The sequence below is a fragment of the Aegilops tauschii genome, chromosome 7 (genome assembly GCF_002575655.3).
Source record: "Aegilops tauschii subsp. strangulata cultivar AL8/78 chromosome 7, Aet v6.0, whole genome shotgun sequence".
In the NCBI taxonomy this organism is placed as follows: Eukaryota; Viridiplantae; Streptophyta; class Magnoliopsida; order Poales; family Poaceae; genus Aegilops; species Aegilops tauschii.
This window is the reverse complement of record NC_053041.3, coordinates 255,613,710-255,685,798: the sequence shown is the minus strand read 5'-3', so window position 1 is coordinate 255,685,798 and position 72,089 is coordinate 255,613,710.

Sequence of the window (72,089 nt, the reverse complement as noted above, 5' to 3'; positions counted from 1 at the left end):
AGGAGGCACATCAATAACTTTTAGATCTTCATCTTTATTTTCATAGAAACTAGAAGAACACGCTTTCACAAAGCAATCTTTCTTAGCACGCATCCTAGCGGTTCTTTCTTTGCACTCATGAATGGAAATTCTCATGGATTTGAGAGACTCATTGATATCATGCTTAGGTGGAATAGCTCTAAGTTTCAAAGAATCAACATCAAGAGAAATTCTATCAACGTTCCTAGCCAATTCATCAACCTTAAGCAATTTTTCTTCAAGCAAAGCATTGAAATTCTTTTGCGAATTCATAAACTCCTTAACAGTAGTCTCAAATTCAAAGGGCATCTTATTAAAATATCCATAAGAATTGTTGTAGGAATTACCATAATTATTAAAGGAATTACTAGGGAACGGCCTAGGATTAAAGTTTCCTCTATACGCGTTGTTACCAAAATTATTCCTACCAACAAAATTCACATCCATGGATCATTATTATTCTCAATCAAAGTAGACAAAGGCATATCATTAGGATCAGAAGAAACACTTTTAGTAGCAAATAATTTCATAAGTTCATCCATCTTTCCACTCAAAACATTAATTTCTTCTATCGCATGCACTTTTTTATTAGTAGATCTTTCGGTGTGCCATTGAGAATAATTAACCATAATATTATCTAGGAGTTTAGTAGCTTCTCCTAAAGTGATTTCCATAAAAGTGCCTCCCGCGGCCGAATCTAAAAGATTTCTAGAAGCAAAATTCAATCCGGCATAAATTTTTTTGTATAATCATCCAAAGATTCAAACCATGTGTAGGGCAATTACGTATCATTAATTTCATCCTGTCCCAAGCTTGTGCAACATGTTCATGATCAAGTTGCTTAAAATTCATGATATCGTTTCTAAGAGAGATGATCTTAGAGGGAGGAAAATACTTAGAGATAAAAGCATCTTTGCACTTATTCCATGAATCAATACTATTTTTAGGCAAAGACGAAAACCAAGCTTTAGCACGATCTCTAAGCGAAAAAGGAAATAGCTTCAATTTAACAATATCATTGTCCACATCTTTCTTCTTTTGCATATCAAACAAATCAACGAAGCTATTCAGATGGGTAGCGGCATCTTCACTAGGAAGGCCGGCGAATTGATCTTTCATGACAAGATTCAACAAAGCAGCATTAATTTCACAAGATTCAGCATCGGTAAGAGGAGCAATCGGAGTGCTAAGAAAATCATTGTTGTTGGTATTGGTAAAGTAACACAATTTAGTATTGTCTTGAGCCATTGTGACAAGCAAGCAATCCAACACACGAGCAAACAAGAAGAAGGCGAAAAAGAGGCGAACGGAAAAGAGAGGGCGAATTAAACGGCAAGGGTGAAGTGGGGAAGAGGAAAACGAGAGGCAAATGGCAAATAATGTAATGCGAGGGATAAGAGTTTGTGATGGGTACTTGGTATGTCTTGACTTGACTTGGCACGAATCTCCCCGGCAACGGCGCCAGAAATCATTCTTGCTACCTCTTGAGCACTGCATTGGTTTTCCCTTGAAGAGGAAAGGGTGATGCAGTAAAGTAGCGTAAGTATTTCCCTCAGTTTTTGAGAACCAAGGTATCAATCCAGTAGGAGATCACGCTCAAGTCCCACGCACCTACACAAACAAATAAGAACCTCGCAACCAACGTGATAAAGGGGTTGTCAATCCCTTCACGGTCACTTACGAGACTGAGATCTTATAGATATGATAAGATAATATATTTGGTATTTTTATGATAAAGATGCAAGTAAAACAAACGGCAATAAAAATAACTAAGTGTTGGAAGATTAATATGATGGAAAATAGACCCGAGGGCCATAGGTTTCACTAGTGGCTTCTCTCAAGAGCATAAGTATTACGGTGGGTAAACGAATTACTGTCGAGCAATTGATAGAATTGAACATAGTTATGAGAATATCTAGGTATGATCATGTATATAGGCATCACGTCCGCAACAAGTAGACCGAAACGATTCTGCATCTACTACTATTACTCCACACATCGACCGCTATCCAACATGCATCTAGAGTATTAAGTTCATAAGAAAAGAGTAATGCTTTAAGTAAGATGACATGATGTAGAGGGATAAACTCATGCAATATGATATAAACCCCATCTTTTTATCCTCGATGGCAACAATACAATACGTGCCTTGCTGCCCCTGCTGTCACTGGGAAAGGACACCGCAAGATTGAACCCAAAGCAAAGCACTTCTCCCATTGCAAGAAAGATCAATCTAGTAGGCCAAACCAAACTGATAATTCAAAGAGACTTGCAAAGATAACCAATCATACATAAAAGAATTCAGAGGAGATTCAAATATTGTTCATAGATAATCTTGATCATAAACCCACAATTCATCGGATCTCGACAAACACACCGCAAAACAAGATTACATCGAATAGATCTCCAAGAAGATCGAGGAGAACTTTGCATTGAGATCCAAAGAGAGAGAAGAAGCCATCTAGCTAATAACTATGGACCCGAAGGTCTGAGGTAAACTACTCACATATCATCGGAGAGGCTATGGTGTTGATGTAGAAGCCCTCCGTGATCAATGCCCCCTTCGGCGAAGCGCCGGAAAAGGCCCCAAGATGGGATCTAACGGGTATAGAAGGTTGCGGCGGTGGAAACAGGGTTTTTGCTCTGTCTCTGATGTTTCCAGGGTATATGGGTATGTATAGGAGGAATAAGTACGTCGGTGGAGCAACGTGGGCCCCACGAGGGTGGAGGGCGTGCCTGGGGGGTAGGCGCGCCCCCCTGCCTCGTGCTCTCCTCGTTGATTGCTTTACGTAGACTCCAAGTCCTTTGGATCACGTTTGTTCTGAAAATCATGTTCCCGAAGGTTTCATTCCGTTTGGACTCCGTTTGATATCCTTTTCCTTCGAAACACTGAAATAGGCAAAAAACTGCAATTCGGGCTGGGCCTCCGGTTAATAGGTTAGTCCCAAAAATAATATAAAAGTGTATAATAAAGCCCATTAAACATCCAAAACAGAATATAATATAGCATGGAACAATAAAAAATTATAGATACGTTGGTGACGTATCACTTGTACGAAAACTGTTAGCAGAAGAACATTCATTGTCAAGGGCCACAGAATCTCGCTACTATACTGCACACTGCATTGCTCTTGTGAGTACCTCTTGCCCTGTATGACCATACTTACTTTCATAGTTGTTTGATTATGTAGCATCACTGCACATGTTAGCCTCGTTATCGTCCATTTGGTGGACATTATAAGATCCGTATGGACTCTTACATAAATTAAAATCAACCCAATGCTTTTGAAGAGGTTTAGCTCTGCAGTCCTCTTGTAAGGACTGAACGTCGTCTATCACTGTACTTACATTAACAGCTACTCCCTCCGTCCCATAATATAAGAATGTTTTGTACAGTACACCAGTGTTCAAGACACTCTTGTATTATGGGAAGAGGGATTGGTTCATTGTGTAGCATTCTGCATCTTATCTCCCTCGCCCACCATTTACTAAAAAATATCAGATCTATATTTAATCTTACCAAAAATTTGAATACACACACAATGCCAGTGCAGAAGTGTAGCCCATTGCTCTTGTCAGTACATTTTGTCCTGTAACGCTTGTACTTCCAGGGATTGGTAGTTGATTATGTAGCATCAATCTGCATCTTATCTTCATTATCCTCTATCCCTTCTAGTATATCATATCTATAATTACTCTCTACGAAATGTAGAGTATAGGCAATGCTTATGAAGAAGTTTATGTGCTGAAATTCTTGAGTTATCCTTACCTTGACATGGAGAAGGGCATTATAAAGCCGGTGTTAACTATTAATGCAAGTCAGTCCTTTTAAAGCCTTTATCCTTAACTGCTGTTTAATTTTCTCATACTCCCTATCATTTACTGCAGTTTAGTTTGCTGTTTCTGTCAAAATGCATGTTCGCAACAACCGTAAGTTCCAAGTTTTACTTGTAAAACCAAATTCCTTATTCATACCATGCACATTACTCAATACTCCCTATATGTATGCTTGTTTTGTGGATCTATAATCCAGTGTGTGGTGAAGCAGCCCACGTTTGCACCTTCTCATCTCCTGTTTTATCTTACTGATGTGGCTGATGATATGAACAACATGCCATGCACATTAACCAAAATAGATACAATGATTGCCTTTGCCCTTCATCTATGCTTGTTATGTTGACATGGTAATCCAGTAGTGTGGTGAAGCTCCCCGCATTATGAACAAAGCCAAATTATGCTATTGATATTTTGAACTTACTCTTTATTTTCTAATTTGAAATTGGATGGAATTGACAGCACAGTTATCATCTTTGTTTATACACGTGCAAAACGTGTCATTTCTCTGCTTGTTTCAGGGTGATATGCCTGATGGCATGCATAAGTCTGCTGAAGCCTGTGACACAAACCCAACATATATTGCAGCAAAGAAGGCAAAACATCTTGAAGATAGCGAGACAACCCCAAAGTCTTGTCTTGATGTAGTGTTCAAGTTACTTGAGACTAGCAGTCAGACAAGCTCAAAGAATTGGTTGTCTGAATCAGTTCGACTTCTTTAGTCCCAAGTTCTAGCAGAAAGGCATTCTGCAACTCAACTTTGATTTGAAATCCTATCTCTAAGAAAGATTGCGGAGAACACCGATAAGAACCTCATTGCTAAATAGCTACACCTGGAAACTAAGACCGACATGCTAGGCCGGTCTCACAGCCTTGCTCAGCAGCTTGCGCAGAAGTTCCCGTGCAAGGCTAACCTTTCTTGAACTGTCTTGGAAGTGGTCTCGGTTCAGTATTATTTTGTTACGCTGCAATGGTGCCCAGTTTTTGTAATCTGCTTCTTCGTTGCGCTTTGTGATCACTGGTGGTGAACTTCGATGCCCAGTGGATGTAATATACCGTAAATCCTTTATTGTATAGTGTAGGTTTATTCTAAGTTACTATGCCGTAATTTCTTTATTGTATAGAGTAGGTTTGTTCTTAATTCCTACTAGTTACTGCCATCATTTGCTATCTGAAAAAAAATCTGATGTAGTCGACCGGGCCGAAACATTCACCTCTAATGGGCCTGGCTTTTATCGGGCCACAATTGGGCCGGCTTGCATTTTTCTTGGGCCCGAATGGCCATTGGGGCCTTCACACTTTGCGCCAGGCCCACAACTTACTCCGGCCTATATTCGGCCCAAATAGTTGGGCCTTTTGTGGACCCAGCGCTTAGTTTGGCCCATGTAGCGTTGGGCCATTAACAGGCTGAATATTCTGGTGGCCTGTTATGGACCAGAAGAAACCATGGGCCTTTAGCAGGCCGAAATTCATGTTGGGCCTCAATTTTCACTACTCGTCGACGGGCCTTCGGCAGGCTGAAAGGTAGACCGTGCCTTTTTTGGCCCAGTAATATGACGGGCCGTTACCAGGCCGAAACATATTTTGGGCCTTAGTTGGCCCACTGATACCATGGGCCTTTAGGAGGCCGAAAGCTTAGTACAGGCATCAACGGGCTGAATTATACGACAAGCCTTTAATAGGCCCAAAGTAACGTCGGGCTGGATTGTTGCCACCTTTATCACGGGCCGTTAGTGGGTCGGATGTCCCGTCGAAATATATGGCTCATGGGCAGCATAGGCCATTCCCAGGCCAAAAGACACACCGGGCTGAAATGTGCCCATGTCTACATCGGGCCTCTAACAGGCCGAAAGTCACTGGGCCGTAATTGGGCCCAAATATTCGTCGAAAAATTAACGGGACAGATCTGGCTTCGGGCCGTAAATGGGCCTTATTAAACTGTTCGTTATTGGGCTGGCCCACTAGTACCTGAGTAAGTACTATGGGCCTTTGACTGGGCCGACCTTTTTAACCTATATGGGCCTTTGTTGGGCCGTGCCACGTGTCGACGTATCATAGGCGCCTCCTGTCCAATGAATGGATGACATCTGTCCCAATGGTGAGACAACACGTGTTTTCTCCGGCCAATGACAATTTTACACGTGGAAAATCCTCATTGTTCCGGGCTGTTAACGAGTTATTGGATCCAAAACCGGACCTGATAGCTTAACGGCGACCCGTTACGGTGGATGCCACGTGTCGGTCTCCCTTGACGAAAGCACTTTCATGACGCGCCATGTATCGTCATGGAAGTGGACACTTCCATGATGATAATTTTGGTAATGTCATGGAACACTTCTACGACAGCACATGTATGACTATCTTGATTCTGTCATAAAATCGTCATGGATGTACATGCATGACAGAAAACGTGACCTACTATGACAAACATGTATCATCTTGGAAGTGTCTTTTTTGTAGTGTATGGACATGTTTGCCACGTATCACACACATCTTCTTTAGTTGAACTGTTTCTGTTGTCTTGGCTCGTCACAACGGTTATTCCGAGTGAACTATATGCCCTCCATCGCACACACCTTGATCTGGCTGACCATTTTTATTGTGCTGCCTAATCACACAGTTCATCCTAGTGAACTGTATGCCGTATATCGCACACACCCTCATCTGGCTGCCCGTTTTTGTTGTTCTGCCTCACCGCAAATAGTTCTGATGGATTAACCGTTTGCCAAGCATCGCACACACAACTCTAATATGAATCATGGTTGATGTCACCGCCATCGCAAACGTTTTCTATCTTTGTTGACGGTTTTATTACATCATCGTTTGTGTTTAATGCATCGCACACAGTTTCGTCGAATGGTCTCTGACTGGACTGTCGCATTTAGACCAACCTGCAGTAGTGTAGAAAAGATCATTACCCCTTGCCCTTTATTGATCAAATGTTCGAAAGATTGTCTAAGCATACACACTTCTGATTTTTAGATGGTTATGCTGGTTTTTCTCAAATACCTGTATCACAAGAAGATCAAAGAAAACCACTTTTACTTGTCCTTTCGGAACTTATGCTTATAGATGTATGCCTTTTGGTTTATGCAATGCACCTTCTACCTTTCAAAGATGTATGAATGCTATATTCTCTAATTTTTCGTGAAAAGATTGTTGCGGTATTCATGGATGATTTTTCCGTTTATGGGACTTCTTTTGATGATTGCTTGAGAAACCTTGATCGAGTTTTGCACAGATGTGAAGGAATTAATCTTGTCTTGAATTGGGAGAAGTGCCACTTTATGGTGAATAAAGGTGTTAGGACCGAGAGTATATCGACCATAGGGGGGTGAATGGGAGATTCAAAATTTCTTTCAAAAGTTTTGAATAGATCCCAAACACAGTAGCGAAATAAGGTCCGGTAGACATGGACTCAGCCAAGCATACTATTGAGGAACAAAACCTTAGATGCAGGATGCAATAATGGTTCAAGCATAGTATACAATAGGCTTGATGATAACGATGGTAATGCAATATGCCAACAGATACAATATCATGACAGAAAATGAGAAATGAACTGCGAATGATAATTACGAGAAACAACTACAGAGGCGTAAATGTTCACAACATAGAAGATGAAAATGACATAGATAGCTCAACAGAATGATGAGAGAGCATCAAATTGGGCAACAAACAATAAATGATGGGAGTGACAGAAGAAATAGAACGAATGATATGCAACAGAGAATGAATGACCAGATAAACTATCGTCAGAGAGCACGAGACTAAACTACCGAAAGTAATGCAATGAAGTAAAATGAACCAGTGGTGCTCGATGGCGACAGGGAGATTTGGTAGACCAGTTCATCCTTCTGTCAAAGGGCTACGTCTGGTAGGAGGGGATGTGAGTTAACACAGAAGATAAACTCTCTTCAACCTAATCTCCTTCAAGTCGAGGCTGATCAGACTCTAGTTGGTTTCACTCGTGGTAGATAATTGTCGGTGATCTCTAAACCTTCGGTCGACCTTCGAGAACCACAATCACTCTTGATTGTTGAAGATCTAGCTGGGTGAAGACAACAACTGTTCAACACTCAAGACGAAACCTATCCGTCTAGAGAGTGCGCAACTCTCAAGAGTAATAGGTACAAGAACTCTAACTCAGAACTACTGTGATGCTAAACCACTGTCTAAGTTTGTGTGACACCCGGATGTTTAACCTACAGTAATACCGTGCTAATGGTGCCATGTCACCATGATCCCTGTTGCTAATCTCGTGTTAGTTGAGAACCGATCCAAATTTAAATTTCAAATAAAGGCAAACCTCAAAAGTTTTTCAAACATTAAAACTAAAATGTTCGAGAGGTGACATATATTGCATAGACAATTTTGGTGATGAAGCCACGTTTTTATAAAATATGTAAGTGCTCCAAAATAACTAAAACATTGGGTATAACAATTAAATTAATGCCTTTTATAAATATTAAATTGTTAAACTAATTTGTTTGGGGGCCCAACCTTTTTGTGGTAGAGGGCTAGACCATGACACCAATTAGGAGTTCAATATAGTGTTTTACAAGACTATAATAAATGAAAAACTAAGGTAAAACAGAAAAAGAAAATAAGTAAAAAGAAAAAGAAAACAGAGAAAAACAAAAACCAAAAGAAATAAAAAGAAACCCCCCTACTGGGCCGTAGCCAAGCTGGCCACCAGGCCAACAACAGGCCAGCCCACCCCAGTCCCCTATATGGCCTACCCCAGCCTCTCCCGAAACCCTAACCCCCTCACTCACCCCCTCGCTCTCCCCTCCCCCTCCCCCGATCCAGATCGGGTCGGGGCATGACACCGCCGTGCGCCGCCGCCTCGCCCTCGTCTGCGTCGCCGCCACCGGAGCCCCGCCGTTCGTCGGACGTCCCCATCCCCCTCCTCAACCCCCGCTGCCCGAACCCCTACAGCACCCCGTGAGGCCCCCCTCTTTCCTTCTTTCCCCGCGGTCACCGCCACTCACGCGCGCGCACGCCCGCGCTCGCGCGTGGCCTCACCTTGCTACTACTCCCCGTAACCTCTACCGCCCGCTCACCTCACACGCACGCTCGCTGCCCACTCCCCGCTCGCCGTACCCCACGGCCTCGTCCACATCCCCCAGCACCGACTGGCCGCCCCTCCTCGTCCAGCGCGCGCGATCCCGCGGCCGCCCGCTGCTTCCGTTGCCACCCGACGTAGCCGTCGCCCGTGGCCGCTCCGGCATAGCCCCGTCCGCGCCGCGCTCCCCACTGCTGCTCGTCGTGCCCGCAACCGATGTTGCTCCTGCTGCTGTTTCCTGCCCTCCGCTCACGCTGCCGCCGCCCCCTTCCTCTGCCTACGGCCTCGCCCGTGCCTGACCGCGCCTTGGCCGCCTCTGGCCGCGCCCGCACATGCGCGACCGCACCTGCTCGCATCATCCGCCCCGCTCCACCACGCCGTCTGGCCCCGCTGCTCGCCTCCTCCGCCCCGCCCCTGACCCTGCACGTCGCCGCCCTTGGCCACTGACCCTGACCGCACCGCTCCGGTTGCTCCCCCGACCAAACCTCGCCGGCGCCCTACCGCGGCCGCTGTCCGGCGGGCCGCGCCCGACCCGTCTCGGGCGCCCAGCGCCCACGCCTGTTCGGGGCGGCGCCTGCACCCAGCACCCAACGCCCGTTAAGGCCCCTGGCCCAATGACAGCAGGGGCCCACCCCCAGAACGATTTAAAAAAAGAATAAAAAATTGATAATAAGTAAATAAAAATATTAGTTAATTAAATTAATTAACTTAATTAATTAGGTTTAACTAAACTAATTAAAATTTATTACCCTAATAACCTAGTTCGACTAAATTAACTAGTTAGTTAATATAACAGCCAATGACAGGGGGCCCCACCCCCTGTTGACCAGTCAAACGTTGACTGGTCAACTGGGACCCCCTGGCCCACCTGTCAGCCTCTGGTACACTTCACTGTACGTAGAGCTGGGTGCACCTAGCATTTAGCTATTTAATTTCGAATTAATAATGATTCCAGAATATTACTAAAACTTGGAAAAATCATAATAAATAAACCGTAGCTCGGATGAAAAAACTTTGTACATGAAAGTTGCTCAGAACGATGAGACGGATCCGAATACGCAATCCGTCCGTCCCCCGCACGTCCCTAGCATAGCAAACACTCAACTTTACTAGGCAGGAGGCGCAGGTTGCCGACGACGACTAGGAGTAGTTTAGGAGGATCCCAGGCAGGAGGCCTGCGCCTCTTTCGATCTGTACCCCAGTTTGTGCAAGCCATCTTATGTCAACTTGTTTAACTTATGCCTGTACTCAGATATTGTTGCTTCCGCTGACTCGTCTATGATCGAGCACTTGTATTCGAGCCCTCGAGGCCCCTGGCTTGTATTATGATGCTTGTACGACTTATTTTATTTTTAGAGCTGTGTTGTGATATCTTCCCGTGAGTCCCTGATCTTGATCGTACACGATTGCGTGTATGATTAGTGTACGATCAAATCGGGGGCGTCACAAGTTGGTATCAGAGCCGACTGCCTGTAGGAATCCCCCTTTCCAACTCCTTGGCCGAACTTGAGTCTAGTCAGTGAAAACTGTTTTACTAACATGGCTGTGTGGCTTACGGGCCCACGTCGTCATTGGGTGGTATTAGGATCTTCTATTCCTCGTTTATACTCCGGGATTCTAATCTCTCTTCTATTCGGGTTAGATGATTTTACTGATTATAACTCTAGGTTCTCGTTACCACTTCCTACCGGGAGAGCCCCTTCATTCCAGATGATCGACTGCTTCACCAGAAGGTTTCGAAGATCCTATTCGATGTTTTCTCGAGACGCTTGTGCCCACCGCCTTTGCAAATTCCATACCACTATTATATCCGTATGGATAACTGCATACACATGCCTACATTCAATCCCATTGATCTTGTTATTACAAGATGCCTTGAACTGCTCTTCGTTGTTCCAAGAATACTTTGAGCTTACTGCCTGCAGTTCTTGCCTCATGAATACCTCTATGGATAATTCCTCGCATTTACCGAGTATCTGCTCATCCCAAGTTGTTTATGTGTTTCACAAGAATTCTTTGAAATACTATTCGATTTTCTGAAAATCCTCAGCAACCTATTGCTCCTGGATTCCTTGCCTTCCTGCATTATGGTTAAATTCCACATTTCTAGCAATCTCCATTGACATCCTTGGTCACTATCATTTCGAGTCCCTGACTCAATATGTTGTGAATGCTCGCAATCCTCAATTGGATCCTAGAATTCATCCTTCTGGCTCAGACGTCATTTGGATATGAGCTGGTTCTTGACCAATCAATGCCTTGATCGGTTGTGCTTCTAAGTCTATTGAACTTATTCATTTTCGATCAGAGCGATTGCTTCTGATCCCTTGATTTAGAAATGATAAAATTTCTTTGCATTAAGCTTTGAATTAGTCAGTTGTTTCTATAATCCGATGCCTTGGCATTCCTTCTTCCACTGATTGAGTACCAATACTCACATCAGCCCCGTTGTGGACCGCCATACCCATTGCCGGTTTATTATCCGACAGTGTCCTTTGTATACTAAACCTCGAGTAGTTCTTTCTCTGATATATAATGCCATTGGTAAATCCTATTCTCTGATTGGCCAAACATCCTCTACTTTCGAGCTGGTGATATTTACTCTTGAAGCTTGTGCTATATGTTTCTAAGATGCCCCGATGGGTTGAACCTATACCTTCTCTAAAACCGTGTGAACCCGAAAGTTTTCACGAGTCATACTCTTCTCGTGCTTCGCCAGATAAAATTTCAACACTGCAACTTCTTCGAAGACGAGAAGTGAATGAAAGGTTATGCATTAAAGAAGTGGGAGTTGACCTTGAACTTTGTGTTCATGCCCATGGACCCGATGTGGAACTTATCATGAAAGCTTCTTGTAGTAATAACTATTTCCTTGATATAATATCCTTTGGTATCGGTGAATTGATCCTTTGCAATCGTGGTTTCGACCATATGTTCTTCTTAGATCCCATTTCTCGGGCAAGTTTAAGAACTTGTCTTCTGTGGATCAATACACCAGTCCAACCTTTACTTTGATCTTTCGTCGAGTATTACCCCCCTGGTATCTCAAGATTATCTTGGAATTGCATAACTTCTTATGAGTTCTTCATCAAGTACTACATTCTCACTGATTACAATTTTTCATGGGCTCTGAATTATTAAACACTCAAAGACACCGATAACTGAACCGAGTCCGCACTACGGTTCAACAGCTTTTAGTAATCTTATTTAAGTATGATTTTGTACCCGATCACGCCATTCCTAGCCTGTTTGGCTATATCATTGTCGTCATGATTTTAACTGGCTACCTGGTCCTTATTCCCGGAGCACAATTTTCGATGATGAGCTAAGCTTACGTCGATCTTCCTCATCATATCATTTCGCCTTGAACCACAAGCTTGGACTTGAGTTTGTGTCGTACCCGTGGTTCCAATAACCTTTCGCTTCATCATTCCTTTGACTTGATTTCATCACCGATCGATTACATCTTCAGGTAATCTCTCGACAAATGTGTCGTGATCATCATCAACATTCTGAGCTCTTCCAGGATATCAATCGAATTCTTGATGAGAAATACCATCCTTGCCCTCGATGATTTGTTTTGTCATCGACCACTTTATTGCCTTCCCTCCAACACAAACTTGTTTGTGTTCTGTGTTATACCTTGAGTTCCTTGCTATCTAGCATTTGTTCTTCTTTACCTTGGAGTATTACCATCTTTTATGTCAAGAATGTCGTGAGGATTACTCCACCTCTTAAGAATTCTTGGTATAGTGATACTTCTCACCATCACCATTCTTTCTTGGTCCCGGTGTTGTTTCTAACCAGAATACCGGCAATTGAACTATGATGTGTGAATTCAAAACTTTTAGCAACCCTATGGCTTTGAAGTGAATGGTCGATTGATTCATTTTAATTCTTTTGATCACTAAGTCGCCGTTCTAACATTTATCGTGCAACCCATCCCATATTTCGGGTGCACCTGTCAACCAATGTTTAATTGTGGATGTTTTCCTCGAACATACATCATTATATCTTTTGATCCGACAATTGTTATGTCCTTGTTCACATAATTGTTTAAATCCATCTTGTTGGAAATCTTGATGAATTGGCGCTGAGTCCATCAGCCACCTCCTCATTCTCTCCTTGATTTAAGGATGAACTCTTGTTTTGGAACTCGCTTCCATAGTACAATTCCCGAGAATCTTACAATGTGATCTCGACAATTTTTGTTGCACCTTTCTTCTCAGGCATCCTGAGTCTGAGTTATCCTGATGCCAATCAGATCTGAATCTCGGTCAGATATGACGGTTGGGACATATTTCCATGAGATATAACATTGGCCTTTATGTGACCCGGCAAGGTGATGTCATGCGTATAACACCTGGCCGAAGGACCTATTGTTATAGTTCCATTTTGGCAAGGTTAACCATTCTTCCATGAGTAAATTGTAAAACTTATTCTATGAGTTGTTCCTGATGGATACTTTGTGTATCCAAAGTCTAACCTTTGCTTGAAGACCATGTCAATGCTATCTCGAAGCATGTCTATGGTACTCCATTTTTCAACAAGAACATTTGAAGCCCAATGCTAAATGTTTCTTGCTCAATTAACCAAAGCGCCATTGCCTGGGTAATGTCTTGAAATTTCTCTCCCCTTACCTAAATGGTTTTCTACATTATATCCTGTCATGGATATCATGCTCTGCTTGTCCTTGGGAAGGATATACCCCCGAAATATGTGTGTATACACATTTTCCTTTCCGTTGTTCTGTTTAAACCTGATAATCACTTTTCCTTTCCATTGGTTTGTTTAAACCTTCTTGTGATCTATATAATATAAGCAGTAATATTTCCCTGCTTATGTAAACACCTCGTTGTACCACTCTGTCAGTAAGACCCTGTTACTATTGTTGATGGCATCCCGGTAGCCACCGATGGACGAGAACTTTGCCTATTGGTCCGCCTCATTTCAACGAGCAGGAAAATGGTTCTCTTCGTCCCTCGCCCTTGGTACCAACGTTGTTGCCAACAAAACTGACAGGCTATTCTCTGACATACCTTGCTATCTTGACCGTGCAATTGTTAGCGCCTTCCTGCTTTTAACCCACATGGTGGGCCCATAACCCACCGTTCCACAGGATCGAAACCTGACTCTCCTATACCCCTATACCCAAGGTTGTTCCTCACGCATGGCCTCAGATGTAATTCATGAGCTACCTTCCGAGAGATCATCAATTTTGGTATCAGACACACACTTATTCCCGTTGCTTTGAACCCCTGTCACGCCCTGTTTCATGCATCGAGCGATTCCATGCCCGCTCGAAACTTCCCATAATACCTCCTCACTTGGCTCTCGATAATGTCTTAAGTTTCAATTCGAGAGTTACTTTCCGCAGGCTTCCCTGATGTTATCTACTAGATAAGCAAACATTGTAGCGGTCCGTTCTTCCGTAATACCTCCTTATCCTTTCGTAAGTACGATTGGTTCCCGAAGAAAGGACGACAACTTTATCATGATGCATTGGAATAAAGAATGGAAGACACCAACGAAAGGGATTAACTTCTTCGAGAAGATCTGTTAGAATATCATAACCAGAACTTTCCCCCTTACTCCCCTCTTAAATCTCGGGACGAGATTTCTAGTAGTGGAGGAGAATTGTGACGCCCGGATAATTAAGCTACAGTAATACCATGCTAATGGTGCCATGTCACCACGATCCCTGTTGTTAATCTCGCTTTAGTTGAGAACCGATCCAAATTCAAATTTGAAATAAAGGCAAACCTCAAAAGTTTTTCAAACATTAAAACTAAAATGTTCGAGAGGTGACATATAATGCATAGATAATTTTGGTGATGAAGCCACATTTTTATAAAATATGTAAGTGCTCCAAAATAACTAAAACATTGGCTATCACAATTAAATTAATGCCTTTTATAAATATTAAATTGTTAAACTAATTTGTTTGGGGGCCCAACCTTTTTGTGGCAGAGGGCTAGACCATGACACTAATTAGGAGTTAAATATAGTGTTTTACAAGACTATAATAAATGAAAAACAAAGGTAAAACAGAAAAAGAAAATAAGTAAAAAGAAAAAGAAAACACAAATAAACAAAAACCAAAAGAAATAAAAAGAAACCCCCCTGCTGGGCCGTAGCCCAGCTGGCCACCAGGCCAACAACAGGCCAGCCCACCCCACTCCCCTATATGGCCTACCGCAGCCTCTCCCGAAACACTAACCCCCTCAGTCACCCCTCGCTCTCCCCTCCCCCTCCCCCGATCCATATCGGATCGGGGCATGACGCCGCCGTGCGCCGCTGCCTCGCCCTCGTCCGCGTCACCGCCACCGAAGCCCCGCCGTTCGTCGGACGTCCCCATCCTCCTCCTCAACCCCCGCTGCCCGAACCCCTACACCACCCCGTGAGGCCCCCCTCTTTCCCTCTTTCCCCGCGGTCACCGCCGCTCACGCGCGCGCACGCCTGCGCTCGCGCGTGGCCTCGCCTTGCTGCTACTGCCCGTAGCTTCTACCGCCCGCTCGCCTCACTCGCACGCCCACTGCCCACTCCCCCCTCGCCGTGCCCCACGGCCTCGTCCGCATCCCCCCAGCGCCGATTGGTCGCCCCTGCTCGTCCAGCGCGCGCGCCCGCGGCCGCCCGCTGCTTCCGTTGCCACCCGACGTAGCCGTCGCCCGTGGCCGCTCCGGCACAGCCCCGTCCGCGCCGCGCTCCCCACTGCTGCTCACCGCGACCCGCAACCGACGTTGCTACTGCTGCTGTTTCCTGCCCTCCGCTCACGCTGCCGCCGCCCCTTCCTCTGCCTACGGCCTCGCCCGCGCCTGACCGCGCCTTGGCCGCCTCTGGCCGCGCCCACACACGCGCGACCGCACCTGCTCGCGTCATCCGCCCCGCTCCGCCACGCCGTCTGGCCCCGCTGCTCGCCTACTCCGCCCCGCCCGTATCCCTGCATGTCGCGCCCTTGGCCACTGACCCCGACCGCACCGCACCGGTTGCGCCCCCGACCAGTCTCGGGCGCCCAGCGCCCACGCCCGTTCGGGCGGCGCCTGCACCCAGCACCCAACGCCCGTTAAGGCCCCTGGCCCAATGACAGCCGGGGCCCACCCCCAGAACGATTTAAAAAAAGAATAAAAAAAATTGATAATAAGTAAATAAAAATATTAGTTAATTAATTAGTTAATTAAATTAATTAACTTAATTAATTAGGTTTAACTAAACTAATTAAAATTTATTACCCTAATAACCTACTTAGACTAAATTAACTAGTTAGTTAATATAACAGCCAATGACAGGGGGGCCCCACCCCCTGTTGACCAGTCAAACGTTGATTGGTCAACTGGGACCCCCTGGCCCACCTGTCAGCCTCTGGTACACTTCAGTGTACGCAGAGCTGGGTGCACCTAGCATTTAGCTATTTAATTTCGATTTAATAATGATTCCAGAATATTACTAAAACGTGGAAAAATCATAATAAATAAACCGTAGCTCGGATGAAAAAACTTTGTACATGAAAGTTGCTCAGAACGACGAGACGATTCCGAATACGCAGTCCGTTCGTCCCCCGCACGTCCCTAGCATAGCGAACACACAACTTTCCCCCTCCGGGTCATCTCTCCGAAAACGCGAAACACCGGGGATACTTTGCCGGATGTTTCCCCCCTCCGCCGGCATCGCCTAGTACCACGTTAGGGCATACCTAGCACCGCGTATTACCTCGTTTTGTGATGCTTTGTTTGCTCCGTATTTACTGTTTCTTCCCCCTCTTCTTCTCCAGTAGACCCCGAGACCGACGCCGCTGCTACCCAGTACGACTATGGTGTTGACGACCCCTCATTCTTGCCAGAGCAACTAGGCAAGCCCCCCGCCCCTTAATCACCAGATATCGCCTATTCTTCTCTATACTGCTTGCATTAGAGTAGTGTCGCATGTTACTGCTTTTCGATTAATCCTATTCTGCTGCATAGCCTGTCTTTGCCACTACTGTTGTTACCTTTACCTGCAATCCTACATGCTTAGTATAGGGTGGTAGTATTCCAACTGTGGCCCTACATTCTTGTCCGTCTGCGGTGCTATACTATCGGGCTGTGATCACCCGGGAGATGATCACGGGTATATACTATATACTTTATACATGATACATGTGGTGACTAAAGTCGGGTCGGCTCGTGGAGCACCCGCGAGTGATTCACGGATTGGGGGCTGAAATTACCTTTGTCCCGATGGCCCTCTGGGTGGATCTTTGTGGCAGAGCGACAGGGCAGGTTGAGACCGCCTAGGTAAGAGGTGGGCCTAGCCCTGGTCGGTGTCCGCGGTTACATCAATTAACACGCTTAACAAGATCTTGCTATTTGATCTGAGTCTGGCCATTTGGTCTATACGCACTAACCAACTACGTGGGAAAGATATGGGCACTCGACGTCGTGGTATCAGCCGAAGCCTTCGTGACGTCAGCGACTGAGCGGCGCGCGCCAGATTGGACCGCGTAACGTAAGTTCCTTTTAAATGGAGGTTGCTAGGTCTGCTTCCGGCCGCCCATGCAACATGCAGGTGTGCAATGGGCGATTGGCCCAGACCCCTACCCAGACCCCTGCGCGCTTAGGATTAGACCGGCCTGCTGACCTCTCTGTTGTGCCTAGGTAGGGCTGCGACGTGTTGATCTTTCGAGGCCGGGCATGACCCAGGAAAGTGTGTCCGGCCAAATGGGATCGAGCGTGTTGGGTTATGTGGTGCACCCCTGCAGGGAAGTTTATCTATTCGAATAGCCGTGTCCCTCGGTAAAAGGACGACCCGGAGTTGTACCTTGACCTTATGACAACTAGAACCGGATACTTAATAAAACACACCCTTCCAAGTGCCAGATACAACCCGGTGATCACTCTCTCACAGGGCGACGAGGAGGGGATCGCCGGGTAGGATTATGCTATGCGATGATACTTGGTGAACTTACCATCTACTCTCTTCTACATGCTACAAGATGGAGGCTGCCAGAAGCGTAGTCTTCGACAGGACTAGCTATCCCCCTCTTATTCTGGCATTCTGCAGTTCAGTCCACCGATATTGCCCCTTTACACAGATACCCATGCATATGTAGTGTAGATCCTTGCTTGCGAGTACTTTGGATGAGTACTCACGGTTGCTTTTCTCCCTTTTTCCCCCTTTCCATTCTACCTGGTTGTCCCAACCAGATGCTGGAGCCCAGGAGCGAGACGCCACCGTCGACGATGACTCCTACTACACCGTGGGTGCCTTATACTACGTGCAGGCTGCCGACGACGACTAGGAGTAGTTTAGGAGGATCCCAGGCAGGAGGCATGCGCCTCTTTCGATCTGTACCCAGTTTGTGCTAGCCATCTTATGGCAACTTGTTTAACTTATGTCTGTACTCGGATATTGTTGCTTCCACTGACTCGTCTATGATCGAGCACTTGTATTCGAGCCCTCGAGGCCCCTGGCTTGTATTATGATGCTTGTATGACTTATTTTATTTTTAGAGTTGTGTTGTGATATCTTCCCGTGAGTCCCTGATCTTGATCGTACACGTTTGCGTGTATGATTAGTGTACGATCAAATCGGGGGCATCACAGGTTGGGCTCTTGATTTCTCTCAGTGGATCTTAAACTCAAATCACTTGGAGATGGTCGCTCAAATCAATCTTCTTAGAGATCTTAAGCGGAGTAGCCAACGAACAATGTTGGAGCGGGGTGGCTATTTATAGTCGTAACGTTCCCTGGTGGGAAAAGACCAAATTAGACACGAGGAGCAGCCAATGACTGAATGACACGAGTCCAACAATCGGAATTTGAGCACAATGGTAACAAAACTTGCGGAGCAAGTAATGCTAACTCCTTTGTCTGAAAGATATCTCCTGCTGCACGAAGAACTACTTCTACTGCTGCCAGGTAATCATTCGGAACATAAAGAGATTTCTCTCGCATCTTTCATAGGTTTTGGGCTAAGCATCACAACGGATCTAAGCTTCAAGAACCTATGCCCCTCTTAATAGTACGGAGGTCCTATGACTCAAATGAATGAAAGAAGAACAAAGAAATGAATACTACATCTTCACTTTGTCTTCGACTTCCGTTCGCTGCAGTCAATTTCTTCGAACGACAATACCGAACCAAATGCTTCGCTTCAGCCGTAAACTTTCAAGGGGTTAATTCCTTCACATCAATCTTCTCGTCTACATGACTTCAACAGATATAGCTCGTTCTTCTCTACAACGCAGATATACTTCGGTGAAGTTCCCCGAACTTAGCATTGGAGACAACATTATCTTCGGTTCCGTATGGACTATTTCTCTATGTATGCACTAGCAAACAAATTAGTCCATACCTGTTTCTGTCAACAATCTCCAAAACACAGGAAGGCAGATATTGCACCAACAATCTCCCCCTTTTTGGACGATTGTTGACAAAACAGATCACATTGAAGGATAGATAACGAATGGAATGTAATGCGAAGGATAATGAAAGATGAGAGAAAATTACGAAGATAAAACACACTCTCCCTGAAGATATGCATCATTTGAGTGTGTAGTTAAATCAAAAGGAAGCGAGTGTATCTTCGTATGAGTTTCATTGACCTATGATCTCATTTGTGGCCTTTTCAATGCACTCGATGGTGTCTGAGATAATTCCTGTCACACAATCTTTGAAATGAATTAGATCGATATAGTGAATACTTTGAAAATATTTGTGACGAAGGATATGACATGAAGGTTTTCTCAGAACATAATTTGAGTCCACACGATATGTAAGTTTCCTGTATGTTAGATATCCGTGTATGAATAGAGCAAGATAGGATGAGTATATTGCTGGGAGTGGATAAGCTTCAGATGTTGTTTTCCAACAATAGAGATGATACGAAGGATATATGCGAGGAATAACACTTTGTTAGTCAGAAAGATAGGTTTCATGTCTTAAGACATTTACACTGAGACTGACGTTCTTTTCCTGCAAGGTTAGATAATCGAAGGATAATAATCATAGCATATCCAACCCTAGAAAATATAGTTCATCTATTACTCAATGTACTTCTCCCCATTTGTACTATCACTCGATGATTTCCCATCCTCCTTGTAGAACTATTACTTTCCCCGCGCGATAGATAATAGTCAAGGATAATCATTTCAAGGGAGAAAGCTTTTGATAGCTCCTACAAACAGATAGTTGGAAGCAAATAATATTGCAGGGGTGCTTATTAACATTACGTGGCGACTGAGTATTTCAACACCACAGTCGGTGCGTTAAGTTCATCAAGCAAATTGTTTGAGGAAAACCAAAATGTTCGACCGCGAAAAGGAAATCGCGAATGAAACACCATGCAAGTACCCCGTGCATCTATCACGATCTAGTTCTCCCCCTTTTTGTCAACAAGTGTCAAAAAGGAAAGAGAAAACATACGAGGAACTACTCGCCCGGAGTGTCCTCATAATCAAAATTTGCATTGCTTGACGAAATAGAATTCGCATAGCGAGGAATGGTCGAGGCAGAAGTAGGAGTAGCAGCATGGGCTTCAGAGGAAATGTTTCGATGAGCACCTGGCTTGTAGATGAGTGTTCTAGTTGTGTCTTTGATTTCATCATCTAGTTTGACAAACAGCAAGTTCGTTGATGCAGAACACTGAGGGAGCTCAGGGGTTTGCCTTCGGATGCGAGGAACAACAAATAATTATAGGTAGTCATATTCTTTAATGATGCCCTTGGTAGCCAGCTGCTTGCGAGAATAATGTTGCCTCAAAAGATTCCAAGATCGCTTCTTTGCCTCCTTCTCATGCAGAAGGGTTTGGTGAGCATAATTATGAAGCCAATTTAACTCGGTCATCAACTCCAGCTTTTCTTTTCGATCAAGCTTGATGTGACTTTCCAGAGCTTGCTGTGTGCGAATGCAAATCTCATATAAATATGGATTTTCCTCACGAGGGATTTCAACCTTGGCTTTCTTAACTTTCAGAGCAGTTTTAGATGCAGAAGCAGTGCCAGCAGGATCAACAAGTGCCTTCCCTTTGCCAATATCCTTCACCATACAGAGAGTGTCACGTATTGGTGGCATGAAAAACTTAAGAACATGAGGGCAGAAGAATTTTTCATCAACGAGCTGCTCAATTGCATACATGATCCACGGGGCATATGGCTCCAATGACTGGGGTCTATCAGTAGCACAAGCCAAGTTGAGAATGAATAGATCTGGAACATCAAAATGAATTCCTTCAGAGATAGCCGGAAGAGCATTTCCCATGATGCCACCGATGGTTTCTGGTGTGTTGGTTGGCGTGAGAGAATTGCATAGTACATAAAACATCACTTTGTTTTCATAGGCCAACTTCTTAGGATCTATTTCAACGCATTCATCTCCAACCAGCTTGGGGTCCATCAGCATGTGAAGTTGTGCTTCGGATACTTCCCAGTAGTGCAGCCTGTGTTCTCAATATTTTTCAAACTCACAACAAGGAAGATTTAGCATAGCCAAAAACTGATCTGCCGAGCATTTGATCTTTTCCCTTTCGGTCATCCATTCGACAATCCATGTTGAGCTATCTCCAAGTTCTCCTAAGATGTACAGAGTGGCATAGAACTGATGGGTTACCTCACGATTCCAGCCATGATTGAATCTAAGAAAATCCTTTAGGAATGCATGTTCAAAATGCTCGATGGCATGGTGGAAGCAGTGTAGTTCTTAGAGCTCATCAAAGTTGAATATATTGTATTGAAAATCCAATTCTTGCCAAACAAAATCCGGGCATAATACAGAGTATGTTCTTCTGTCCAAAATTTGGGTGACAGTGAAGTCCTTTCTCCTTCATGCGGGCTGGTCCCAAAAGATGCTAGCTTCAAAAGATGAAGCTGCTCATTGAATGCAGGACCATTTGGGCCATATTCAGCAAGGAACTGGGGAAATGTTTCTTGGGGATTTTTCAGATCTTCTTCATCACTTACTGCCATGGACCGAGAATCATCAGGTGCTGGCATATCTTCATCAATGGGTTTGAGTGGAGCTAGGGGCCTTTTCAACTTTTGTGGAGCAGATGACATGGAAGCACTTGTCTAGCCATTATTTCTCTTTGCTGGAACTCCTTCAACGGCTTTTTGACTATCAAGCACTAGGGCCTTTTCTTTCGGTGGATTTTCATCGGTCGGAGGCACAACAACTACTTCAGACATATGGGTCACAACTACTCTTTTTCGGTTTCTTGGGGCACAATGGGTGGAGAAACTTCTCCATGAGCCATGGGCTCTTCAGATCTCTTTTCTTCTTCCTCTAACTGCGAAGCAGTAGAAGCAGCAGCAGGATCAACATCCATCTGGGTAGGGGCACCAGATGATGTGACCGAGGTGGTATTTCCTCGGGAAGCATTTAGCTCCCCCTCAGTCTTGTCATTCTCCTCCTTGTTGGATCCAGAGGGCTCAACTTGCATTTCCTTCAGAGGCGATGAAACTGCCTTATCAACCTCGATTTCTTCATCGGTTTTATCCTCTATGGCTTGCTGCGTAGGCTGGACATTTCCTTCATCAGGGTTGTTCGGAATGATGTCAACAGCATCAGGCTCTTGAGCAGTTGAAGTGGGAGATAACCACCAAAGGCTCAACTTGTTGCACGGGTTCATCCTCGTGAGGAGGCGATTGTGGTATTTGCTGTAGAGGAGCACTTGAGTCAATGGGAGCATCAGTTGGAACATTCTGAACACTGCGATCTTTGATTGCCTTTGGTTTGCTGGCTCTTGCTTTTTCCTTCTGACGCTTTTCTTCCTTTAATCTTCGCCGAGCAAGATCTTCCTGACGGTCAATATCATCATTCCTTCGATCGCACAACTAAGAAACTTCCACTTTTAGCCGTGAGTGCCACTAAATTTTATCATTCGTCATAACACCAAGAGATTTTGTAAGTTCAACAATTTCCTTGTTCATGTTCCTCCTTTCAGATGCAGTGCTGGCATCTCGTCCCATTTGCTTTAGGGTTTTCTTGTCCTTGACAACTTGATTCAGTTTCTTGGTTATTTTCCTCAGCTCAGCGAAATGTTTTGTTACCAGCTTGGTAACATCACCAGGATGTCCCAGACTGCTCAAATCAACTGATTTTGCATCATAGGCAACATTTTCAATGACATCAATCATGAGACCAAAGTCATATCTTTGTTGCTCTGTGGAAGCAGGAACACTGGTTTTAGCTTTTTGATAGAAGCAGCAGCTTTCTCTTCGGGCAGCAGCTTTCTCTTCGCAGAAGGGGCAGCAGAACCCGAAGGTTTGTCAGAGACTAGTGCGGGTGCCAGCCTTGGTGACATCTGATACGTCTCCAACGTATCTACGATTTTTTATTGTTCCATGCTGTTATATTATCATTCTTGGATGTTTTATAATCATTTTATAGTCATTTTATAGTCATTTTTTGGTACTACCGTATTGACATAGTGCCAAGTGCCAGTTGCTATTTTTTGCATGTTTTTTACATCGCAGGGAATCAATACCAAATGGAGTCCAAACGCAGTGAAACTTTTTGTGGATTTTTATGGACTAGAAGACATCCAGTGGGTCAAAGAAGCACCTAGGGGTTGCTCCGAGGGGCACACAACCCACCAGGACGCGCCTGGAGGCCCAGGCGCGCCCTGGTGGGTTGTGCCCACCTCGGGTGCCTCCCGAACCGCCTCTTTACTCTATAAATACCCCAATATTCAAGAAGCCCTAGGGGAGTCTATGAAAATCAATTCCAGCCGCCGCAAGTTCCAGAACCACCAGATCCAATCTAGACACCATCACGGAGGGGTTCATCATGTCCATTGGTGCCTCTCCGATGATGCATGAGTAGTTATTTGTAGACCTACGGGTCCGTAGTTAGTAGCTACTCCCTCCGTCCCATAATGTAAGACATTTTTGACACTACACTAGTGTCAAAAAACGTCTTACATTATGGGACAGAGGGAGTAGATGGCTTCCTCTCTCTCCCTTTTGATTCTCAATACAATGGTCTCTTGGAGATCCATATGATGTAACTCTTTTTGCGGTGTGTTTGTTGGGATCCGATGAACTTTGAGTTTATGATCAGATCTATCTTTTTATCCATGAAATTTATTTGAGTCTTCTTTGATCTCTTATATGCATGATTTCTTAGAGCCTCATATTTCTTCTCCAATATTTGGTTTTTGTTTGGCCAACTTAATCTATTTATCTTGCAATGGGAAGAGGTGCATTGTGATGGGTTTGATCTTACGGTGCTTGATCGCAGTGACAGAAGGGGAACCGACACGTATGTATCGTTGCTATTAAGGATAAAAAGATGGGGTGTATTTATACATAAATAGATCTTGTCTACATCATGTCATCGTTCTTATTGTATTACTCTGTTTCTCCATGAACTTAATACACTAGATGCATGATGGATATCGGTCGATGTGTGGAGTAATAGTAGTAGATGCAGGCAGGAGTCGGTCTACTAATCTTGGACATGATGCCTATATAATGATCATTTCCTGGATATTGTCATGAATATTTGAAGTTTTATCAATTGCCCAACAATAATTCATTTACCCATCGCTTCCTATTTTCTCGAGAGAAGCCACTAGTGAAATCTATGGCCCACGGGTCTCTTTCTTATTATATTTGCCTTTGTGATCTATTTCATTTGCTTTTATTTTTATATCTATTAATCCAAAAATCCAAAAATACCTTGCTACAATTTATTTTATCTCGCGTTCCCCCAAGATCCATCTATCAAATTATTACAACTTTCTCACGTCCGTTTGCCAATTTCTGGCGTCGTTACCCGAAAGGGATTGACAACCCCTTTAATACGTCGGGTTGCGAGTATTTGTTATTTGTGTGTAGGTGTTGTTTACGTAGTGTTTCTTGGTTCTCCTACTGGTTCAATAATCTTGGTCTCATCACTGAGGAAAATACCTACCGTCGCTGTGCTGCATCATCCCTTCCTCCTTGGGGAAATACTGACGTAGTCGAGCAGACATCAAAAGGAATTTCTGGCGCCGTTGCCGGGGAGACATCATCAACATCTACCAGGTTCCTAATCACTAATCTCATCTTCTTGAAATTTAGGTTATTTGCCATTTGCCTCTCATTTTCCTCTCCCCCACTTCACAAAAAATGTCATTTTATTCGCCCTCTTTTTCGTTCGCCTTTTTCTCATCGGATCTCTTGTTTGCTATCTCTACTTGTGTTACCATGTGCCTTCTATTTGCTTGCGTCTTTGCTTGCTAATAATCTATTGACATGGATCCTCATCCACTTGCTAATCTTTTCAAAATATCCCATTATGATGAACCAATTGCTAGTGAATTGAGTTCACTAGATTGTCTTTATGAAGTTTTGCTTGAGATCTATGAATCTGAAAATTGTGATGACGTGTTAAACGAAGAAATTTATAAAGTGATTCATGATAGCTCCTTGAATGAAAAGCATGATTGCAATGATGTTATTATAAATTCTATTAATGTCAGTTGTGTTAATTATATGCAAAACCCCAAGCTTGGGGATGCTAATTTTGATATGTACACTACTTATTGTAATAATCATGATTGGGGTGATTCTTCTTATGATCTTGAAAATTTATTTAAGCCTCATGATGAATATGATATTGATAATAATGTTTGCAATAATATTGAAAGTGGGTTTGGAAGAGCGTCAACTCTAGGCAAAAATAATCCCACATATTTGGAGAGCGTTCAATCTTACATTTTTTTTGATAAAAGTGGGTTCGGAGAGGTCATGGCTTTATTTGATGATAATCCCACTATTTTGGAAGAGCGTCAACTTTGCATGCATGTGGATCATGAAGAGAAAATTTTATATGATAGTTATATTGTTGAATTTGATTATGATCCTACATGTAATTATTATGAGACGGGAAAATATGGTTGTAGAAATTTTCACGTTACTAACTTACCTCTCGTTATGTTGAGATCGTCAATGTTTTACTCCTCTTCTTTGCATATGTTAGATGTTTCTTGTCTTGATAATTTGTTTGCTTATAAAATTCCTATGCGTAGGAAGTATGTTAGACTTAAATGTGTTTGTCATATGTTTCACTATGCTCTCCTTGTGTTTCAATTATCATCTTTCGTGTGAGCATCGTTGAAATCTTATGCCTAGCTAGGGGCGTAAAACGATAGCGCTCGTTGGGAGGCAACCCAATAAATAAAAATTATTTTTGTCTTTTGCTTTCTGTTCTTGAATGTTTGCACAATGCTACTTTTATGATTGTTTTATTTGTGTTTTAATTAATGTTTCTGCCAAGCAAAGCCTTTAGGATCTTCTTGGGTGATAGTTGTTTGATCTTGCTGAAAAACAGAAACTTTTGCGTCCAGAGTTACAATTTTTAAAAATCACAGAAGCAACGAAAAATTCCGAATTTTTTTACAGTAGATTGATATACAAATTGCTCATGTTTTCGTACATTTTCAGAATTTTTGGAGTTTCAGAAGTATTCGAAATATTCAGATTGCTACAGACTGTTCTGTTTTTGACAGATTCTATTTTCTTTGCGTTGTGTGCTTTTTTTGATGATTCTATGGTTTTCTTTGAAGAGTTTTTGCCATAGAAAAGTTGGAATACATTAGATATAATGCAAGAATAAAATATGAACGGGTTGCAACAGTACTTATAGTAGTGATTTGCTTTCTTATACTAATGGATGCCATGAAGGTTTCGTTGAGTTTTGTGTGATTGAAGTTTTTCAAGTTTTGGGTGATGTTACGACGGATGAAGGAATAGGGAGTAAGAAGAGCCTAAGCCTGTTGTGTCCATGGCATCCCAAGCTATTATCCAAAGATAAGCAAGCAACTAAGCTTGGGGATGCCCCGAGTGGCATCTCCTCTTTTTTCTAACGACGATCGGTATTTTACTCGAAGCTATATTTTTATTCGTCACATACTATGAGTTTTGCTTGGAGCGTCTTGTATGATATGAGTATTTGCTTGTTTTGCTTTTTGTTTTATGTCTTGAATCAATGCTGGACACACTTGTTTGAGAGAGCCAAAATTATGCCATGACTTGTTAGAATTGCTCTCTATGCTTCACTTAAATCTTTATAAGCTATGGAATTGCTCTAGTGCTTCACTTATATCTTTTTGAGCATGGTGTACTTTAGTATTTTTGAAGAAATGCTCTGTTCCTTCACGTAGATTTATTTGAGAGCTAGTAATTTTTTTTAATAAATTCTCTCTTTCTTCACTTAAATTAATTTGAGAGAAAGAAGTATTACGCTCACGATCTTCACTTATATTTGTTTGAGATTTTCAAAAGAAACACATGAAAATTAGTTCTAAATTGATAGATATCCAAGAAGGATATAATAAAAACTTTCATGAAGATCATTGGACAAAATAAACTTGATTCCTTGTAATAGTTTTGAGATATGATGATGTGATATGTGAGTCATGTTGATGAGTAATTATGCTTTAGTAAGAATATTGGTGTTAAGGTTTGTGATTCCCTATGCAAGCACGAAAGTCAATAGTTATGCAATGAAATTACATCCTACTTGTGGTGCATTATTCGCTGTTAGTTATGCTCAATGCTCACTTATGAGATTATTCGTTTCTTGGTTGGTCGCTTCTCAATCTTTTGATAGCCTTCATTTTGCACTAACTATGATCACTACTTGTGCATCCAAAATCCTTTAAACCAGTTTTGCCACATGAGTCCACCATACCTACCTATATGCGGTATTATTTTGTCATTCTAAGCAAATTTGTATGTGCCATCTCTAATTTTCAAAATAAAATTCTCTTTTGTGTGCTCGTACCGCTCATGAACCGGTAGGGGGTGGCTAATATATTTCCATGCTAGATATGTTATTCTCACGATGACTGTTTATTCACTTGTCATTGCATGAGAGTAAGGCAAAGGTATTAGGGATGCCCAGTTCCGAAATGAAAAATGAATTTACTTTATGTTGTCAAATAATAAATTCCTTGGAAAGTGTTGGTATGGAAGGCACCCGTGGATACGGCTAGCCATGGAAAGTGAAAGTATGGTTGAAAAGGAATAAACTTTTAATTTCTGTTTGGGAACCGCCTTTGATATATCTAGCATGGAAAGTATTGGGAACTACTCGATCGCTCTCATTGACAGGAAAAGCATGCCTCCCAAAATGTTTTTATCTCTATGTTTTTCACTTTGAGCTATGTCACCTCTACAAATCCCTACTTCCTTCCGTGAAGGGCTTTTCTTTTACTTTATGCAATTTTTATTTTTAATTTGAGTCTCCATCTTCTCTTATAAAGCACCAACTAGGGGTCACTATGATCGTACTTGAGCATTGGATGTAGCTAATATGCGAGTGTGTTTCATGAATGGATCAATGATTGAGCATGATGAGCTAGGGATAACTTATTTTAGCGTTGATATTTTGAAAGACATGGTTCCTTGTTGGTATGCTTGAGTATTTAAGTCCTCATGTCAAAACTAGACTATTGCTTTGAACCATATAAAAGTCCAAATGTCCATGCAAAAAAGAAAAGAATATGAGATGACATGTTAGGCAGCATTCCGCATCAAAAATTCTGTTTTAATCATTTACCTACTCGAGGACGAGCAGGAATTAAGCTTGGGCATGCTGATACGTCTCCAACGTATCTATAATTTTTAATTGTTCCATGCTGTTATATTATGATTCTTGGATGTTTTATAATCATTTTATAGTCATTTTATATCATTTTTTGGTACTAACCTATTGACATACTGCCAAGTGCCAGTTGTTGTTGTTTTCTTGCTTGTTTTTTACATCGCAGGAAATTAATACCAAACGGGGGGTGCTCCGATGGGAGAACAACCCACCAGGGTGCACCTGGAGGCCCAGGCGCGCCCTCGTGGGTTGTGCCCACCTCAGGTGCCTCCCAAACCGCCTCTTTACTCTATAAATACCCCAATATTCCACAAACCCTAGGGGAGTCGACGAAAATCAATTCCAGCCGCTGCAAGTTCTAGAACCACCAGATCCAATCTAGACACCATCACGGAGGGGTTCATCATGTCCATTGGTGCCTCTCCGATTATGCGTGAGTAACTCTTTGTAGACCTATGGGTTCGTAGTTAGTAGCTAGATGGCTTCCTCTCTCTCTTTTGATTCTCAATACAATGGTCTCTTGGAGATCCATATGATGTAACTCTTTTTACGGTGTGTTTGTTGGGATCTGATGAACTTTGAGTTTATGATCAGATCTATCTTTTTATCCAAGAAAGTTATTTGAGTCTTCTTTGATCTCTTATATGCATGTTTGCTTATAGCCTCGTATTTCTTCTCCGATATTTGGGTTTTGTTTGACCAACTTGATCTATTTATCTTGCAATGGGAAGAGGTGCTTTGTGATGGGTTCGATCTTACGGTGCTTGATCCCAGTGACAGAAGGGGAACCGACACGTATGTATCGTTGCTATTAAGGATGACAAGATGGGGTATATTTCTACATAAATAGATCTTGTCTACATCATGTCATCGTTCTTATTGCATTACTCTGTTTCTCCATGAACTCAATACACAAGATGCATTTTAGATTGCGGTCGATGTGTGGAGTAATAGTAGTAGATGCAGGCAGGAGTCGATCTACTAATCTTGGACGTGATGCATATATAATGATCATTGCCTGGATATCGTCACACTTATTTGAAGTTTTATCAATTGCCCAACAGTAATTCGTTTACCCACCGTTTGCTATTTTTCTCGAGAGAAGCTACTCGTGAAATCTACGACCCCCGGGTCTCATTCTTATTATATTTACCTTTGTGATCTATTTTATTTTCTTTTATTTTCAGATCTATTAAACCAAAAACACAAAAATACCTTGCTGCAATTTATTTTATCTCGCGTTCTGCGAGATACATCTATCAAATTATTACAACTTTCTCACGTCCGTTTGCCAATTTCTGCCATTGCCCGAAAGGGATTGACAACCCCTTTTATACGTCGGGTTGCAAGTATTTGTTATTTGTGTGCAGGTGCTATTTACATAGTGTTGCTTGGTTCTCCTGCTGGTTCGATAACCTTGGTCTCATCACTGAGGGAAATACCTACCGTCGCTGTGCTGCATCATCCCTTCCTCTTTGGGGAAATACCGACGTAGTCTAGCAGACATCAAAATCCTCAGTGGGGGTGAAACTTTCACCGGTGAGGGAGTTTGATATGGCTTGTTAAGAAGAGCGCGCTGATCATACATTGGTATTTCATCAGGAACATCTTCATTGGAGGACTCATCAGACGAGGCAAAACCTGCCTTCTTGGTTTTTCTGGCGACAGATTTGTTTCAGGGAGCTCGAGGGAAAACTGACTTCCTTGCCTTGCTTTCCTTTCGGGCAGAGGCACGATCCTTCTTCTTTTGTACGTCTTGCTGGGTCAGCTCGACGTTTCTCTGCTCAACTTGATTCTTCTTCGCTGCCCTGCCTCACACTTGGATTTGGCTTTGGCTCTCTTTCCCACTTCTTCGGGAAAATCAGCAATTGTCTTGAGCGAGTTAGGATGAGCATCTTTAGTTGGAGGTGGCCTAATTTGCTCATCATCTGGGCGAGGCAATTTTCTGCAATACAGTCATTCCAAGGCGGAGTGAATGCAAAAAAGATCTGATATTTCCTTCAGACATTCTCATGATTAAACCATTTCTTCGCCCAGTGACGGCAAATCCTTTGCAGCCTGTTATTTCTCTCGGTTGTGGTTTCAACTCCAGGTGGAGTTTTATAACCTTCGGGATCAGACATCTCCGAAGTGGTGTTCTTCTCTCTGCCACGACCACCCTTCTTGGAATTTCCATTAGAAAATAGGGTCATTGCATCGGTGACCTGTTCATCCTCGGGCTGACTATGAGCCGAGGGAATATCAACTTCCTCTGCTTTGGATTCAGACTCAGACTTCTTCTTTGGTATCTTGGGTGGCTTTGATGCTTTTCCTCCACCAGTCAACCTCTTATGTTCAGACAAGGGAGGCAATTGAGGCTTTTCTCCTTCAGAACCAGACTGCTCTTCCGAACTTTGTGCCATGACCAACCAGAGAAAAAGAATAAATGCGAGGGAAAGCGAGAAAGGGTCATAAACATGCACAAAAGCATTTTTGACTGAAAACGGAAAGTTTTTTGGAAGCAGCAAAGGAATCCATGGTATACATTTTGGAAGATATCATCGACAGAATTGCTACATGCCATATAAGGCAGAGTAACAATTATCTAATCTTTCGAAAGAGTACACATGAACCCTAGATCCAAGATAACTGGTACAAGGGAAAATTACAAACTGTACAAGTCACAACTTACTGAAGCCTAAAGATCTACCACAAGGAAATAAATCAAGAGAAATTGGGTCAGTATGAACTGCCCTAGAACAGAAGTGGACAGGGCTAGTTCCAGATCCAAGCACCCTAACTTGGCAGCAAGGATAAACTATGGCAATGCGAAGGAGAGGATTTACCGCACTGGCGCGACCAACAATGGCGACATTGCTTTGAGCTCAGGTTTGGGAGGAGAACGGGAGAGGGTTTGAGGACAAACTGAGGAAGAAGATGCCCAAATGGGTTTATTTATAGCCCACGGGTGGAACCACCTCTTCTGAAATCTACGACCGAAAAGCACGGGATGTTCCACATTCAACGGACGAGATCATGTGGCAACCGTTTCCTACGAATATCTCGGAAACTGATTGGGAGGCCGAAGGGTTTGAGGAAAGGCAAATGCCAAAATAGATTAATGTTCGAAGTTAATTTCATTCGTGATCAAAGGACGCCAGATTGAAATCTTCTTCAGAGCAAATTGCATGTTTATGATGGACAACAAAGATTGGATGAGAAAGAATAGAGGGATAACAGGGTTGGAATAAAAACACTTAGCCAAACGCGAGAAAAAAACACAAAAATTACGGAGCTTTGAGTGAGTTGACATTCGGACGAAACACAAACACAACGAAAAGCACAGAAACGGAAGAAAAACACAATGAACTGGCACCAACAAAAAATCTCCGGATAAAGGATAAACGAGAAGAATCCCTGAGACAATGTCTGCAAGAAAGGGTTAGTTCTTTTTTGCAACCCACACTTGCGTGGGCAACGAGGATCTTGTTTTCTTCGTTTGAGCAGGAACATTCTTTCCTCAAGATCTGTAAATCGTCTGTCCACTTCGAGAGTAATCATATGAATATGTGTTGAAGTTATTTCTAGAGATGTCAGTATAAAGATTTGAGGAGGTACGCTTGTACTCCTTCTGTTGAAGGTTTGTACGATACCCATTCGAGAATTTTCCAGCTCCATTATGCGAATGATAAAACATTGTCTCGAAGAGAATTACTCTGCATATTCAAATTAGCACTATCAGATAGATTTCCAATGATGCACTTCTACACCCAGATATGCTTCTTGGGTGAGCCAGACCTGCAGTTAGTCCCAGCACATCGAGCGAAAACCTTACCATTCTGTTGTTTGAACAATTTGTAGTTCAAGTCATCAGACTCATCAGAATCAGCAGTAATGGAAGTATCATATCCTGACAGAATTGCAGGTTCGAGTGTTTTGCTTTTAGCAAGAACCCAACTTGTTCGAGGATATTGTTCGGGAGTCCAGTAGGTTACATCAACTTTGAGTTTCCTTTCGAAACCAAATACTTCCTTTCGAGGATTGTTGTGAAGTATTGACTTCTTTGGCACATCACAGAGAGTTTGATGGCCTTTGAGTCTCTTTTGCATTCATGTCTCAAGAAAGTTCTTTTATTTGCAATTTTCATCCGAAATAGCAACGAAATCCTCGGGAGAGTGGTTTGAGATATCATTCATAGTGGTTGCTATATTCTCGATGTTAGCATTAGAAGTTTCAGCATGTGAATCAGCATTGCTACATTCTAGGCATTTTAAGCAAGGAGGCACAAAATCATCAGAAAGACGATTGGATTGCTCGATGAAGAGAGAAGCTTTTTTTTGCCATCTCGTTGTGAGACTCTTTCAGTGACTCGAGTTCTCGATTCCTGTTAAGGATTTCATCTCATAAACTCTCTAGTAACCTGTGAGGGAATGATATTGATTGGTAAGATCATCAATAGTTGAGGAATCTTGCTCTTCGGTCAACTTTTGATTCTTCTCCATCTCTTCGACCAGTAATCCTTTGGTTTTCCTAAGATATCTCTCAAGCATTTCAAGCTCATCTTGTTGAGATTTTGCAATCTTAACAAGTTTAGCGTAGGCAATGTGTACAAGAGAATATCCATTCATGGTTTTTTGGTGTTTTGCTGGTACCTGATCCTTAGATGATTTTGCCATGAGACATAATGCAATTTGTTCATCATCACTTGAAGCATCATCATCAGTATCTGATTCGAGTGAATTCTCATATGATTCATAAGAAATGAAGGCATTGCTCCTTCCTATCCTTCTGTGAAGATCTTCATCATCAGATTCTGATTCCGATGTCTCATCTTAGGAATCCATTTTCATTTCAGTGTAGACTTTGTTCAGCTGAGAGATTTTCTTCATGTTGGATTCGATAGGAGCTTTGGCTTGTACGTCAGTGACTGGTCTCGTCGAAGAGGATGATGGAGATTCATTCTTCTTCGGGAGCTTAGTATGACAATCCATTCGAGCGAATCCATTGCTATGAAGATATTTCCATCTGTTGATTGGCTTTTCCCAGCAGGGGCAATCAGCTATGAGGTGACCGAATTGTTTGCACTTGAAGCACTTCATTTCTTTTGAGGGTAACTTTCTTGAGGATTGAGGCAGGTCAAATTCGTCATCATTCGTGAGGCATTTCAAGTTCCCTTGTGATAGTGTGTTGATTTTTTTTACATCTTCTTCTTCTTATGAGCTGCCATAATGAGAAAGGATTTCCCCTTCACCTTCTGAAGAAGATTCTTGATCTACATTTTCAAGTTCCATCTTTTCTTCGTGAATGGACATCTCTATCGGTGATACCAATTACTCCACGTTGATGAAGTCTTTCGACAATGTTTGTCAATCGATCAGTGAGTTCCATAGCACTTTCCTTACGCAGACTTCTGAAACCAGCAAACATGGCATGAAGCATTTGAGTGTGGGAATCCATTCTGGTGATGAATTCTTCGTGAGCATTTTTTATGGCATCCCAGAGTTGCTTTGCAGTGTTGAGCTTTTGAATCGAAGGAAATGACAGATGCTACAGAAGATATCTTTTGCTTGAGCATTCAACCACAGATTAACTTTGTCAACATAATTGGGATCATTAGGTTGTTGAATGCTATATCCTTTCTCCACAATCTCCCACAAGTCTATGTTGATGGCTTGAGTTTTGATTCTCAATCTTTCTTCTAGTAGAGACAATCATTTCCATCAAAGATGGGAAATCTTTCAGAGTGCGAGGATCTACCAGCAAATGACATACTTAAAACTCCAAGGACATTAGACCTTTAATAAACAGAGACAGGGAGTACATGCTCTGATACCATTTGTTAGGACCGAGAGTGTATCAACCAGAGGGGGGTGAATGGGAGAGTCAAAATTTCTTTCGAAAGTTTTGAACAGATCCGAAACACAGCAGCGGAAATAAGGTTCGGTAGATATGAACTCAATCAAGCATACTATTGAGGAACAAAACCTTCGATGCAGGATGCAATAATGGTTTGAGCAGAGTATACAACAGGCTTGATGAAACGATGGTAATGCAATATGCCAACAAATACAATATCATGACAGAAAACAAGAAATGAACTGCGAAAGGTAATTATGAGAAATAGCTACAGAGAGGTAAATGTTCACAACACAGAAAATGACAATGATAGAGATAGCTCAACAGAATGATGAGAGAGCATCAAAGTGGAAAATGAACAATAACTGATGGGAGTGACAGAAGAAATATAATGAATTGTATGCAACAGAGAATGAATGATATGAGCTTCGAGAGCCTATGCCCCTCTTAATAGTATGGAGGTCCTATGATGTCGGTGTACTAAAGTTTGGGACCTTTTTGTATCCCTTACTCGTGCACGGGCAGTTGCACTTGCGCCCCTGGCATAGCTTGGCGGGGGTAGCAGAGGGCAATCAAGGATAAAAACAAGATCACTAGAGAAGCGGCCAAGCCAGAGACCAGAGAACAGAGGACAATCTTGACCCCCGGCAAGATCCTTGCCGGGACGGCTTGCGAGACCCCAGCAAGATCCTTGCCGGGATGACTTACAGAGTACTAAAAAGAGCACCACCCTTGAGGTTGAGAGCTCTGACACCATCGACAATGTTAAGGCCAAGACCCAGGGGTGCGCGCGTAGTGGTGTGCAGATCTTCGTGAAGGCGAGAAGACATAGTTCCCAGCACGATCCTTGTCAAGGACGTCTGCGAGGCCCCGGAAAGACCCTTGCCGGGGACATCGGCAAGACTCCGCCACCCCGTCACCACTCCAGCTCAGTAGTCGGCTTGCCAGCCTGGCAAGCACATGTGTGGTGGCATACGGATCTTCGTGAAGATCCTGGCACCTCTCCAGCACAACAGTTGGCCAGCCAACTTGGCACTGCATGCCTCGTCGGCATGGACGCGTGTCGAGACAGGGCGGGGCAGCGACAGATGGGACGTGTTCTATTCCCGTCCCCGATAAAGCTATAGGGCACGTAAGCAGCGCATTTAATGCGTTTTTCCTAAGACGCTGATGATAAACATAGATACTGTAGCTACTTTACACCTCCCGTGTGCCACTGTGGCAGCCCCTTAGACATAGAAAAGGAGGCCCAAGGCATACTGGCAGAGGATTCGGACTTTGGAACCTCTCGGCCCAGCTTGCATGCAGAGTAGCTAGCCGAAGCTCGAGAACACAGAATACACACTCAAGCAAGACTAGGGTTTTACACTCCTCAGCTGCCCGAACCTGGGTAAAAATCCGTCGTGTTGATCATTAGACCTGCTCTTTTCTCTACCCCTCTTTCCTGCCAAATCGTAGAAGGGATCCACGTAATCCCGTAGCTGTCGATCATGTCGTTGGCGTGCCAGGCAGGGGCAGAGAGTTCTGCAAACCTGATCTAGCGGTTAGCGCGTCATTTCCTCGATCACCATGGCTCCCGAGAAGAAGGGGATCGCGGCGATCGGTTCGTCTGGAGCCGGTCTGCCCATGCCACTCCAAGGGCAGAGACGTGCTGCCCACGGGCGGCACGACAACCTCCAAGACTGCCCCGCCGGCGCCCGCGCTGCGGTCCTCCCAGGTCATGCGCAACGAGCGGCGCCACGACGTTGGTGACCCCGGGCGCTGCCGCGGGGAAGAGCCCTCTGCATCATTCCCGAGATGCGTAGGGCCGGGAAGCACTAATGAGCCGCCAAGGCTACATATTCCTATTTTCTCTTCTTTCTTTTTGAAAAAGGACAGAAAGTTCCCTCGCATACAAGTTTGCCTGGGGGATAGAGAGTGTGGACACCAAATGCCGCTCTCGAGGTGGGGTCTTGCAAAAAAGAATACAGCAGCAAAAAGCTAAGTCATGAGACTTCGAGCTAATTTCTTTTAATATCAGGTTATTTTCCTCGAATGGTCTCGGTTCTTGTATAGGAAAACCTGCACGCAAAGGAACCTTGTCGGGATTGGTTGTGCCCTTGCTCCGTTTCGAGTCCGCTCAACGGCTCAAGTGGCTGCACTAGAAACGGCAAGGTGCCTTGCCGGCAGCGACACCCCCAGTTGGCTGCTAAGGATCCGTCCTCAAAGCGCTCGCGGCTAGGGTGCACGCACCGGCAAGCCTTTCCCAGTAACGCGTAGGGTGTGTACCGTACAAGGAGCAATCATACGAGGAAGATAGCATGCGTTCAATCCGAAAACATAGCAAGTTATATTACATTAATAGTTGCCACAGTTCTAATTTAAGTGGAATTGTTTTGGGTACGGATCCATGGCGGCAAGGGGAAGCGGAGTGCCTAGTCCCGGCGCTGGCCTTCCACCCTCGTGACGTGGTTAACCAGGCCGACAACAGGCACGACAAGCTCTTCGAGTGCCTTACGGTCCGCATCTGCCGGCAAGCTGTCTTGGCTGAGGTCGAGGCTGGGGTTCTTGTACGCCACCTTGGTGAGCACCTTGAGGAGGGCGCCCCGGCAAAGCTTCTGGGACTCATTGGCCAGGTGGGTCACTCGGCGGTCATGGAGTACCTTCAAGGCGTCGAGGACGGCCTCGAAGAACATGGTCACCCTGGTGCTCTCAGTTATCCTGTCGTTGTGAGAGAACCTGATGCTCGGCTGGCCCATGGTGGATAGCTGCATGGTGAGCCTCTCCGAGACGTCGACGAGGCGCGCGGTCCAGATCCCCACGCTGCTCATGAAGTCGTTGTGCTCGGCGGCAGCAGTAGCTCCTCATCCTTGAGTTTCTTGGCCAGGGTCTTCTCAAGAGCCCTGCTGCCCGCAAGGGTCTCCTCCAGGGTGGTCAGCTTCAGCTTCAGATCATCAATGGAGTCGTTGGCTTCAAAGAGCAGCTTGGTCTTGTTAGATATAGTGTCCTGCAAGCTTGCCAAGGTGTGGACAGTCTTGTCCCTGTCGCTCTTGAGCATCACCACCTCCTTGCTATGCTTCTCCAGGTCCGCCCCCAGCTCGTCCACCTTGCCAGCCAGCTCGTTCTTGGCGGCCTCTGCGGCTTCAGCAGCATCGATGGCCTCCTTCAACTTGCCAACATGATACAGGACAAGAGCGGCAAGTGCATCCTTGTGTTTCTGCTCGAGCTCCTGGGTCCGCTGCACGACGAGCTTCTCGATTTCTTCATCCTTGCTGCGAGCTTTGCGGCAAGCGCCTCCTGACGAGCAGCAATGTCTTCTTCTTGGGCGTCGAGCGAGACGTGGTGCTCTCTCAGCTCACCGTCCTCCTTGGCGGTTCGTGCAGCGACTTCCTCCTAGGACTTCTCAATGTCTGATTGCTTCAGGAGGAGCTCATTCCAGCGATGACTCAGCTGCTCCTCGAAGCGCTCTTGGAAGCCCGCCTCTGCTGCATCAACGACCGCTGTCCTGGAGTCCAGCTTCTCCTTGCGAGCACGGTAAAGTGCCCGAAGCTTCTGGAAGTTGCTGCTCATGGCCTGGAGGAGCTGGTCCTCCTTGGAACTGCCGCTGCCGGCGCCTGGCTCGTCAACAACCTGGAGCCCGGCGGCAGTGATGGCCTCTTCATCAAAAACCTCCCCCTCGGTAGGCGCTCCGGTGCTTGCCGTCCCCGGGATGCTGACAAACAGATCCTCGCCGATCTTCAGGTATCTGCTCGAGGTGGGGGCTTCAGAGGTAGACGGTTGGTCGTCAAACATCGCCTCCCAGGCAGCCGAGGACTCCGGGACCGAAGTAGCACCAGGCGCTCCTGAGGCAGGGATGCCGTTAGTACGGCTGCCGGTCTCCTTGCTGGCCTCCCCGGCAGATCCCTTGGCGGCCTCTTCATGTGCTTCCTTGACGGCCTCGTCGGCGGCAACCTTGTCGGCTTCGGCGGCGGTATCCTTGGCGGTCTCCTCGATGGTGGCTTCAATATCCATCTGACCCACCGAGGAGAGGTCTGAAAACCAAGGAAGGGAAAAAGATGAAACCAGGATCGGAGTTCAAAGAAAAAAGTTACACTGGGAACTGGTCAAGATCTGGAGCAGGGCAGCTTACATACGAACGAGTTGGGGAGGAGTGGTTCCCTCCCCGACAACGCTCGTTGCCGGGACAGAGCTGCCTGCACCTGTGCTTGCCGACTCTCCCTCTGCACGCGTGGGCTCGTCAAGGGGGGCTCTTGCCGGGGATCTCTCCTTTGGCAGTGTGGGCCCGCCAGTGGAAGCCCTTGCCGGGGACCCCTCCCTGGGTGGCGTGGTGGTTGATGGAGGAGGCGTGTTGGGGGCGGCCCTTGACGGCCCCTCCTATTGTCGCTCTTCCCCTGTGAACCCGACAAGGTTAATGGTGAAGAGACACACCCCAGCGCTCGCCAGCGGAAAGTGGGCAATGAACTCACGCTGGGGGCTGCGTCGTGGACTGGGGTCCGGGCTAATCGTTATCACCTCCAGCGCGCTTGAGGTGCTTGCCGGGGGCTCGTCACTCGTCGAGGTCTTGGCCCTCTTTGCCATCCTCTGTGCCAATGTCTATGTGTCCCTACAGAGGCAAGCCAAGACGAGGTCAATTCATGCGGAATAACCAAAACAGGAATTCAGGAAATGGAGAAGGTGGTGGAGCACTTACTCGTCCCTTTCTTCGTCCTCTTCCTCTGGCCTCCTCCTGTTCGGGCTCATGGAAGAGAGGTCTTAGTTGGCCTCTAGTATGGTGTCCGCGCGGAGGGGTGGAGATGGAGGCCTGGGCCGCTTGGCCGTGGCGGAGGCGGTGACCGCTGAGGGAGTCCTGGATTAAGGGGTCCTCGGGTGTCCGGACTATGTAACATGGGCCAGACTAATGGGCTACGAAGATACAAGACAGAAGACTTCTTCCCGTCTCCGGATGGGACTCTCCTTTGCGTGGATGGCAAGCTTGGCGTTCGGATATGTATATTCCTTCCTTTGTAAACCGACTCTGTACAACCCTAGGCCCCTCCGGTGTCTATATAAACCGAAGGAGTTAGTCCGTAGAGGCAATCACAATCATACAGGCTAGACATCTAGGGTTTAGCCATTACGATCTCGTGGTAGATCAACTTTTGTAATCCTCATATTCATCAAGATCAATCAAGCAGGAAGTAGGGTATTACCTCCATCAAGAGGGCCCAAACCTAGGTAAACATTGTGTCCCCCGTCTCCTGTTACCATCAAACCTAGACGCACAGTTCGGGACCCCCTACCCGAGATCCGCCAGTTTTGACACCGACATTGGTGCTTCATTGAGAGTTCCTTTGTGTCGTCGTTGGAAGGTTCGATGGCTCCATCACTTATCTACAACAATGCTGCCCCGGGGGAGGTTTTCCTCTCCGGTCAAATCTTTGTGTTCGGCGGCTTCGCACTGCGGGCCAACTCGCTTGGCCATCTAGAGCAGATCGACAGCTACGCCCCAGGTCACCAGATTAGTTTTGGAAACCTGGACTATGTCGCTGATATCCGAGGAGACTTGATCTTCCAAATGTTCGCGACTCCAACCTCCACTCTGGCTCTGGATCCGGAGCGTGTCGCCATGTCAGAAGACGGGATTCCTGACCACGCCGGACTATTTTCGGCCACTAAACCCGGTTCGGGAGAGCCGAAGGAAGTAGTGTCGCTGGCAACCGTCATGAAGTAGGACTCTTCTCCGGGCACTGGCTCCAAACCTTCGGAGTCAGCATCGTGTGAGTTCGGCCAAGCAGTTTCCTTCCCGCCGTACTCCACGGATCCTTTTCTCCCTGGCCAAGGGTCGCCTTTAAGCGAGACTCTGGACTTGATGTGATCCCTCGTCATTACAGAGGAGCAATGTCCGTACTACGCCCAGCCTGGACTATGGGTTGAGAGCAGGGAATTTTACATCCCACCCACCACCCACTTCATAGCCACTGTCGAAGACTTAACTGACATGCTCGACTACGGCTCCGAAGACATCGACAGTATGGACGATGCTGCCGGAGAGGAGTAGGCCGAAAACCCGCCGTTTACCAGACACTGGACGGCCACCTCTTCGTATGACGTGTACATGGTGGACACACCTAAAGATGGTAACGGCGATGATAAAGAAGATCCAGTCAAGGATAAACCTACTGAGACACATCCAAAGCGCCGACGCCAGCGGCACCAATCTAAATCACGTCGTGGAAAAGATAACAATACCGGCACAAGAGACAACAACACTCAAGATGATGCCGAAGACAAAGAAGACCCCGTCGAGCCAACTTTCGGACAGGACGACCGGGAAGATGGGCAAGTTAGCCCTGATGAACAGGCTGAAAACGAAGACTCGGAGGACAGCAATTATCTTCCTCTCTCCAAGGATGAGGTAAGCCTCGGTGACGAAGACTTTATCGTGCCTAAGGAACCTCTCGAGCAGGAGCACTTCAAGCGCCGGCTAATAGCCACTGCAAGGAGCCTGAAAAAGAAACAGCAGCAGCTTTAAGCTGATCAAGATCTGCTCAATGATAGGTGGACTAATGTCCTGGCAGCCGAGGAACACGGCCTCGAGCGCCCAACCAAAAGTTACCCAAAGCGTAAACTGCTACTCCCATTTGACAACAAGGCCCTCGGGCCCGCTCCATCAACACGTAATGTGGCTGACCGACCACCTCGTGGCCGGGACAAAACGGCAACTCAAGACGAACACCAGCCCATACTACCTCGCCGTAAAGGTAGAGATATAACAGCTCAGGGACATGCATATGACCTGCGGCAAGACCTGGACAGTAGATCAGGTTAGACCAGATCGATCTACGGATCACGGGGGCGTGCCCCGACACGCGACGACAACCATCTAGCCGAACGTGACAATCATAATCACGCCCGGGCCGAAAACCGCAGACGTACTCAATCCAAACTACGTCACGACCTGGCCCGATATAGAGGCGCCGGACACCGACTCTGCTTCACTGATGAAGTAATGGAGCATCAATTCCCAGAAGGGTTCAAACCTATGCATATCGAATCATATGATGGAACAACCGACCCTGCAGTATGGATTGAAGGCTTCCTTCTCCATATCCACATGGCCCGTGGCAATGATCTACATGCCATCAAATACCTCCCACTAAAATTAAAGGGACCAGCCCGACACTGGCTAAATAGCCTCCTTAAAACTCTATTGGCAACTGGGAAGACCTGGAGGACGTCTTTCGCGACAACTTCCAAGGTACATATGTTCGGCCTCCGGATGCCGATGACCTCAGTCACATCATCCAACAGCCTGGAGAGTCAGCCAGGAAGCTTTGGACTAGGTTCTTAATAAAGAAGAACCAAATCGTCGACTGTCCGGACGCCAAAGCCCTAGCGGCCTTTAAACATAGCATCCGAGATGAATGGCTGGCCCGTCACCTCGGCCAAGAAAAGCCAAAGTCTATGGCAGCTCTTACTGCACTGATCACCCGCTTCTGCACGGGAGAAGATAGCTGGCTGGCTCGACGAAACAATAGCACCAGCGATCCTGGCACCTCTGAGGTCAGGGACGGCAATGGCAAGCCTCGACGCAATAAAAACAAGCGTCTAAACAACAATGTAGGAACCCAAGACACGGCGGTCAACGCCGGATTCAGTGGTTCCAAACCCGGTCAACGGAAGAAGCCATTCAAGGCAAACAAAGATGGTCCATCCAGTTTAGACAAGATACTAGATCGGCCCTGTCAAATTCATGGCAGCCCTGACAAACCCGCCAACCATACCAACATAAATTGTTGGGTTTTCAAACAAGCAAGCAAGCTCAACGCCGAACACAAAGGGAAGGGGCCGCCTAGTGACAGCGAAGTCGAGGAGACTCGCCAGCCAAACACCGGGGGTCAAAAGCAATTTCCCCCCAAAGTAAAAACAGTAAACATGATATCTGTGACGCACATCCCTACGAGGGAGCGCAAGCGCGCACCACGAGACCACTACGCCATAAAGCCAGTCATACCAAAATTTAACCCATGGGCAGCCTGTCCGATCACTTTTGATCGCAATGACCACCCAACAGGTGTCCGTCACAAAGGTTCGGCAGCTCTGGTCCTCGACCCAATCATTGATGGATTCCATCTCACACGAGTCCTTCTGGACGGCGGCAGTAGCCTTAATTTGCTCTATCAAGACACTGTTCGCAAAATGGGCATTGATCCCTGAAGGATCAATCCCACCACAACTACCTTCAAAGGTGTAATACATGGCAAAGAAGCTCATTGTACGGGCTCAATCACAATGGAAGTCGTCTTCGGTTCACCGGACAACTTTTGAAGCGAAGTCTTGATCTTCAATATTGTCCCGTTCTGCTGTGGATACCATCCACTGCTTGGGCGGACCGTGTTTGCTCGTTTTAATGCGGTCCCACACTACGCCTATCTAAACCTTAAGATGCCCGGTCCACGTGGCGTCATAACGATCAATGGAAACATGGAACACCCCCTCCGTTCCGAGGAGTATACCACGACCATCACAGCCGTCGTACAAAGCGGACTCATTAAACCGCATACCTCATCGGCCATTAAGCCACCGGCCTCTACTACACAAGATCGGTCAATTTTAGAGCTGGATTAACAGTTCTGCCTCCGTCGTCTGCAGCATCGCGCGTGCATCATTATGCACTTAAAATACCTTGGTCATCGGCGGAGGCACAATGCGGACGGGCCTACAACATGGTTCGTCCCCCTACAGCTTTTCCCTTTTCCGTTTAACTGTTTTTTTATCTTTTCTCATAGATGAATCAAAGCCTGTTCATCCTACGGACCTGTAAGGACTCTTTTGGAGCCCAATTTCGTCCAGGCAACCAGATATTGCTCCTTTTAAGGAATCCTCTTCGCTAAGGCAAAGGCTGCGTAGACGTGCGACAGGAGGTCCAAAAGATTTCTTAGACCAAACATTCTATTTAAAACCTGGATATAGCCTTTTCCCTCAGCGTTCGACCCCTGGCATGTAAAATGACCTGGGTAGGGGTGTTATAATCTGTAAGATTGCGTTCGATGTATCAATCAGATTCTAGTGAACATAATCTGTCTTCAGTACTTACGTTTCCTCATAGAACTGTATTTTACCTCTACGGTGGTTTCACATACACACCTCGGCAATAATCGCCAGGGGCTCGATACAGCAACATGTTAAATTGCCAACAAGTCCGAACAGCTCTACAGCATACTTCGGCGTCACGAGTTCGGCATTATATGCATCAGCTCCGAATCATGTCTTTGGTCAATAGTTGGGTTGCCCGGCTCCTGTGCTTACTACCTTACGTTCCGCTCTATCAGGTAGGGTAGTAAAGGGAGAACTACTGCGATTGTGTTTCCGGTTCACCTGGTTAAACACCTCAATAGAGAAAGCCGAAAACTGACTGTCATGATGCGGCCAGAGCTGGTCAACCACTCGGCGACTTATTAAAATCTTTTGCGATTTTTTCCGTGTAACACGAAGGACCATTTTCCGGTTACCTATGTAGCGCAGCCGTATTCGGATAAACGCGCACATACAAAGGGCTATATCATAGACCCACCGTCAAACTCCTATGGCTAAGTGAAGGTGTTAAAGCCCTATAGTCCGATTGCCTAGTTCGCCGCACTGACACCTCCTTCATGGACCAAGACGTTGGGTCAAGTGTGTCCAGTTGCTATTCCGAACACCCCCACATTATATGCGAGGGGGCTGTAGCCGACGACTGGCAAACTTTCAGATTACAGGTAAACGGCCGCACAGGAGGAAATACCTTTCAGGCAAAAGGCGTAAATATAACATAGCCTTAATATATCATAATATTGTTATCACAATTCCAATACATTCACTCGAACATAATATCTTTCGAGCACTGACCCTCTATCAAGCGGGCGCCCTCTAGGACATCCCCAAAATATTGCTCCGGCGTGCAATGGTCCTTGCCCCCGGGTGGGCTCTTCGCTACAACATCGGCGGCCTTCATTTTTGCCTAGTACGTCTTGACGCGGGCAAAGGCCATCTGTGCACCTTCAGTGCATGTCGACCGCTTAACAACGTCGATACGCGGCACCGCATCAACAAGTCACTACACCAAACCGAAATAACTGTTCGGAATTGGCTCAGTTGGCCATAGCCGGACCACGACTTCCTTCATGGCAGCTCCGGACACCTTGTGGAGCTCGGCCCACTGGGCCATTTGTTCATTCAGCAACGACGGACGCTCTGGCACGTTGAACTATGACCAGAAAAGCTTCTCCACTGCATGTCCGTCTTGCGCTTGGTAAAACTGCACCGCATCGGCGGCACTCTTCGGCAGGTTCAAAAATGAGTCTAGAGAACTCCACAGTTGATTAAGCAGCGCATACTTCGGGTCGCCGAATTTAGTCTGTAATAGAAAAGGCTTACCAGCCGCTATCTCCCCAGCTTGCCGGAGCTCCTCCCGAGCTGCTCTAGACTCGGACCGTGCCTCTCGTGCCTTTTGCAAAGCCTTGTTGAGTTCGGCTGCCTTGGATTTGTTATCCTTCTCGACTAATTCACATTGGGCAGTGGCGTCTTTCAGCTCTCGTGCCATGGTAGATATTCTCTCCTCACACTGGCGCCGAGCGGCTTGTTCGGCCTTTAACTCAGCAGCTGCCTTCTTGACAGCCGCATTGCTCACTCTGGCTTGCTCCTTGGCCCAGGCAAGTTCATCCTGAAGGGTCTCAACCGCAGCAGCACCATCTGCAATTATGCATGCACCAGTATATAATTCTCAGCTTCGTGCTCATATTATTATACATGCATAAACTGACTGCCCCAAAACATACCTTGTGCCTCCTCGAGCTGCCTGTTAACAAGAGTAATGTCCTCATCCGCTGACTCCAGTTTCTGCTTTAAATCTACAACTTCTGCAGCATGGGCAGTCGTCATTGACGTAACAGCCTGTTTTCAAGTTAATTATGTCATTTCCTGAGCATATATTTTTGATCCTCTGATCGCCTCCTTGTGGAAGCCGACCAAAGTCTCAGGGGCTACTATCTATACACAGGCGCATTCTGCATGTAAAGTGTAGTTAAGATATTGCATTACATACCGCAAGGCCTCTTAGTAGGCCCATGAAGACTTCATTCAATCCGCTTCTTGCGGACATAATCCTCTCAACTACCGCACCCATTAAGGTATGATGTTCCTCTGAGACAGACGCATTTTGCAGCATGTCCATCAACGTATCCGGCGCCTCCGGATTCCTGGAAGCGGCTGCGGTACAGACTCCCTTCGAAAGGATATGTTCACTCGACCCTAGAGTCGTCTTCGGTTGTAAACCGGATAGTCCAGGGCCTTTATTGCTGGTTCCCGTAGGGGCTGCACATCCCAGACCCTTGACGACAGAAGTATCACCTTCGGGCGCTGCCTTCATTGTCCCTCGCACCACTTGATGATCGGGAGAGACCCTCCGGGATGACACCTCCAAGTCGTCCTCCCTAAGGGGCGAGGAAGCATGTGGAGGCGTCTCGTTTCCATCATCTCCAGAAGCAGGTCACCCGAGGAGGAGAACTGTTGAGGAAGACTGTGGGTCGGACTGCAAACATATATTAAAGGTTACCCTTGTAACCTGAAAAGAACGAGATATATCTAGAATACCCTTGTTCACTTACGATTCGGCGAAAGGCTTGTCCTTACGGAGGAACTGTGCGGCTACGTCGCCTTCCGAACCCGAACCATCTGACAGGGATATCTTCCCTCTCTTGGGAGCCTCCACCTCCAAGTCTTCAGAGGCGATCCTTTTTTCCCCATCGGGAGAAGGGATATCAGCTTTTTCTTCCCCTTCGTCTTCAGAAGAGGGAGTTCCGGACTCCCCGGACATAGCGTCTGGTGTACCTTTAGAGTGGAGGCCACCTTGGGACTTTTTGCTCTCCTCTTTGTCCTCTTTCGCCAGCACCTGATATGGCGCCGGGGTCAGCATCCTTGCCAACACAGGATCAACTGAGTCTTCGGGAAGTGGAGCCGAACACCTAATTCGTCCCGCCTTTTTTATCCATCCCTGGTCGAAGGCAGGTTTCTCAGAATATTGATACGGGATAATCAACTAAACTATGTTGAGGAGACGAGTTCTTACCGAGGTATCTGGATGGTTGCAGTCGAGGCCGATGTCCTCGGTTGTATCCGACCACTGCTTTCGAGTCCCGAAGAATAACTTTCACATCCCTTCGTGCGTTGTGCCGAAGAAGTGCTGGAGGGTCTGTGGTCCTTCCGAATTAAACTCCCACATGCGGAGAGGCCGTAGCTAGCACGACAGGACCCGGCGGACTAGCATTACCTGGATCACGTTGATGAGGCCGGTGTCCTTTTCGAGGAGGCTCCGGATGTGGCTTTGTAGCATCAGCACTTCATCAATTGATCCCCAGTCCAGCCCCTTATTAATCCATGACGCGAGTCGTAATGGAGGGCCACATCGGAACGTAGGTATAGCTGCCCACTTGGTACCTTGGGGTTCAGTGATGTAAAACCACTCCCGATGCCAGAGGTTGGAAGTTTCCATGAAGGAGCCCCTTGGCCAAAGAGTATTGGCGAGCTTGCTCACCATAGCACCGCCACACTCCGCTTGCTCCCCGTCGATTACCTTCGGCTTCACATTGAAAGTCTTAAGCCATAAGCCGAAGTGTGGGGGAATGCAGAGAAAGGCTTCACACCACAATGAACGCCGAGATGTGAAGAAAGGAGTCCGGAGCTAGATCGTGAAAATCAAGCCCATAATAGAACATGAGGCCACAAACGAAGTGGTGGAGAGCGAACCCTACCCCTGGAGGAAGTGGGAGATGAATACGAACCTCTCACCGGATCTGGGTGTAGGAATAACCCGCCCCTTAGCAGGAAGCCTATGGAGAATTTCCGAACGGTTAGATACCTTGCCGCTCGAAGCTTCGCGATATCCTCCTCCGTTACAGAGGAGGCCACCCACCAGCCTTGAGGGCTGGGTCCGGACATGACCGGGAGGTTAGGGCCGATTGAGTTGAAACCTGGGTGCTGGAGCTCGAGGTTGGAAAAGTTGAGGAAGAAGTAGGCGTAGAGGAGAAGGACGGGTCCCTGCCCCTTTATAAAGGCGATGAATATCGAACGCCTCCTCTTGGGCCTTAAAACTTGCCTATTCCCAAGGAATCATGCCAATGGGGTGGTTGGATTACCCACGCCCGTATTGATGAGAGTCCCGTAATAAGGGGACAAGATCTCTACTTTGACAAGATGTGCCAATAAAACCGCATCTAGAAACGTGGGGCGGGAGGCTAAAAACGGTTCGAAATAATGACCGGGCAGGGCCGTGATGTCACACTATAAAAGTTGTCAGTCGATTGGGCTCGTGAAATATTATACTCTCTGCATGTGTGTATGGTACGTGTTTCGCAGAACCGGACACGTTTTTTGTGTTCGAAGGTTATTTTGGAGTATTCGGAGGAGGAACCCGCCTTACAATGGCGAAGACAATCTGCGCGCCCGACACATCATCATTGAAGCCTGGTTCAGGGGCTACTGAGGGAGTCCTGGATTAAGGGGTCCTCGGGCGTTCGGACTATGTAACATGGGCCAGACTAATGGGCTACGAAGATACAAGACAGAAGACTTCTTCCCGTGTCCGGATGGGACTCTCCTTTGCGTGGATGGCAAGCTTGGCGTTCGGATATGTATATTCCTTCCTTTGTAAACCGACTCTGTACAACCCTAGGCCCCTCCGGTGTCTATATAAACCGGAGGGGTTAGTCCATAGAGGCAATCACAATCATACCGGCTAGACATCTAGGGTTTAGCCATTACGATCTCATGGTAGATCAACTCTTGTAATCCTTATATTCATCAAGATCAATCAAGCAGGAAGTAGGGTATTACCTCCTTCAAGAGGGCCCGAACCTGGGTAAACATTGTGTCCCCCGTCTCCTGTTACCATCGAACCTAGACACACAGTTCGGGACCCCCTATCCGAGATCCGCCGGTTTTGACACCGACAGCCACTGCTTCCTTTGCCGCTGCGGCTGTGCGCCTCGTATGACTTGCAGGTTGCGCCTGGGCCCCTTGCCGCTGTGCGGCCTTGCCGGCCACCCTCTTGACGGGTACCTCTTCAGGCGAGGAGGCTTGCCGCACTGGCTCGCTGGATCCAAACCGCCGGAGGACGTGCTTCCTCCCCCTGGACTGAGGGCTCCCTCTACAGGAATCGGCTACTTTGTCGTCTGCCAAGGCAGACGGCAAAGGCATGGAAGGCGGACGGCAAAAGGCGCCGGCAAAGAAAGGATCGGCAAAGACCTTCCTTGCCGTCTGCTTCCTGACGCGGACGGCAAAGGAGCCTTTGCCATCAGCGGCGGACGGCAAAGAAAGCCGATGTCAATAAATGCGCTGTTAGTCCGTTAGGTGGCTAACGGTAGTCTATGCCGTCCGTGGCTGACGGCAAAGAGCATCAGGCCTTTGCCGTCTGCCACTGTAGGCAAATTGACCAAATGGTCAGCTGCCAGGAAGCACAGGTGGTTGCCACGTGTCTTCTTTGCTGTCCGCGGCGGACGGCAAAGAGCCCGTTGCCGTCGGTGGCAGACGGCAAAGAGCCTGCATTGCCTCTTTTTTTTATGTTTTTTCTTATACCCAACCATTTTCACAACAAATAGATGATACATATATATTTTTCACATGGCAAGTTCACAGCAAACATATGAGATATCCAACACACATAATTTCATCATACATGCATAGTTCCATCAACCATACATAGCAAGTTCCACATACATGCATCCAACCATACATATTACAATAATGTCATCCTACCATACATGCATAGTTCATCGATACAAAAGAAACATAGTTCATCCAAACAAGCACTCCATCTATGCAAGCATCCGTGAAGCGAATGAATTCTGCAAAATGGGAAATAAGAAAGTTAGAAGAAGAAGAAGAAAATGAAGAAGAAGAAGAATATATGACATTTATGAACTAATTTAGATGAAATTGATCATTTGTGAGCTAACATAGGTGAAATGGATCGTTTATGAGCTAACCTAGGTGAAATGGATCGCTTATGAGCTAACTTAGGTAAAATGCATCATTTTAGAGCTAACCTAGGTAAGATGGATCATTTTGGAGCTAACCTAGGTAAGATGGGTCATTTTAGAGCTAACTTAGGTAAAATGGATCATTTATGAGCTAAGTAAGGTAAAATGGGTCATTTTAGAGCTAACTTAGGTGAAATGGATCGTTTATGAGCTACCTACGGTAAAATGGATCATTTTAGAACTAACTACGGTAAAATGGATCGTTTATGAGCTAACTAAGCTAATTATGCCATTTTTGACATAAGTAAGCTAAGTACATGTCATTATTGAGCAAACCTAGTTAACTAAGCATATTAGAGCTAACTTTGGTCATTTTGGAGGAAACAAAGCTAAGTATAGATCGTTTTAGAGCTAACTTAGGTAAAATGGATGGTTTTGGAGGTTAGTAAGCTTATTAAGTCATTTTGGAGGAAATAAAGCTAAGTCTAGGTCTTTATGCATTTGTTCAGCAAAACACTAGAGAAACTTACCGTGATCATGGAGGTGTGGGAGCGGGCTGGCTCGTGCCGGTACCTGGTGAAGGATCGTGCGATGCTTGTTTGGAGTTATGCTGCACCAAAGATCATTTCCAATGTCTTGTTAGCATGATGACACTCAAATGTTAAGACTAGCAAGTAGTGTCCATTCAAATTAAACTCACCGTCGTCCCAGGAGCAATCACTAGCATCGGTGGAGCGGTCTAACCGGACTTCTCGCACACAAACTGCACATTTGGTTTTGACGACTCAGTCATACTAGTTAGTAATGAGACAAACACTACATGAATGTTTTGGCTAATCAGCAGAAGAAACTTACCACAAGGAGCTCGTACATTGCCCTTGCCTGCATGTCATTCCGTGCCCTCTCCTCCTCCAACATCTTTGTCGTCCTCTCCTCCAACTCCCGCTGCCTCTCCGCCGCCTCCGACAGAAGTTTCTCCGTTCTATCTCTCTCACTCTGTATAGCAGCCTGCAACACCAGTCCTCGTTAGCATTTGTAATCATTGATGGAAGCGCACACAATGTAATGGAGAAAGATAGCTGAGTACGTATAACTAACCTTGAAGGCGAGTTGGACTGGCCGTTCACGAGGCCTTATCTCAGGAGCGGATTTTGACTGGCGCGCCTTGATCTCCAGGAGAGTGCTAGGACAACGGATAAGTCCATCTCCAATGGCTATCGAGCCATGGGACCTCCCGCCACCAGCTATCATCACCAGCTCTAGATCAATGGGACCCTGGCTCGGGTTAAAGTCCTCCCCTTTCCTCTCCATCCCTTGATCTCTATATTTCACGAGCTTGTCGTGGGAGGAGATGTTGGTGAAGTTGTTTGCATCATCGAGGTCAAACGGAGAGAATGCCTTGACTTTCTTGTAAGAGGCAGTATGGGCCATGGCATAGAGGTCGTACACCTCTGGAACCTTATCCGCCTTATTGTAGCGTGCCTGAAAGAGAGAAACAACGTAAATTAGTAATTAAAGGGCTCAAGCTAGTTAGATGAATGAATTGCATGAATCATGAAGCAAACCACATACCCAGTTCCGCCCGAACTGATATAAGTTGGAGCTGCCTTGATGGTGTGGCACACCTTCCATTTGGGCATGTTTGTCCTTGGCCGCGTTGTGGACGGCTAGCCATTCTTTTGAGCACCACTCATTGACCAACACCTCCCAACAATCCATCTGATCCGCACACCATCTCAGAGGCGCCTAAGTTAGCAAATAGAAACTTGAGCGCTACGGCTATGAATTACTAAATGAAGGAAGTAAGTACAAGGCCTTAAGAATTACCTTCATGTATTGCTCCTTAGTCAGGAACTTCTCGCGGCACGCCGGCTTGGGCTTCTTCATACCACGCAAGGCGTAGTAGTCTCGAACAGCTGCACCCGAGCCTCGTGCCGTAAGTTCTGTAGTACGCGCTTGCAGACGTTCTCGATAACATTTGCCGCCTCCTCCTCGTATCCCTACTCACACCTGTAGAATGTCTGCAATCAAATGAGACAATATTGATTAGTACAATTAATAACTAGCTAGTTGAAGATTTTTAATTGTGTAAAGGAGAAATTACCCAGAATTTTCCGATCGCCACGTCTGCCCTCGTGTCGCACAAGACACTGTCGATAATCTCACCCGGCGGGGCAGCCAAGTAGTGCTCCCAGTTCAATCCAAGCTCTGGAAGCCAACCCTCACCAGGCAACATGAAAAACCCTAGGAAGTTTTGCCGGCAAAGCACTCCAAGGACGGAGTTGGGCCGGCGGACCTTCTCATGGTGGTCCCAACCCCTGCAGCATGACAAGGCTAACTCATTAGATATTTGAAGAAACGTGAATGCAGAAGGTACAAAATTATTAAATGCACTTACCTCTCCCCATCAGGGAAAATCAACCACCTCTGCTCGCGGGTCGCCGGCACGGACGGGAGCCGTGTACAACCACGCTAGTAGACGGTGCCCCCCTCCTCCTCAATATCAGTCGGCTCCCTGCCATCATCAGCATGGCCACTCGGCCCCTCAGGCTGATCCGGCCAAGTACCCCATCCAGACGTGTGCTCGTCCAGGGTCTCGTGGGCCCAACAATTGTCGGCCAAAGGCCCGTGGACCCAAGGCTCGTGGACCGAAGTCCGTGTAGCCTCCTCCTCGGACGAGTCCACCCTAGCAGTCACGTCTCGGGTGAAACAGCTGGGGGTGGCGGCGAGGAAGGCACCCTAGCAGTCACGTGCTCGGGTGAAACAGATGGGGGTGGCGGCGAGGAAGGCACCCTAGCAGTCACCCTACCTCCTCTCCCGCAACCACGTGCTCCAGCTCCTCTCTTCTTCCCTCCCTTTCCTCGTCCCCTGCTGGGCACCGCAGTTGACGAAGAAGGGCCCGGCGGTGTCGCCATACTGTCCAGTAACGCTCGGCGGATTTGTGCGGGTGGAATGGAAGACCTCCCACCACGCGCCGACGAAGAAGGTGCCTCGGAGCGCTCCGGACCAGCGCCCACCATCTTTCAACACCTGCCATGACAAAGAGTTAACGAAATTAATACAACATAAAAAATACAGACATGAATAATAATAAATGATGTTTTTATAACAAAATCAAAAAATATATATGATGTTTGAATCTGCCGGATCAACACAATTATATATGATGTTTCTCGTAACAAAATCGAAAAATATATGATGTCAGGGTGTCGGGGGTCGGGGTCGGGGTCGGGGTGTCGGGGGTCGGGTGTCGGGGCACGTGACAACCTTTTCTTCTTCTCTTCTTCTCCTCCTCCTCCTCCTCTTCTTCTCCTCCTCCTCCTCCTCCTCCTCTTCTCCTCTTCCTCCTCCTCCACCTCCTCTTCCTCCCTCCTCCTCCTCCTCCTCCTCCTCTTCTTCTTCTTCTTCTTCTTCTTCTTGTTCTTCTTCTTCTTTTTCTTCTTCTTCTTCTTCTTCTTCTTCTTCTTCTTCTTCTTCTTCTTCTTCTTTCTTCTTCTTCTTTTCTTTCTTCTTCTCCCTCCTCCTCCTCCTCCTCCTCCTCCTCCTCTTCTTTCTTCTTCTTCTTCTTCTTCTTCTTCTTCTTCTTCTTCTTCTTCTTCTTCTTCTTCTTCTTCTTCTTCTTCTTCTTTTCTTTCTTCTTCTCCCTCCTCCTCTTCCTCCCTCCTCCTCCTCCTTCTAGTCTTCTTCTTCTTCTGAACTAAAACTAATCTAAAATAAACTAAACTAAAAATAAAAACTAAAACTAAACTGAAACTAAAACTAAAACTAAAGTAAAACTATAACTAAAACTAGTCATTCTAGCACTAAAACTAAATTGAATCTAACACTAACAATTAAACAGCAAAAAAGAAAAAACAGAAAAAAAAACTCACCGGAGCGGCGGCGCCGGGGGCGACAGTGGCGTAGGGCGGTGAGCAGCGGCGCCGGGGCGGTGAGCGGCAGCGTCGAGCCGGCAGGGAGGCGGGGGCGATGGGGCCGCGGTGGCGCCGGGTGGTGGGCGGGTGGTGGGGGCGCCGGGGCGCCGGGGCGGTGGGGCGGTCGGGCGGCAACGTGGTGGGGCGGTGTGGCGGCGGGGTCGTGGGGCGACGAGGCGTCGGCGCGTGGGGGGCGGCGGGGTGGTGGGTCGACGGGGCAAGCGGCGGCGGGTGGCGGGGGCGGGGGCGGGTAGTGGGGGTGGCGGCTGCTCTGGTCGTCGGGGAGGAGAGAGGGAGAGAAGGGGCGGGGTGGGGCTCGGCCGTTAGTTAGGTCACTTCTTTGCCGTCCGCCCACCCTTTGTCGTCTGCTTTGTTTCCTCTTTGCCGTCTACCAGCGGACGGCAAAGAGGGGGGCCGTTAAGTTTTTCCAATTAGTTCGTTTAGTGGGGCCAGCTCTCTCTTTGCCGTCAGCCAGCGGACGGCAAAGAACACGCTGATAGCAAAGACCTTATTTGTCGTCAGCCTGTTCTTTGCCGTCCGTTTTCTATAAGCGGACGGCAAAGAACTGGCAGACGGCGAATAAGCTAATTCCAGTAGTGTCCTCGGCCAGCTCCTCTTCGTCCGTGTCGTCGGCCGCCTCTTCGGCCGCCTCCTCGGCAAAAGGGCCCCTGGTGTAGGCACCGTTGTGCTCCTCGGTGGACTCTGCCTGCTCAGCAAAGTCTTCTTCGTCCCCGGCCTCGCTTTCCTGGAAGCCAGGGCTACCGGCCGCCACGGCAAGAGTTGCCTCTTCCGCCCTGGTGGCGATGTACGCCACCTCTTCGTCGGCGGTGTCGCGGACGAGTTGCTTTTCATCACGGACAGGTCGCTCCAACAAGCCGTCGAAGAACTCTTGCACCCGCACCTCATCTGGCTCGACCCAGCTCTGGTCAAGGCCATGTGCGTTGAACTCCGGCATCATAGCAATGCTGGAGGACCGGACGTTGTTGTTGCACAGGGGACCACGGCCGCCGACAACTTGAACGGCTTGTCGGCCTTCTCAGCCTTGCCAGTTTTTTTGGCCTTTGCCGGCCTTGCCGGGCTTGTCGACCGTGAGCTGGAACAACTTTGAGCAAAGGGACGCGTGGTGCATCACTGTGAAGTTTTGATTCACGCCGGGGCACAACCTCATGATATCTGCCGCATTCCGGAACTCCCAAGCCAGCCTCCCTTTGTTATGCAGAGGGGCGATACGGTGACGGAGAAAATTGGCCCGGATCATCTCCAGGGGGAGCCCGGCGGTCTTGAGGCGGTGGATTCTGGTGATGGCGACTGTGAGCATTTTGTCCTGAGGGTCGAGGTTTCCCGAGTTGCCGCGCGGACCACTTGCGCTTGCCGGGGGTGCAAAATGGATGCGGCTCCTTCTCCACAATCCAGCACCACTTGTGCCGCCATTCGTCCCACTTCTCCTTCCGGGTCCCGTTTTGGTACATCTCCTTGCAACAAGCCCTCGGGATCTAGGTGACACAGCTAGACAGTGCTCCTCCAGGCTGGATGCGGGGGATGAAATAGTGGGGAAAGAGCGTCGTGTTGGGGCTCACCCCGCGAAATTCTCACAGAGGTGGGCGAAGATAGCCATACACGCCACAGCATTCGTCGTGAAATCCAAAAGATGGAAGCCGAAGGTGTACATGATGTCGATAAAGAAATCCGAGAATGGGGGGCAGAGCCCGAAGTAGAGATAATCGATGAAGAAGGGAAATTTATCTGGACCCGGCGCAGGGGTGGGACCAGGGATGACGTGAGTGGCGGGATGCCCCGTCGTCTCCCTCCCCCCACATAAACAGGTACCGATCCTTGAGCGTGCATGCGTCGAGCTCAGGGGCGAAGATGACGTGCTCCCTCCGCATCTTCACCAGCTCACCCTCCGGCACCTCTTCCCCCTCGCTCGCCTTGAGCGCTCCCTCGAGCGTAAAACCCTAGTCATGCTTGAGTGTGTATTCTGTGTTCTCGAGCTTCGGCTAGCTGCTCTGCATGCAAGCTGGCCCGAGAGGTTCCAAAGTCCGAATCCTCCTCCAGTATGCCTTGGGCCTCCTTTTATATGTCTAAGGGGCTTCCACAATGGCACACAGGAGGTGTAAAGTAGCTACAGTATCTATGTTTATCATCGGCATCTTAGGACAAACACATTAAATGCGCTACTTATGTGCCCTCTAGCTTTATCGGGGATGGGAATAGAACCCGTCCCATCCATCGCCGGCCCGCCCTGTCTCGACATGCGTCCATGCCGACGAGGCATGCAGTGCCAAGTTGGCTGGCCAGCTACTGCAATGGATAGGTGGCAGGATCTTGACGAAGATTTGTATGCCACCACGCAGGTGCTTGCCAAGCTGGCAGGCCAGCCACTGCACTGGAGCGGTGATGGGGTGGCGGAGTCTTGTTGATGTCCCCGGCAAGGGTCTTGCCGGGGCCTCGCAGACATCCTTGACAAGGATCGTGCTAGGAACTATGTCTTCTGGGCCTTCACAATGATCTGCACGCCACTACGCGCGCGCCCCTGGGTCTTGGCCTTAACGTCGTCGATGGTGTCAGAGCTCTCAATCTCAAGGGTGGTGCTCTTGTTAGTACTCTGTAAGTCGTCCTAGCAAGGATCTTGCCGGGGTCTCGCAAGCCGTCCCGACAAGGAGCTTGCCGGGGGTCAAGCTCGTCCTCTGTTCTCTGGTTTCTGGCTTGGCCGCTTCTCTAGTGATCTTGTTTTTATCCTTGATCTCCCTCTGCTACCCCCGCCAAGCCATGCCAGGGGCACGACTGCAACTGCCCGTGCACAAGTAAGGGGTACAAAAAGGGCCCAAACTTTAGTACACCGACATATGACTCAAATGAACGAAAGAAGAACAAAGAAATGAATACTACGTCTTCACTTTGTCTTCGACTTCCGTTTGCTGCAATCAATTTCTTCGGACGACAATACCGAACCAAATGCTTCGCTTCAGCAGTAAACTTTCGAGGGGTTAATTCCTTCACATCAATCTACTTGTCTACATGACTTCAACAGATATAGCTTGTTCTTCTCTGCAACATAGATATACTTCGATGAAGTTCCTCGAACTTAGCATTGGAGACATAATTCTCTTCGGTCTCTGTATGCACTAGCAAACAAATCAGTCCATACCTGTTTCTGTCAACAATCTCCAAAACACGGGAAGGCAGATATTGCACCAACAGAAGGTATTGTCCTTGAGCATAAAATTTCTGAAAGAGTTATTGAGGTAGATAAAGGTAAGGTTGATACAATTGAGAAAATGCCATGTCCTAAAGATATAAAAGGTATAAGAAGTTTTGTTGGTCATGCTGGTTTCTATAGAAGGTTTATTAAAGAATTCTCTAAAATTTGAAGGCCTCTTATTATTCTTTTGCAAAAAGATGTTCCATTTGTTTTTTATGATGATTGCATAGAAGCCGTTGAAATACTTAAGAAAGCCTTAACCTCTGCACCTATTGTTCAACCACCTGATTGGAACTTGCCTTTTGAAATTATGTGTGATGCTTGTGACTATGTTGCTAGAGCTGTTCTAGGGTGAAGAGTTGGTAAGAAATTGAATGTTTTCAATTATGTTAGTAAAACTCTAGACAGTGCTCAAAGAAACTATGCTACTACTGAGAAAAAAATTAGCAGTTGTGTTTGCATTTGATAAATTCAGATCGTATATTGTTGATTCTAAAGTAATTGTTCACACCGATCATGCTGCTACTAAATATCTTATGTAAAATAAAGATGCTAAACCTAGGTTGATTAGCTGGGTCCTTTTGTTACAAGAATTTGACTTGCATATTATTGATAGAAAGGGAGCTGATAATCCCGTAGTTAATAATTTGTCTAGAATGGAAAATTTTCTTGATGACCCACTGCTTATTGATGATAGTTTTCATGATGAACAATTAGCTATTATAAATCTTTCTCATAATACTCCTTGGTATGTAGACTATGCTAATTACATTGTTGCTAAATATATACCACCTAGTTACACATATCGACAAAAGAAAAAATTATTCTTTGATTTAAGACATTACTTTTGGGATGAACCACATTTATATACAGAAGGAGTAGATGGTGTTTAGACGTTGTGTACCCGAGCATGAGCAGGAACAAATCGTACGGAAGTGTCACTCCGAGGCATATGGAGGACACCACGCTGAAGACAGAACTACACATAAGGTATTATACACTGGTGCAGACATGTTCTATACAAACGGTTTTTAACCCCTTTCCGCGACGGCGCTTCGAACCATCGCCAAGTGAGTGACTGCGATAGGGGGTCCTTTCCACATGACCCAGAAACCGTCGGGGATAGGCCCTCTTGGCACACAGGCGGGGGCAAAATGAGCTCATGTGCGATCGGGCGAGGCATCAAAACCCAATCGTTTCCGTTCTTATGTACATCCCACACCGTGAATCCCAAAAAAACATTTCCGTTCGTATGTATATCAAACACAGTTTTTGTGTGGAAACATTTGTGCAAGGTGGCCTAACACAAACAGTTCTCTGCCGGAAACCGTGTGTGGTTGTTAGTTGATCGAACACGCCTACTTTCCAGAAACCGTGTGGGTTGTTTGAGTTCATCGCCCATGGTGCTGTCTGAGTAACCGTCTGCAATAGAAAACCCCAATAAGCAGGGTAATTAGCCTATTATTGATAATCCCTGTAGTAATAAAATTGACATTTCTTATAAAACACACCCTATATTTCATATCCGTATAACGGCACCCAGGATTTCACAATCGAATTACATCAGATAGCTTGAGCACTCAGTTACGCCATTACACAACAGCACCAAGTTTCACATGCAACATTGAAAACCTTTGGAAAGTAGCATCATACACGGTAATAGAGGATGAATCTCATCTAGGAAACTGCAGAAGTGGAAGGCAAATATTGAGCCTTCAGTGATGTTGAATGTCCTTGCAACTCTAGGCCAGTGGCTATGGATAATTGCCCGCCCAACCTTCGTCCTCTTCAGGAAGACTTCAATATTGTACTGTGGGTGTTGAATGAATACCTACCTCGCCTCTTGACCATGCGGGTGGTTTGAGGGGTAGTCACCGGTGAACTCCTTTGACAAGTACTGAAAACAAAGATATGCATAAATCGATGTTATAAATTTTGAAATGGCGCAAGGGGTAAAAACAAGGTAAAAGAGTTAATACCATCCTATAGTTGACTGATGTCTTCTTCATTGTGCAAACAAAGATCTTGCGGTTATTCGTCACAAGTTTCTTCATCCTAAAAATCTTTCTGAGTTTCTTGACTTGACTAATATTCATGGACATCTCATTTCCCCATATGAAAAATGCGTCGAACAGTGGGTCTAAGCCTCTGACAGCAAGATCTACACGTGTCATATGTCTCCAACGTATCTATAATTCTTGGATGTTTTGCAATCATTTTATAGCAACTTTATATCATTTTTTGGGACTAACCCTATTGACATAGTGCCCAGTGACAGTTGCTGCTTTTTGCTTGTTTTCTACGTCATAGAAAAGCGGTACCAAACGGAGTCCAAACGCAACGAAACTTTTCAAAGAATTTTTCTGGATGAGAAGACACAATATGGGATGAAGAAATACCAGAGGGGTGCCCCGAGGGGAGCACAACCCACCTGGCGCGCCTGAGGGCCCAGGCGCGCCCTGGTGGGTTGTGCCCATCTCGGTGGCCTCCCGCGCCGCCTCTTTGCTCTATAAATACCCCAATATTCCAGAAACCCTAGGGGAGTTGACAAAAATCAATTCCAGCCACTGCAAGTTCCAGAATCACCAGATCCAATCTAGACACCATCACGGAGGGGTTCATCATCCTCATTGGTGCCTCTCCGATGATGCATGAGATAGTTCATTGTAGACCTACGGGTTCGTAGTAAGTAGCTAGATGGCTTCCTCTCTCTCTCTCTCTTTTGTTCTCAATACAATGGTCTCTTGGATATCTATTTGATGTTACTCTTTTTGCGGTGTGTTTGTTGAGATCCGATGAACTTTGAGTTCATGATCAGATCTATGTTTTTATCCATGAAATTTATTTGACTCTTTTGATCTCTTATGTGGATGATTACTTATAGCCTCGTATTTCTTCTTTGGATCTTTGGTTTAGTTAGGCCAACTAGATCGATTTTTCTTGCCATGGGAAGAGGTGCTTTGTGATGGGTTCGATCTTAGGGTGTTTGATCCCAGTGACAGAAGGGGAACCGACACGTATGTATCGTTGCTATCAAGGATAACAAGATGGGGTCTATTTCTACATAAATAGATCTTGTCTACATCATGTCATCGTTCTTATTGCATTACTCCATTTCTCCATGAACTTAATACACTAGATGCATGCTGGATAGCGGTCGATGTGTGGAGTAATAGTAGTAGATGCAAGCAGGAGTCATATTTGTTCGTTGTGTGCAGGTACCGTTTACGTAGTGTTGCGTGATTCTCCTACGGGTTTGATAACCTTGATCTCATCACTGAGGGAAATACCTACCATCGCTGTGCTACATCATCCCTTCCTCTTTGGGGAAATGCCGACGTAGTTCAAGCCGCATCAAAAGGGATTTCTGGCGCCGTTGCCGGGGAGACATCATAAATGTCTATTAGGTTCCTAATCACAAATCTTATCTCCCTGCAATTTACATTATTGGCCATTTGCCTCTCGTTTTCAACTCCCCCACTTCACAAAAATTTGTCGTTTTATTCTCCTTCTTTTCCATTTGCCTTTTTTTGTCAGATCTCTTGTTTGCTTGTCTTTCCATGCGTCTTCTATTTGCTTGCATCTTTGCTTGCTAAAAATCTATATATATGGATCCTCATCCACTTGCTAACCTTTTTAAAAGATCCAATTATGACGAACCAATTGTTAGTGAATTGAATTCACTAGATTATCTTTATGAAGTTTTGCTTGGGATTTATGAATCTGAAAATTGTGATGAAGTGTCAAACGAAGAAATTTATGAAGTGATTCATGATAGCTCCTTGAATAAAAAGCATGGTTGCAATGATGTTATTATAAATTCTATTAATATCAATTTTGTTAATGATATGCAAAACCCCAAGCTTGCGGATGCTTGTTTTGATATGTCTACTACTTATTTCCATGATCATGATTGGGGTGATAATGTTTCTTATGATCTTGAAAATTTATTTAAGCCTCATGATGAATATGATATTGATATTAATATTTGCAATGATACTAAAAGTGGGTCTTGAAGAGTGTCAAATCTAGGTACAAATAATCCCATATATTTGGAGAATTATCAATCTTGTGAATTTTTTTATAAAAGTGGGTTCGGAGAGGTCATGACTTTAGTTTATGTTAATCCCACTATTTTGGAAGATTATAAGAATTTTATGCATGTGGATCATGGAGAGAAAAATTTATATGATATCTATATTGTTGAATTTGATTATGATCCTACATGTAATCATTATGAGAGAGGAAAATATGGTTGTGGAAATCTTGATGTGACTAAATTACCTCTCTTTATGTTGAGATTGCTATTGTTTCTTTCTTCTTTCTTGCATATGCTATATATTTCTTGTCTTGATAATTTATTTGCCTATAAAATACCTATGCATCGGAAGTATGTTAGAATTAAATTTGTTTGTCACATGTATTATGATGCTCTCTTTGTGTTTCAATTCTTGTCTTTCATGCGAACATCATCAAAATTATCAATGCCTAGCTAGGGGCATAAAACGATAGCGTTTGTTGGGGGGCAACCCACAACAACAACAACAACAACAACAACAAATCCTTTAGTCCCAACCAAGTTGGGGTACGATAGAGGTGAAACACATAAGATCTCACAACCAACACATGGCTCTGGCACATGGATAGCAAGCTTCCACGCACCCCTGTCCATAGCTAGCTCTTTGGTGATACTCCAATCCTTCATGTCTCTCTTAACAGACTCCTCCCATGTCAAATTCGGTCTACCCTGCCCTCTCTTGACATTCTCCGCATGCTTTAGCCATCAGCAATGCACTGGAGCTTCTGGAGGCCTGCGCTGAATATGCCCAAACCATCACAGACGATGTTGGACAAGCTTCTCTTCAATTGGTGCTACCCCAACTCTATCTCGTATATCATCATTCCGGACTCGATCCTTCCTCGTGTGGCCACACATCCATCTCAACATACACATCTCCGCCACACCTAACTGTTGAACATGTCGCCTTTTAGTCGGCCAACACTCAGCGCCATACAACATCGCGGGTCGAACCGCCGTCCTATAGAACTTGCCTTTTAGCTTTTGTGGCACTCTCTTGTCACAGAGAATGCCAGAAGCTTGGCGCCACTTCATCCATCCGGATTTGATTCGATGGGTCACATCTTCATCAATACCCCCATCTTCCTGCAACATTGACCCCAAATACCGAAAGGTGTCCTTCCGAGGTACCACCTGGCCATCAAGGCTAACCTCCTCCTCCTCACACCTAGTAGTACTAAAACTGCACATCATGTACTCGATTTTAGTTCTACTAAGCCTAAACCCTTTCGATTCCAAGGTTTGTCTCCATAACTCTAACTTCCTATTTACACCTGTCCGACTATCGTCAACTAGCACCACATCATCCGCAAAGAGCGTACACCGTGGGATATCTCCTTGTATATCCCTTGTGACCTCATCCATCACCAATGCAAAAAGATAACGGCTCAAAGCTGACCCTTGATGCAGTCCTATCTTAATCTGGAAGTCATCGGTGTCGACATCACTTGTTCGAACACTTGTCACAACATTATCGTACATGTCCTTGATGAGGGTAATGTAAGGCCCACCACATGACATTCCGCGGTATCTTATCATAGGCCTTCTCCAAGTCAATGAACACCATATGCAAGTCCTTCTTTTGCTCCCTATATCTCTCCATAAGTTGTTGTACCAAGAAAATGGCTTCCATGGTCGACCTCCCAAGCATGAAACCAAACTGATTTTTGGTCACGCTTGTCATTCTTCTTAAGTGGTGCTCAATGAATCTCTCCCATAGCTTCATTGTATAGCTCATCAGCTTAATTCCACGGTAATTAGTACAACTCTGAACATCCCCCTTGTTCTTAAAGATTAGTACTAATATACTCCATCTTCATTCTTCTAGCATCTTGTTTGCCCGAAAAATGAGGTTGAAAAGCTTGGTTACACTACTGGAATCAGCTAATTTGCCATCTGCCAGCTCTTTGCCGTCTGCTAGCTGACAGCAAAGAAGCTCTTTGCCATCAGCTACACATAAACAGACGGCAAAGAAAAGGCTGACGGCAAAGAAGCTCTTTGCCATCTGCCAGCTCTTTGTCGTCTGCTAGCGGACGGCAAAGAATCTTTGCCGTCCGCTGGCAGACGGCAAAGAGTGTGGTGGCCCCCACCCCCCGCTCGTTTGAAAAAATCATAATGGCCCACCTCTTTGCCGTCCGCTAGCAGACGGCAAAGAGGCAAAAAAGCGGACGACAAAGGCTGGCGGACGGCAAAGAAGGCACTTGACTAACGGCACGTACCCCCCGCCCGTTACTCACTTCGTCCTCGCGCCCTTCTCCTCCCACCCCGCCGCCGCCACCGCCGCCCGCCCCGCGCCGCCGCCCCGTCGCCCCCGCCGCCCCGGCTCCCCGCCGCCCCACCGCCCCGTCGCCCCCCGCCCCGGCCCCCCGCCGCCCCGCGCCCCACCGCCGCCCCGGCCCACAGCCGCCACGGCCCCTCGCCGTCCCGGCCCCCCGCCGCCCCGCGCCCCCCGCCGCCTCCTCCACCGCCCCGCCCCGGCCCCCCCGCCCCCCATCCCCCCCGCCGCCCCGGCCCGCCTCCTCCACGGCCCCGCCCCGGCCCCCCGCCGGCCGGGCCCCCGCCGCCCCGCCTTCTCCACCGCCCTGCCCCGGCCCTCCGTCGTCGGCCCCTCCCCGACCCATCGCCGCCCCCCACAGTGAGCCCCTCCTCCCTTTTTTTCTTCTGTTTTTTTGTTTTTTTTTTTCTGTTTTTTTGTTTTTTTTCTGTTTAAGTTTAGGTTTAATTAGTTTAAATAGTTTAGTTTTAATTAGTTTAGGTTTTTAGTTTAGGTTAGTTTAGGTTTAGGTTAAGTAGAAGGGGGAAGAAGAAGACGAAGAAGAAGAAGAGGAGGAGGAGGAGGAGGAGGAGGAGGAGGAGAAGGAGGAGAAGAAGAAGAAGAAGAAGAAGAAGAAGAAGAAGAAGAAGAAGAGGAGGAGGAGGAGGAGGAGGAGGAGACACCCCGAAGCCCCGACCCCGAAACAGCACCCCGACCCCGACACGGCACCCCGACACCGACACGGCACCCCGACACCTACACGACATCCCGACCCCCGACACGACACCCCCGACACCCCGACCCCGAGAACCCGACCCCGACCCCGACCCCGACACCCCGACCCCGAGCCTGACCCGACACCCCGACCCCGACACCGACACGGCACCCCGACCCCGACCCGGCACCCCGACCCCCGACACCGACACGACACCCCGACCCCGACACGACACCCCCGACACCCCGACCCCGAGACCCCGACCCCGACCCCGACACCCCGACCCCGAGCCTGACCCGACACCCCGACCCCGACACCGACACGGCACCCCGACCCCGATCCGGCACCCCGACCCGACACCCCGACCCCGAGACCCCGACCCCGACACGGCACCCCGAGACCGACACGACACCCCGACCCCGACACGGCACCCCGAGACCGACACGACACCCCGACCCCCGACACGACACCCCCGACACCCCGACCCCGACCCCGACCCCGACCCCGACCCCGACACCCCGACCCCGAGCCTGACCCGACACCCCGACCCCGACACTGACACGACACCCCGACCCCGACCCGGCACCACGACCCGACACCCCGACCCCGAGACCCCGTTCCCGACACGGCACCCCGAGACCGACACGACACCCCGACCCCGACACGGCACCCCGAGACCGACACGACACCCCGACCCCCGACACGACACCCCCGACACCCCGACACCCCGACCCCGAGACCCCGACCCCGACCCCGACCCCGACCCCGACACCCCGACCCCGAGCCTGACCCGACACCCCGACCCCGACACCGACACGGCACCCCGACCCTGACCCGGCACCCCGACCCGACACCCCGACCCCGAGACCCCGACCCCGAAAAGGTGTTCTTTGGCCTTCCAGAAGCCGACGGGGTCATATATTTGTGAATTATTAGTTAGGTCATATATCTTTCGATTTTGTTATGAAAAACATCATATATAATTGTGTTGATCAGGTAGTTTTAAATGTGCAGTTGTTTCATCGCTGCGAGGTTTGGTGTTCGACGACCTCGCCGTGCGTTTGACGAGCTCTGCCCCTTCGTTCGTGGGTGAGCACAAATGACATGTCCTCCTCCCCCATTAATTATTTGATCTATTCCGATGAAACTTGATAGCTAGATATATATGTGTCTTGAATCATCAGTATGCGTAACCAATATGTGTCTCCCGTTCGAAAGCGTCATAGTTATAAATATGCATGCATTTGCATATTTATAACCTTGATTCTTTCGAATTGTCCAACGCTATCCATGGACAGCCCGAGTATGTTTAGATTGGGTTCGTTTTCCCATATGCTTTGCTCCGGATCCGACGCATAAATTTCGTCAGTGCCTCCCCTGTTGTTCTCCGGGTACACATCCTCTCTGTTTATTGCAGAGACGTGTATCAGGAGAACAGCGGGGAGGTGCTGCCGAAATTTTGCGTAGGATCCGGGGCATAGCATGGGAAAATGAACCCAATCTAAACATACTCGGGTGGGATTAGGACCTATCATTACCTATTAGAGTGTAGGTTGCATGGACGTAATAAAATTGACAAAGTAGATCAACTGATGAATACATACATGGTGAATTATATATATATATATATTTGTTGTGTGTCTAGTAGCTCTGAAAGTCAAGATGAGTGATCGTGCGTGGATGTACACCGGTCACACTGGTCAGAACAAATGGAGCACTGAATGGTTCACAAAAACCAAGGGGTTTGTGCGAGCCGCATTTGCAAATGGCCAGAGGAAAACCTGGTGCCCCTGTTTACGGTGCGGCAATTGGGAAAAGAGGACAGAGGCTGAAATGGGCAAACACCTGCAGAAGAGTGGTTTTACGCCCGATTATACGGTGTAGACATTTCATGGTGAGTCTGCCCAACGTGACCGAGCTGAGGTGGATCATCGTCGCACCGACGAGCATGGTACCGGTATGGAAAACATGGTGCAAGACTTTGATGATGCTCGGGATTCGGACGAGGAGATGGAGGAATCTGCAAAGGCCTTCAATGAAAGGTTGGAGTCTTCAAAACGTCCGCTCCATGAGCACACTGAGCTTTGTCAGTTGGATGCCATCTCACAAGTAATGGCTCTGAAGGCTCAGTTCAACTTGGGCAGAGAATGCTACGATGCAATGATGACAGTATTTGGACGCTTTCTACCCAAAGGCCATGTAATGCCTGCAAACCTGTACTAGTCGGACAAAATCCTCCGTGCACTGAAGATGCCCTATGATAAGATACATGCCTGTGAGAAAGGATGTGTCTTGTTTAGGCTTGACTATGCGGACTTGAACTGTTGTCCCATTTGCAAGTCTTCCAGGTATGTTGTGGTAGACAACGGTATGGGTGAGAAGACACAGACCAAAATCCCCGTTAGTGTTCTTCGGTATATGCCAATCGTACCAAGACTTCAACGTCTTTTCATGGTCGAAGAGACGGCCAGACAGATGACATGGCACAAAACGGGCAAAAGAACCGAACTAGATGCAGATGGGAATCTGATGATTGTACACACATCGGATGGTGTTGCGTGGAAAAAGTTTGATGAATTACATGGTGACAAAGCGGCAGATCCGAGGCATCCTCGAGTCGGCATCAGCACGGATGGGTTCAGTGTGTTTGGTATGACGGCAGCCCAATACAGTTGTTGGCCCGTATTTGTATTTCCACTCAATCTCCCCCCCGGACAGATTATACAAAGAAAGAACATTTTCCTGACGTTGATAATTCCAGGGCCCAACTATCCGGGGAAAAATATGAATGTGTATATGCAACCGCTTAAGGACGAATTGCAAGAAGCCTGGGATAATGGGTTCAAGACATACGATGCCTATAGCAAACGGAACTTCATAATGCGTGTCTGGTACATGTACTCGACGCATGACTTGCTGGCGTATGCGCTATTCGTTGGCTGGTGTGTGCATGGAAGGTTCCCGTGCCCCACATGCAAGGGAGCTCTTGAGTTTCGTTGGCTTCAGGCCGGTCGCAAGTTTTCTTGCTTCGACATGCATAGACAGTTCCTGAATCCTCGCCATAAGTTCAGGAAAGACAAGAAGAACTTCATCAGAGGTAGAGTTGACAAAAACTCTGCACCACATGCATTGACAAGCCAACAGACCCTGAATCAGTTAAACGCTCTCGAGCCAGATCCAGAGCGTCCAGGGTACTTCAAGGGGTATAATTCTAAGCACGCCTGGACTCACAAAACATGCTTATGGGATCTGCCTTACTTCAAAGACCTCCTTTGCCCACACAACATCGACGTGATGCACACTGAGAAGAATATCGCCGAGGCACTTTTTGGTACATTGTTCGGCATAGATGGGAAGTCAAAGGATAATACTAAGGCTAGAGTCGATCTGGAGGCGCTATGTGACAGGCCGTTACAAAACATGAAAGAACCGAAAGGAAAGCAGAACTGGACGAAGCCAAAGGCATGGTTCAATCTTGGAAGGCCAGCTATGAGGGAAATTATCTTGTGGGTGAAAATGCAGTTGATGTTCCCCGATGGGTATGCAGCGAATCTACAGAGGGGAGCCAGTCTTGATAAATTGAAGATATTTGGTCTCAAGAGTCATGATTGGCACATATGGATTGAGCGGGTAATGCCGGTGATGTTGCGTGGCTTCATCCCTGAGGATGAATGGCTAGTACTGGCAGAACTCAGCTATTTCTTCCGTGTTCTTTGTGCGAAAGAACTATCGCCTGGCGTGCTAGAAGAAATGGAAGAGTTGGCGCCGGAGTTGATCTGCAAGTTAGAGAAGATCTTTCCACCGGGCTTCTTTAATCCAATGCAACATTTGATTTTGCATCTCCTGACCGAGGCAGGATTGGGGCGGCCCGTGCAAAATCGTTGGTGCTACCCAACTGAGAGGATGCAGAAGACACTTCGACAAAAATGTAAAAATAAACATAGAATTGAAGCATCGATGGCTGAGGCATTCATCACTGAGGAGGCGGCAAACTTTGTGACAGCACACTACGAAGCCAAAAATCGTCATTTGCATAATCCGAAGCCTCGGTACAATGCTGACGACCCTAAAAAGGGTGGATCCAACCTCAGCCTATTCAAAGGGAATCTCGCACCAGCCAGTGTTTCAAATCCAGTATCTTTGGATAACGAACAATGGCGGACCATTTCGTTGTATATCTTCAACAACCTGATAGAAGTGCGGCCGTACATCGAGTAAGTTCTCGGTACATAGTTTCGCAACTTCTATTTCCTTTGAACTGCTCTTATTCCTGGATATTTCATATAGTCGATACGTCGCCTTATTCTCGTATGGAGCGGTGATCCAAAAGGATTCTGTCGAAAAGTATGAGCTTCTCGCAAAGCAAGGAGGCGGCTATCCCGATTTCATCTCTTGGTTCAAACAAACGGTAATTTCTATTAGACTTGTAGGCTAATTTGTAGGCGGCTATCCCGGTTTCATTCGCTAATTTGTGCGTAATGCAACAATCCTTTCATATTAAACTTGTAGGCTAATTCAGAGTCTATGGACGCCGAATTGAGACAAGTCGCTAATGGTTTTGACTATAAGGTCCGTTCATTTGACAAATACGACATCAACGGGTATCGCTTTCGTACCTATGGCAAAGAGCTATCTATGGCCGACCGAAAGTCTACAAATTGTTGTGTATCTGCTATCGGCGAAGGAGGTACCGAGTATTATGGGAGAGTTGAAGCAATTTATGAACTTCTATTCTATGGTGAAAACCCACCGAATGTCGTAGTCTTCAAATGTTATTGGTTTCAGCCGAAGGAGACTAGAAGGACTCATGAACATATAGGGCTAGTTGAAATCAACCAAAGCACCCATTTAGATGTTCCTGATGTCTATATTACGGCTCAACAGGCGATCCAAGTATTCTATCTACCGTGGGCCTGCCAAACTAATCCAAATCTGAAAGGTTGGGATGTCGTTTATGAAGTGCCGCCACGTGCTAGACTATCTCCCCCAAAGGAAGAGGATTATGAACCTCACATTAACCCAGACACATATGAAGGAGAATTCTTCCAAGAGACACGTCTTTCCAAAAAGCGTTTCAAGAACCGCTATACTTCACCCCAAAACATTGAAGTAGACAGCGACAGTGAATCTGACATCACCCCACAGGAGGAACAAGAAGAGCCGGAACAAGAAGAGGTTACTGCTGCGGATGACCTGTCATTGCTTGACCGATTACGTCAAGGTGGCCTTGCACATGTTGATGCCACTGAACCCTATGAGCCCATCATTGATTATAGTGATGATGATGATTATGCATTTATTGATGATACTGATCGAGATTATTAGTAGTGTCAGGTATTAAATTTTTTGATGTTGTACTTGATGATGATACACTTAAGTGATACACATATTATTATTCATGTCGGTCTTTTTTTTATGTTGTACTAATTTCGTTTACTGTTTCTCATGGCAGGTGTTGAAAGATGGTGGGCGCTGGTCGGGAGCGCGCCAAGGCCCCTTCTTCGTCTGTGCGTGGTCTGAGGTCTTCGATTCCAGACGTACCTCTCCGTCGAGCGTTGCTGGACAGTATGTCCACACCGCCGGGCCCTTCTTCGTCGACCGCGGTGCCCAGCAGGGGACGAGGTAGGAAGAGAGGAGGTGGGGCACGTGGTCGCGGGAGAGGAGGTAGGGTGACTGCTAGGGCACCTTCCTCGCCGCCACCCCCAGCTGTTTCACCCGAGCACGTGACTGCTAGGGTGGACTCGTCCGAGGAGGAGGCTACACGGACTCCGGTCCACGAGCCTCCGGTCCACGGGTCTTGGGCCCACGAGCCTCGGGTCGACTGGCCTTCGGCCCACGAGACACCGGAGGAGCACACGTCCGGATGGGGTACCTGGCCGGATCAGCCCGAGGAGCCGAGTGGCCATGCTGATGATGGCGGGGAGCCGACTGATCTTGAGGAGGAGGGTGGCACCGTGTACCAGCGTGGTGCTACACGGCTCCCGTCCGTGCCGGCGACCCGCGAGCAGAGGTGGTTGATCTTCCCTGATGGGGAGAGGTACGTAAGTGCATTTAATATTTTTGTACCTTCTGCATTCACGTTTCTTCAAATAACTAATGCGTTGGCCTTGTCATGCTGCAAGGGTTGGGACCACCATCATAGTGTCCGCCGGCCCAACTCCGTCCTTGGAGTTCTTTGCCGGCAAAACTTCCCGGGGTTTGTCACGTTGCCTGGTGAGGGTCGGCTTCCAGAGCTTGGGTTGAGCTGGGAGCACTACGTGGCTACCCCGGCCCCGCCGGATGTCATTATCGACGGTGTCGTGTGCGACACGAGGGCAGACATGGTGATCAGGACGTTCTGGGTAATTTCTCCTTTACACATTTCAAAATCTTCAACTAGCTAGTTATTAATTGTACTAATCAATTTTGTCTCATTTGATTGCAGACATTCTACAGGTGTGAGGAGGGATACGAGGAGGACAGCGCAAATGTTATCCCGAACGTCTGCAAGCGCCTACTCCAGAACTTACGGCACGAGGCTCGGGTGCAGGCTGTTCGAGACTACTACGCCTTGCGTGGTATCAAGAAGACCAAGCCGGCGTGCCGCGATAAGTTCCTGAGTAAGGAGCAGTACATGAAGGTAATTCTTAAGGCCTTCTACTTAAGTTCCTTCATTTAGTAATTCTTAGCCGTAGCGCTCAAGTTTCTATTTGCTAACTAAGGCACCTCCGAGATGGTGTGCGGATCGGATGGATTGTTGGGAGGTGTTGGTCGATGAGTGGTGCTCACAAGAATGGCTAGCCCTCCACAACCAGGCCAAGGACAAACGTGCCCAAATGGAAGGTGTGCCACAGCATCAAGGCAGCTCCAACTTATATCAGTTCGGGCGCAACTGGGTATGTGGTTTGCTTCAGGATTCATGCAATTCATTCATCATGCTAGCTTGAGCCCTTTAATTACTAATTTTCATTGTTTCTCTCTTTCAGGCACGCCACAATAAGGCGGATAAGGTGCCAGAGGTGTACGACCTGTATGCCATGGCCCACACTGGCTCTTTCAAGAAAGTCAAGGCTTTCTCTCACTCTGACCTCGATGATGCAAACAACTTTACCAACATATCCTCCCACAACAAGCTCGTGAGATATAGAGATGAGGGGAAGGCGAGGAAAGGGGAGGACTTTAACCCGAGCCAGGGTCCCATTGATCCAGAGCTGGTGATGATATCTGGTGGCGGGAGGTCCCATGGCTCCATAGCCATTGGAGATGGACTTATCCGTTGTCCTAGCACTCTCCCGGAGATCAAGGCGCGCCAGTCGAGCTCCGCTCCTGAGATAAGGCCTCGTGAACGGCCAGTGCAACTCGCCATCAAGGTTAGTCATACGTACTCAGTTATCTTTCTCCATTACATTGTGTGCGCTTCCATCAATGATTACAAATGGTCATGTGAGTGGTGTTGCAGGCTGCTATACAGACTGAGAGAGATAGAACGGAGAAACTTCTGGCGGAGGCGGCGGAGAGGCAGCGGGAGATGGAGGAGAGGACGAGAAAGATGATGGAGGAGGAGAGGGCACGGAATGACATGCATGCAAGGGCCATGTACGAGCTCCTTGTGGTAAGTTTCTTCTGCAGATTACTTGCTAGTCTTAACATTTGAGTCTCATTACTAACTAGTATGACTCTGTTCTGAAAACCAAATGTGCAGTCTGTGTGCGAGAAGTCCGGTCAGCCCGCTCCGCCGATGCCAGTGATTGCTCCTGGGAGCACGGTGAGTTTAGTTTGAATGGACATTAGTTGGTAGTCTTAACATTTGAGTGTCGTAATGCTAACGAGACATTGGAAATGATCTTTGTTGCAGCTTAACTCCAGAAACGCATCGCACGATCCTTCTCCAGGTAGCGGCACTAGCCACCCCGCTCCTACATCTCCCTGATCACGGTAAGTTTCTCTAGTGTTTTGCTTAACAAATGCATAAAGACCTAGACTTAGCTTTATTTCCTCCAATATGCTTACCATAATGACCTAGAGTTAGCTTATTTTCCTCCAAAATGACCCATTTTACCTAGGTTAGCTTATAAATGATGCAGTGCATCCAAGTTAGCTCAAAAATGACCCATTTTACCTAGATTAGCTCCTAAATGATCCATTTTACCTACGTTAGCTTTAAAATGGCCCATTTCACCTACGTTAACTCCAAAATGACCCATCTTACCTAGGTTATCTCATAAACGATCCATTTCAACTAATTTAGCTCATAAACGATCCATTTGACCTAAGTGAGCTAAAAAACGATCCATTTCACCTAAATTAGCTCTTAAATGATCCATTTCACCTAAGTTAGCTGAAAATGATCCATTTCGACTAAATTAGCTCAAAAATGATCCATTTCAACAAAGTTAGCTCAAAACCGATCCATTTCAACTAAGTTAGCTCAAAAACGATCCATTTGACCTAAGTGAGCTAAAAAAGATCCATTTCACCTTAGTTACCTCAAAAACGATCCATTTCACCTTAGTTACCTCAAAAACGATCCATTTCTAACTTTCTTATTTTGCCATTTTGCAGATTTCATTATGTGCTGGATGGAGTGCTTGTTCTACTCTTCTTCTCCTTGTCTTCTCATTCTTGTCTTCTCATTCTAGTCACCTTAGCTATGGA